Below are 72,089 nucleotides of genomic sequence, written 5' to 3'. Positions count from 1 at the left end.
AATTTTTTTCAACAATTGGAAGTTATCCAACAATCTAGTTGTGTTCATACCCCCCCCCAACAAAATGGGATAGTGGAACGCAAGCACCGGCATCTTCTGAATATTGCCCGAGCTTTGCGCTTTCAATCCAATTTACCATTGGACTTTTGGGGTGAATGTGTCCTCACTGCTACATATTTAATTAACCGTCTTCCCACTCGTGTTCTCCATGGGAAAACTCCATTTGAAATTCTTTTTAACAACACCCCTCGTCTTGATCATCTCCGGGTTTTTGGTTATCTTGTTTTTGGGAGAAATCCAGTTATTCTTCATAAGTTTGATAAACGTGCATCCCCGGGTGTTTTTATTCGGTACCCCCATGGCCAAAAAGGCTACCGTGTACTAGACCTCATTTCTGAAAAGATTTATGTGAGCCGTGATGTTACCTTTCATGAAAATATTTTTCCCTATGCCCTTTTACGTTTTACCGAACCCAATTCCAAGTGGAACCCCTGTCCTACCTCTTCCTTAACCTGACACTCATGATACACCTCCATCGACCACACCCACTACACAACCACCCCCTACACCACCCGATATCACCCCAACCCCTCCGCTATCGATACCCAGTGCTACACCCGACCACAACGAAATCTGCAACCCCGGAGTTATTTAAAGGATTATAAATGTTCTCTTATTACATCGCCATCGTCTTCCTCGGTTGCAGGGTCAGGTATCCCTCACCCTCTTAGTCATTTCCTTTCGTATTCTCGTTTTAATAAATCCCACTTGGTTTTTCTCACCTCTGTTACATCTCATGTTGAGCCCAGTAGTTTTTTTGAAGCTATGCATTTTGAGGAGTGGCAAACGGCCATGCAATCTGACATTGCAGCTTTGACTGCCAACAATACTTGGTCCCTAGTTCCTCTACCACAGGGCAAGAAACCAAGTGGTTCAAAATGGGTCTACAAAATCAAGAGGAAGTCAGATGGCACAATTGAACGCTATAAAGCACAATTAGTGGCCAAAGGATACACCCAACTCGAAGGTGTTGATTATCATGACACGTTTGCTCCAGTGGAGAAGCTTGTCACTGTCCATGTCCGACTAGCTATCGCGGCTGTCCGGGGTGGCCCCTCCATCAAATGGACATGAACAATGCGTTTTTACATGGTGATCTGGATGAGGAGGTTTATATGTTAACTCCACCTAGTTATCGTCGCAAGGGGGAGTCTCTTGTTTGTCGCCTTCACAAATCTTTATATGGTCTCAGGCAAGCCTCCGGCCAATGGTTTTCTAAGTTTTCAGCGGCCTTATGTACTTATGATTTTTCCCATTCCACAGCTGATCATTCTTTATTTATCCTACGTCGCTCCACAACGACTGTTTTTGTCCTCTTATATGTTGATGATATTGTCATCACTGGCTCAGATCCTTCCCTGATACAAAAAGTCCAAGACATGTTGCGTGCCAGCTTCCACATCAAAGATCTAGGACCATTGAAATATTTTTTTAGTATTGAAGTTGCTCGTTCCAAACAGGGTCTCTACTTTTGTCAACGAAAATAAGTTCTTGACATCCTACAGGACAGCGGTTATACTGGTGTACGCCTTACTTCCACCCCTATGGAACGGAACCTCAAACTCACCAATGACATGGGTGATGTTTTGTCGGATCCCTCTTCCTATCGTCGCCTAGTTGGCCATTTGATATATCTTACTGTTACTCGCCCTGATATTGTTCAGGCCATTAATATTCTAAGTCAATTTATGCACCAACCACAGTGACCCCATCTTGATGCTACCCATCGGTTACTTCGATACTTGAAGACTACACCAGGACAGGGCTTGTTTTTTTTGGCAGACTCTGATCTCCACCCATGGGCTTACTGCAATTCTGATTGGGCAAGTTTCCCCATGACACGTCGTTCCACTACTGGATATTATGTTTTGTTTGGATCAAGCTTAGTCACTTGGAAGACTAAGAAATAACATACCAATCATGTTCTTCAGTTGAAAGAGAATACCACGCCATGGCTAATGCTACTTGTGAGCTCACATAGCTTATGTCTCTGTTCCACGACATTGGTCTTGAATGCTCTCTTCCTATTCCTTTGCACTGCAACAACCAGGCAGCCCTCCACATTGCCGCCAATCCCATTTTTCACGAACGAACCAAACATATTGAAATCGATTGTCACCTCGTTCGGGAGAAAACTCAAACCGAATTGATCAAACCTACCAAAATAGCCATGATGTCTTCAACTTGCAGATTTATTTACCAAGGCGCTTGGACAAGATCAATTCCAGATCCTTTCATCCAAGTTGGGCATTCCAAATCTTCACGCTCCAACTTAAGGGGGAGTAATAGCACATGTTTATCATGCCCACGCATGCCACCTCCCATCCTTATCTCTCTGTATCTTTATTTATCATGTATATGTGTACAATCTCAATCATAACTGTAGATTAAGGAATAATTTATTCTAACTGATTCTTGTAACTTGTATATATATTCAGCCATAGCCATTCAATAAAATCAAGCCAATATAGCTCCATATTTTGGCATTGCCATATTTAACAGATATGTCTTGAAGAAGTGTTGCTCTATGGCGGCAACACCAGCAGTGACAGGGGGAGGGCATGTTCAGGAATCCGACAGCCATACCTACGGGGGAGAATCTGAGACAGAGACGATGTTAAGGATGACTTGGATAATGTTGATAATATTAACCTGCTGAGGGTTAGAGGATTTTTTTTTTTTCCTTTTATTTTTGAGATCATGATTTGGTGGATTCCATCAACGAGTATTGCCTTTCGGTCGTTCCCAATCTAATATTTGTCTGTCCCTAAGCTCTACCACCATTTCGACCTGCAATGTCAATTGGGCTTGAAATGCTTGATGTACTTGTTGCTAGTATATGCAAGATAATTCATATCTCACTTTTTTTTTTTTTTGGATATTCTTTGCTTATTGTTTTCTTTGTTGGGCTGTGATAACCACGAATTTTCATTGTTCCCTTTCGATCTTGTTTTCCTGTTAGACGATGTAATCCAAAAACAAAAATCTTCAAAGGCTACTACTAGTCTGGGTGACCAAAACTCCATTTTACACTGATTGATGAGTCTCCACAGTCGCTTTGGTTGTTTAGCATTTGTATACTTCACTAATAAGACAAAGATTATTAAATAGTGATTGCAGATTCTGCATTTTCGGAGATGCTCCCAAGAGGAACTCAATCTCTTCCAGCATGAGTTATGCATACCGTAACAGGATCCTGGATAGGAGCTATATCTCAAACAAATTTCAGAATTTTGCGAATGAATACCTAATGTATCAAGATATCTATTTTTAATATTCGCCATATCAATCAAGGTGTCCACAAGAACCAGTAGCGACAGGGGGCGAGCATGGTACAACCATGGTGATGATGTTGAGGATGACTTAGATGATGATGTTAACTCTGATGAGGGTTAGAGGCTGCCAGATTTCATCTAAGTTGTAGAGTACTGAAGCTTGTACCCTTATAGGCTACTCGCCTCTTTTTTTCCTCAAAACAACCGTTCTCATTGCTCACGTATGTTCCTAATAATTTAATTTGAAAAAGAATCAGAACTAGAATAAATTCATTTAAGATGGAATTCAACCAATTCTCCCAAGCTCCAGAAAACTTGCTACAAGTTAAGTTCATGGTTGAAGCGAATGGGATCGGGGGATGGGATCTGGGATCTGTTCCTTTCAATTTTGATTCTGATAGGAGGAATCAGCCAAAATCAGTGGCTTCTCAAAACCTGTAATTTTTGGAGTTTTTGATTTAATAAACTTGGGGATCCTGCTACAAGAGGTCAGTTTCATTTTCTGCTGGTTTACTAACTAAAAAGAGATCAAACACGAATCCTAATAATTCAAAAGAGCTGGAGAAATCAGTTAGAATCAGTATCAAGATCACCTTCAAATCCTCCAACCATGGCCTGAAGCTTGCAAAATAAAGTGAGAACCAAAAGACCAAGATAAAGACAGGGCACGGCTTGATAATTGGACAACCAGCCCAGTCCACATCCCACCCACAACTACCAACTACTAATTTGTGTAGGCAGGCAAGCAAAAATTCCCAGCAATTACAACAACTAGCTATTAAATGGCTGGCAGGCACACATCTCTTGGTGGAATCAGACGACAATTCAACAAGTAATAAATATATTGCAAGTTGGACTTCACCACCAGCTAAGTTGAATGGTAGTGAAGATAATATCAGGAGTTTCACCTTTGCTCACCCAAGTTTTCAATGACAGTGGCCCTTGTCAAATGGCTTAATTTAAGTTCCATGACCCCATTAGGTTCTTTCCGGCAAGTACTACAAAATAGAAGAATAGGGTCCCAACACTTCTCTTAGTTTTATCTCATAGGAATCCATCTGCAAACCTCATCAGATCTGGGAAATTGACTGTTAAGCCTTAAAACTGGCAAATTATACTTAAAAATTTGCTGCTTCCAACCCCTATGGCAGGGTTTAGGAGACAAATAAAGTAAAGAACCTTGACTTAACTTTTCTCCATATCATCATTTTGCCTACTTAAACAGAAGATAAGATATAGATAGGGGTGTCAAAAAAGCCCGGCCAGTCCAAACCCACCTGATCCCAGACACAGCCTGGGCTGAGGCATTGAGCTGAATCCAGACCAACCCTATATACATTGTCTATCTCAGCCTTCATGTATATGAAAATATGTATCACCACCGAGGCCCATTGACACCCCTAGATAGATAGCCTGTGACCATGACCAAAATATCCTAGCAATACAGCATACCACAGACAAAACTCAGCGAAAACTCATTAAAAAATGGCTTCAAAAGAAAGGAAAGTAAACCAAGATCTTATCCACTACGGTGTTCGATTTAAAAAACCATGGGCAAGAAACACTAGTTCTGGTATCACCCTCTTTAGCAAATCTAAAATAAGCAAGACCTGAAATCAATGGTCTTCTCTTATGTATCAATGGTCTTCCTTCTCTTATGTGATCAAGGCCGCCATTTTACAAATAGGGCACAAATTCTTCTGCATTAGCCATTGTTTAATGCAACCGGTATGGTAATCGTGCCCGCAATCCAGTGTCCCTATATCTTCCCCATCAACATATTCTTCCTGCATAACAGTAAGTTTCTTAACAAATGTACTCCAATCAAACATACTGAAAAGAAATTCAACTGACTCTAACCTGACAGATACAGCATGGTTCAACCTCTGTAGGAGCACTTAAGGAGATTGACAAAAATTTCCGTTGCTTCAGACACTTGAAAATTGTTTCTTCACTCAAACCAGTGTTGACATTTCCAATCCTCTCTTCCAGTGCCAATAGTTCCTAAGATTCCAATTGTCACATCAATTGATAATTTTTTATTCAAAGGCAAGTAAATAATTCCCCAATTTTTTTGTTTTTTTTACCTCATAAGACATGTTATCAACATCAAGCCGCATATCTCTGTGCCTGTCAGGCAGGTCTGCCACCCCATAAAAAACTGATTGGTCAAGGATCAGAACATCCTGGTACATTACCACAAGCAAATCAAATTTCTCAAATTTCAGATCCGGATATGGACAAGTATTTTTATACAAAAGGCAAAAAGAGGTCATATGTTAAAATGTAAGTGAAAGCTGTACAAGTGAAATAAAAAAAATAGAAAAGAAAAGATGCACTATCCACATAATCAACAAATAGGAATGCCAGGGTACTTCGCGAATAAAATTGGATTCAATCAGAGCGTTGGCAGCTAGATTGCACAATGCCCACATTCTTTTCAAATCACTCATAACAGAAGAATTAATGAAAATTAATTAGTTAAGCAATTAACTTAAAGGGAGAGAGTTAGGACTTGAATCCTTGACAGAAGTTACAAAGGCTCAAGTTAATCACAACTTTTTGCAAGTTAAAAATAAATAAAAACTTAAAGAGGACAAAACAGAAAGGGAAAAAAACAGTAGAGCACATTTGACCAACCTAAGCCACTTAACACTGTATTATTTTCTGAGCCCTCTATATGGTGGTTTTGTAAAATACAGAGCTTAAGAGATAAACAGACTAGTACAAGCACAAGGAGAAAAAAATTAAAATATAAATAAAAAATGAAGCTAACCTCGAATCTCAAACTCTCACCCCTACGCATAAGGTCCAAGACATTGCGAATCTGTTACACAAATGTCAGCTCCAATTAAATGCTATTTCAACATAAATATAATTAAGCTTAAAAATTTACAAGGTAGTAGCAGGAGATAATACTACTTTAGAAGGTTATGCCAATCTTCTAGGTAATAAATTTAAGACTATCATAGCTATAGAGACCCAACTTAATGCTACAGAGTAAAGACTTGATTCTCAATACCAAACCAACCCCTCCCCCCCCCCCCCCCCCAAAAAAAAAAAAAAAAACATCTTTGATAATCCGTAGAGTGGGATGCTGATGTTTTGGATTGCTCTGGATAAAGGTAGGTTGAGGTGGGGGTCAGGGAAGGTGCACAACAAGACAATGAAACAGCATCAAGTTTAATGGGTGGAAATATTCCTAATTTAAGGGAATAAAATCCCCAACCTGACTTGCATTTCCCTAACCCTAAAAGAATAACTTGGGTTCATGCTGGTGAATAGAGGATAAATAAAGAAACAAAAAATAAACACAAATATGTAGAGAAACAGGTATAGAGGATGTCTCTCACTCTATTGAGGAAAATACTATCTTACATTTATTGCTAAATGGAAATGTACACAGCCAACTGGTTATATAGTTGCTTCTTTTGATTAATTCTCAAAGCAAGTGCATGATTCAATTGAGTTTGTGACAATTGGTTTTCCCAAAGCCCTCCAAGCCTTGAATTTCCCTAATTAAAATAGTTCATTTCTACTAATAAGACGCTGATTAGGTACTTCCTATTAGCTATCAATGGTTCTAACATTAGGGTGCAAAAATTACACACCAACTTAATTATAAGCAGGTGGACAAGCCTCATTTGGGCCATACTCAAGGTGATGTTTGAGATGTTGGATAAGGAAATAAGGTTGTCAATTCCAAGGAAGCATTTATAATCAACTCAAATTCCTTGTACCCTATGGGTAAACCAACAGTTTGGACCAACAGTTATGCCATTCAAAGAGTATTTCTTCCTTTGGGCAGCTTCCATGTACAAACTTGCAACAATTGAGCACCATATTTCTTCAGGGCATAGGATCAATGGGTCCCCACATACCAAGTTCAATCAATAAACTTGGCTTATCTTTTGGTTTTTTTGGGGATGGAAGGGGTCGGTCTTCATGGATTGGACTTACGGTCATTCGTATAGTTCATTGCTGACACTGACAAAAGAAAATCAATATCTAAAGCTCCTTCAATTTGTGTATCACCAATGCATTTCAGTGTAATAACTTACTGTTATTGATCAGAAAAGATACCTGCTCTCTACTTGGACCATATTCCAAGATATTTAAAATTATGAGTAGGCCACTAGTGCAGTACCCAACAACAAACATGACATGGAACCTTTAAGATAGTTATCAGGACTATTCTAAATCTATAGTCATATTGAACTTTTTTAGTGAAAAAAGCAACAACAAAGTGGTGCAAAAAGAGAGAAGATACACTAGAAAAACTAAATACTCTGTACAAAAGAACAAACCTCAGATACCAGCCTGTTTCTCCCTTCACCAGCAGCAGCCAAAGTCCGCAATGAAAAGGGAATTCCAAGAACACCATCACCTTGTCTCTCTGTCAAGAATGCTGACCTTGAAAGTGGCCGATGATGCCCCTGGTGACTGGCTCCAGAAGGCAGCACCATTTCTTGGGAGGAACCAGAAGGGCCTGAGCGGAGTGCAGGGAAAGTACTAGCCTGGGCTCCCGACTCAGATGTAAATAACGAACGACGAACAAACTCTGATAATCTCTGCTGATGTAATGATGGAGGGTTGGGGTGAGGTATCCAGGTAGGGGCAGATGGATGGACACCTGAACTGGAGCCAATTCGTGATGTGGAAGCAGCATTTCCAAGAATGTTTACATTTCCACTGGGTAAATTCCAACTTGTTGGATCTTGGGCTAGAGTTCTCATCTCAGTTGCTGATACGAACATAGGATGTTCTACGATGGTCCTAGGCATGCTTCTTGGGTTAGCTTCTTCTCGTAATGCAGCACTTCTCTCCCCAGCAACGACAGGAGAGCTTGATAAACTACCAGCCCTGGAATTGGAGGATCCATTCCACGGAAATGGGTGCACATTCCGTCCCAAACCAGGTATGTGCATCACATGAGACTGACTCTGTGGGGGATTCACATTAGCCTGTGATGATGACAGCCTTGACTCTGAGGACTGATTAAATGGGAGCATTCTAGATGCCTGATGGGAAGCCCAAACATGAGAATTCCGTATGGCACTCCCTGTCAACAATGGATTAGGTGATACAGAATCTTGAGATTGGACATGATTAACTCTCACACGGAAATTTCTTTGGGAGCTGTCACCACTAACAGCTACACTTGAAGCAGGATGGCCTCCAGGTGGCACCCTCATACCAACTCCAAATCTTTGAATCGGCTGCTCTACAGGATTAATAACTGGAGGATTTTCCAGAGTAGGTACACTTGAGCTACTAGCACCATTATTGCGAGCAGGAACAGCATGCCATGCACTGCTTTCTGCTTGCTGGAACCAGCTTGGACCTCCACCTAAGGAAGGCTGTCCAGAAGTTCCTTCAAGAGCCTTCCTTTTGCAGGATAAACGTCGACCATCCAATGAACAACCTGGTCTGCCATCATTCTCTTCCAAAATATACCCAGAACTTGCACCAGCAGCAGTCACAAGAGGATCAGAAGAACCACTACCTGATGGAATCTGCTCCATATCTGATCCACCAGACTCAAAAGTATGAGGACTAGCATCATCTTCCATGGCCTGATCACCATTGCTACTGCTTTCTACATAACCTTCATTTAGGTTTATGTTCTGAGCAATACCATCTGAACTGGAGTTATGCAAAAACAAAGGCCCATTTGCAGCTTGATTGCTATTGAGGTTAATATTGACACTCTCCAGAGAAAGAATACTAGTTGGTTCAAATCGCCTTTCTTCTAGCCTTGAACCGACTGCAGCAGGAGCACTCATGGTAGATGACCATCCATGTTCTGTTTTTGTTTCATCACGTGCCTGGCTTCGTGCATTTCCACGAGAACTAGGTTCACCTAAACTCCAGCCACTCAAGCTACGTCCATCCTGATTAACAGCATTTCCATACATAATACTTGTTTCACCAGGTGATAATATATACTCTGGCAACCGGCTTTCTACCGGATTGATCATATTATTCCAAAAAAGTTGCTGATTTACTCCAGGATTACTTGGACTAGATCCATGATCAAACTCAAAAGTTTCAGGGAAGTTATCAACAGTGCTTCTTTGCCCTTGCATTAGGGCCAATTGGTTTTCCCCTCGAATATTCAGACACAAGCAATGATTTGCATATAAGACCTCCCTGGTGGACCTGAGATCAGTGACCTGCATATAGAGATAAAAAAAAGCATCAAGTTTGGAAGTTAAAAAAAAAATGAATCTTAAATACAGGAAACCTTGACGAGAAAGAGAAAATGCACTACAAATGAGCACAAGCTCTCGAGAAAATGCACTACAAATATGAACACACACACACATAAAATACAGCAAACCTTGATGAAAAAGATTGAAAAAAAAAATGCACTAGAAATGAGAGCACATTCACAGATACATACAAGTGCATGCACAAATGCACAACCAAGTGAGATTGTAAGCAGTGAAATTTCCAATAAAAAGGGGGTAAATAGTTCACCATGTAAGCAGTGAAATTTGGAAGGGAATGTGAGTTGATGAAATGAATATGAAAGCCAATCCAACTACTTCCATTCCCTTAACAGCATGACCATCCACATCATCCCCACTCCAGGGACCAGAGGTCTGTTTGTGCAAATTCCCATGCTTTGAAGTTAAAAGAACCACCCATTTTATGAAAGTCGATATCTCTTCAACGGTTAAGCAAAATAGAATGGGAAATGAGGACAGAATATATTATTGGGATTGGGGAGTCCATAAGAGTATTGGCCTCTTAGTCAGCCAAGCATTTGCCCAATTAGATTTGGGTTATGACCCTTGGGTCCTAAGGCTTGGCCCATACCATGTGAGTGAACCTCTTTTTCACTTTCCATTTGCCCAATTAGATTTGGGTTATGATGGCCGATATCATCCTTCTAGAGCGGATGAGGATATTTGCTACAGCTATCAAAAGGAATAAATCTATATGTAAGTATCTATATATGAATGAAACACTTAACAGAGTACTACATAAATCATGTACCCAATTACTGTTTTTTGCCCCTTAGAAGGATGAGCCAATGAACAAATCATTTGCTGCATTCTGACATGTTTTAACCATGGCATAATCACTCTGTTAAGCTTTTCAAACACCCCCCGGCACTGGGAAGGAGACATAACAAAGGGAAAAGTTTTTTTTGGGGGGACAAATAAACAAAGATAAAATTCACTAATGAAGCAACTACTTATTTTCACAATTCAGCACTCGAGAACCTGCTTGACCCTGTCTCCCATCAACTCAAGTACTCAACTAAACCTTTTGGTAACTAAATGGGGTTTGCTACACGAATTCTGTTCCGCCATCAAACTGGAGCTTAATGATCTGAGCAGCGGTACAAGGGTAAGATTTGATAATCACAGTCCAATCTCAACAAAATATCAGAATAAATACAAGGGAAATGTCAATGGTACAAGGCTCCAAGCGTGCTGAACTCATCAGTGATGTGTACCAATGATATTATGATACCAAATTTTTCCTCCTGTCAATGAAGAGCATGTTCTCTCCACCCATATAAGAATCTTCACCTTTCTACCACAAGGAATACGGTAACAACTACATGCAAGTAAAAAAAACTGTGGCAAGCGACAACCCATCTCAGACTGAATAGCCCAAGCAAGTAGAACCATTCCACATTGCACAACAAAAACACACTGATGTATTCTAGGGTAGGGAAGATAGGATTATTAGAACACAAACCCACAAGACAGAATCACAGTGAACCAAACTCACAGAATCTGTGAACAGAATGTAGTAATAGCAATAACTCCTACTGATGGGGACATCATCCCCATTCCTAAGGATTTTCGAAAGGTATACCAAAGGAGATTGAGGCAGTTACATTTGGGATCGAGCTCCCTTTGGTTGGATGGAGACTTCTTTCGATATGGTTTGTGGTGCTGATTTAGTGAAGCTCCTTGCTAGCCCAAGTTCTCTGCTGGTCCAAGTTCTCTGTTTTCTTTTTGGATAAATTACTTTATATGTAATTTTTGGTTCAATCTATTTTGGTTCAGTTGGGTTCAATGTAATTTGGTTCAGTTGTTTAAGTCATAGTCCAGGCCCAGGCCCACTTGGGTCCAGCTCTTTAAGTTGTTAAGTCATAAGCTGATGGGGCTTTATGCTTTTTTGGCACTTCCCCTAGGCTGTTGGACTTTGTGCCCCATCAACAGCCTAGCTAGTTTTTTTTTTGTTTTGTTTCTCTATTTAAGATGTACTAAGCCATTTGGCCAGAAGATGTTGAGACAATGAACAGATGAATGAAGCTTGAATTTCTTGTGTCTCCTCTACTACTACTTGCGTGAAGCATCTCCCTCCCCCTCTGCTGGGTTTTTCTGCATCTTCTCTTCTCCAACACTATTTCAAATCATATAACAGGTAAGGTTTGTGTTACATTTCTTCTTCCCTCTACTTCTTCTTTCTCCAACCCCCCGGCTGCACTGTCAGTCTTCATCTGTTTCTTTCTCTTCTTCTTCTGTTTCTGTTTGAATATTAGTTGTTGTAGCCTTACTTCTTCCCCACCCGATTGCATGAACCCCATCTCTTTTCTTCTCTGTTTGTTCAGCTCATCAGTAACATGAGTTCCTATAATCTCTAGCCTATTGAACATGCTATGCTGAACCTATTTCCTCTTTTTTTATAGCCTACTGTTTGCTTATTTTACTGTGGTATTGTGCAGCATTCTCATGCATGTTTATGTCTGATTTCCTGTTAGAATGTTTGCCTAAGAATAGTACAGCATAAACCATTTTCAGAATCTTGAAAGTTTATGCACTTGATATTGGTAATTTTTGTTCTTGCTTCCCCACCCCCATGTTGCCTACCATGTGTTTGTTGAATTGATGCATGTTGCTTAGACCTATATTGTTCACTGCTACAATTAAATTTTCTGTTTCATTAACTCATGTGGGCTTGTATATGCTGCTGTCCATTCCATTTCATACCTACAGTCCCTTGAGTGTATACCCATGATTGTCCCTATAGTGCGACCCATGTAGGAACCCTAGCTTCTAGGTAACCCCCTACATCACCTACTAACCAATGAGTAGGGCTGATAGTAAAGTCGAAGGAAGGTCCTTGAGGGTTAATTGTGTACCTAAAACCTTGGATTCACCCAATGTACAGATTGCGAGAAAACAGTCAGGAACCAAGGTTTCAAAAATTGATGAATCGGATCAGGAATCGACTGGGACCGATTCCGATTTTTGCCGTTCTGAATTGGAATATTAATCCTGAGATTCCCCTAATTTCAGCCCTTCCAGACCGATTCTAGGGTTAATCGGACAGATTCCGATTCAGATCCCGATTCCTGACTATAAACCCTGTCAGGAGCAGAAATAGAAGTTAAAAAGTGATGGAAAAACTAATGAAGCTTTCAATCGAGCAGTCTGATTGATTCCAGACTTGGATCGAAGTCAACAAGAAGAGGAACAACAACATACTAAAACTCAGATTAATCAGATGGTTAGGTATTCTGGAATCAACAACTGAAGATTATAATATGCAGCTGTCCAGAACACCTATCACAGACACTAACAGGACTAGAAAGAATATCAGAACCAATAGAAATTGAAGAAGAATAATGTTTAGTAATCCAACATCAAAATAAGGACATATATTACCTAGTAAAGACCTGCGAGGCTGCGACAATGATGGAAGACTACTGAACTATCGCTGGACAGAGATGAATGAGATGGTGGAAGGAGATAGGAGAATAGGGGAAAGAGGATATGACCTTGGCTTCACCACCAACCAACATATTGCCTCACCACGATAGGGCTGCTGCTACTTCACCATATGAGCACACACTCACAAGAGCATTCCTTTCTCAATAACCAAAACCGATGGGGATGTTCTCCCTTTCTTGTATTTATAAAATAAAGCAAACCAATTACAAAAATAGAACTCTCCATGCATGGGAGAGCTGGACAGAACAGTACCTTTCTAATAACAATAACAAGAAATAGAAAAGGGTAGTTATTAAAAAGGAAAACTCAAAATAGAAACTGCCTAGCAAATAACTAACTATCCACTACAAGGATATATGAAAATACAAACTGCATAAACAAAAAGATCTCCAAAAATCTTAGAATCATTTACCTCCTCCCATGCAAGCTGGCTATGGGGCCCACTTCTTCCACAAGGAAGCAATCACTCCAAAAAACACCTCCACACAAACGCCAGACTGGGTCCCACAAACATCTGGAAAATCTTTGCTTTAAAACCCATCTGTTTGATGGTTACCTGGGCAGAAACTTGGACTTGACCAGGGGCATTAAGCATGACCAACACATGGGCCTGAACATCACTAAGACCGACGACCAGAAAAGCCCTTGGTTTGGGCTAGATATGTCTTAACCCATCTGAATTATTTAGGGGCCTGTTTGGCCTGGCCTTGCACTGCATCACACCTAAGAATGCACCATAGTTGTCACGGTGTCACGGCGATCCAAGTCGGTGGGGGGGTGTCACATCGATATATCGACATGGCGAGCATGTCGACCATGTTTTATTTCTTATTTTCTCTATTTTTAATGTTTTAATAGATGTATACTCAAGCCATGTTTTATTTTTTCTCTATTGTTTCTCAAGTTTTAAGAAGAAAATTCAGAAATCGAAGAAGAAATCGAAGAGGGAAAGAAGACAGGAAGAAGAAATCGAAAGAAATTGAAGAGGGAAAGAAGAAATCGAAGAGGGAAGAAGAAATCGAAGACAGGAAGAAGAAATCGAAGAGGGAAAGAGAGACAGGAAGAAGAAATCAAAGAGGGATGCCATGGCGTAGGTCGCCATGCAGCCCTCTCCAGCGCCAGGACGCCATGGCGACGCCATGAGCCCATGACAACTATGGAATGCACCCAACCATAGTAGTCAAGGCATCGCCTAGACATCAGGTTCTTTCTTGGGTCCAAGGCGACAGCACACCTTGTTGACATTCCACGAGTTTACGTTGATTTTATGTTTATTAATTTGTTTTTTTTTTATAAATATTCTTATATTATATCCTATACTTTGTCTATAATATGTTGATTTTCTCATGTTAGGAATTAGGTCATTACCAGCATAATTATATCATATTGCAGTGATATGACTTCAATATTGCATATGAGCATAATTATATAAATTTATCATTGATATATGACATATAGTCATATACTGCACGTCTAGGACGCTTTGGGTCACCTAGTCGCATTGACAACTATGCACCCAATCTTACGACTCCGCTGGAGCATGCCACAAGTGTTTTCCTTATCCTACATAGAGCTCCATATTTTAGCAGTGCAAATAAGGACCTTCATCAAAATCTCAGAACCAGGAAGAAAGAACCGGTCGATAAATCTACAATTGGTCCAACTACTAGATTAAGCCCTATTAGAGTGAAATGTGAAAACATCATGAATAAAATAAGAAAGAGAGATAGCTAACAAAGACCGCTACAAGTGCAAAGATCCTACTTTAACACACTGCTACAGAAAGAACAAATATCAGCTACTAAAATACCTCTATGAAGAGATACAACAAAGAGACAAGGAACCACAAACTCTGGGGTAGATCTCTGCTCAAGATTTCTTACCAAAACCTAACTATCTAATGAATTGTGACAATACTCCCCCAAGGAAATGCAAGTGTGACTTTATCTGCCTTGTCAATATTCACTCCATTGGATGCATCCATTACGTTCCCTGATCACTTCAGGTCATGAACTACGAGTTGTTCTGGCTTTAATGCTTGCAAAGCTGATCCACTGAAACCTTAAGGTTGGAAAACTTCTCCACCATGAATGTTGGGCTACCATAAGTCTATGCACCATTCTAATTGTCTCTTATCTTCATTAGGTTGACAAAAGAATGGTCTGTGGAATGTACATTTCCATTATATAACTATAATAATAGAAGATTTTCCCGTGTAACTCATACTCTCATAGTACCAATTTCTTGATCAGAAAAACTCTAGTTTGTCAAGAATTGATCTAATATCAAGCGAACAATATTATAAAAATAAAGATTGCCAAAACCAAATAACAACTAGAAACACCCATATGAACATTTTCTTTAGGGAAAGCTACTCAAAAATCCCAACTTCCAGATTCAATAATATTTTGCAGTACATTTAAGGCATGAATGTGAGGAATTATATGTCTAAGAAACTAAGACACAGAAATTAGCTTCCGGGGAAAAGTCAGAAATATAAAAAGGAATGTTGGTTTGTGCTCTAGGTTTTAAAAGAGGAATTGGTTCGGGTTAATTGCCCGATTTGAATCAGAATTTGCCAATCCGAATTGCAATTTTACCTGTTTCTAAAAAGGTGTTTTGATGGAGTCCTGACCAATTCCAGCCGATTCTGATGCAGATTTGATCAGATCTGACGGGCCACCGAGTAATGGCCCCACTAATGGAATGTAAGAGATCCGGATCTGACAGCTAGATGTGGCCAGAACTGCTCTCAAAATTAATGGTCTGATTTTCAAAAGAATAACTACCAAGTTCAAGGATAATTTCCAGAAATAAAACAGAATTTAATTAGCCCAATCAATGGAGATTGATGTAGTGCAATTGAGAGGAGAGAGAAAGAGAGAGCTGATAGTACTAGTAAGGTAAGGAAGGAGAGAATATGTAAGTTGTGATGGCAATGAAGGAGATAAAATCCTCCTTTAAAATAGGATCTAAAACTGAACAAATAAAAAGAAAAGAGAGAAGAAGGAGAGAGAAAAGATCAGTGAGTGAGTGTGCGTGTGTGTGTGTGTGTGAGAGAGAGAGAGAACCAGCTCATAAAAGAAGGGAAAACGAGAGGGAGAGATGAAGAAAAAAAAGAGAAGAGAAAGAAATGAAGGGAGAGCGCTAGCATGGGGAGGGGAGTGAATACTCTTCAGCCATCAATGGCAACAACCAAACCAAATCAATTCATTCAAAATCATAAATCATGGGGGTTGATTACATATATATAGAGACCCAAAACCAAAAATAGACTCCACTAAGGACTCTTTAACTTTCCTACTCTAAATAAACAACTAAAGCACAAAAGTCATGGCCACGTTATGAGGGTTTATTGTCTTATTTTATTTGTTATTCAATCTTGTGGTCAGGCTGGGATAGTAAATATTAAATTCCAGATCTGATTAAGTCTTAGTTTCCTGTTTTAATTTACTTTCCTTATTAGTTTAGGAAACTCCATCTTATCCAATGCAAGAGTTCTCTTTTCTTTTCTTTTTTTTGTTCAAGTGTTTGGTTAGTTAGGAACTCTTCCAAAGCAGGTTACTTGTTAGGAAGTTAAATTAGTCCATGTCACTCCTTTTTCTGTCCACTCATGGGAGAAGTTTCTTTCATCTTTTCCTTATAATCTTATTCAGTTTAGGATACTGCACATACCTCGGCGCAACAGTAAGGTTGCTCCATTGCAACCTAGTGGTCGGGGGTATGAGTAAGGAAACAGTCTCTCCGGGAAGCAGGAGTAAGGCTGCGTACATTATGGCCCTCCCCCAGACCCTGCCATAGTCGAAGCCTCATGCACTGGGTACGCCCTTTTTTTAGGATACTGCCACATCAGCCCATTGATTGGCATGTGTAGAGTCTATCTTGTTTTAGTTTTCAGTATTATTTAAAGTAATGTAGGCCTAAGGCCACCCCCAAGATTTGATGAATGGAAATTAATTGATTTAGTTAATACTGAGGCTGTTGCCTCTCTTGCTCTCATTCCTCTCCCTTTCTCTCCTCATTCCCTTCCCAACAATTGGATTTTCTGGTTCTCTTCTTTCTTCTCCCTCTTCTCCTTTTCTGTACTGATCTGATCCACCACCATCAGATCGTCCAATTGATCTGCATCTCTTCCCATGGGTTGAGAAAGAACCAGTTCATGCGAAGGGAAAACGAGGGGGAGAAATACGAAAGAAAGAGGAGAGAAAAGAAGGGAAAGAGCTAGCATGGGGAGGAGAGAGAACACTCTTCAGCAATCAATGGCAACAACCAAACCAAATCAATTCATTCCATTCAAAACATGACAAAATCCAGGGTCGAAAATCCGACTCGGATCGTTTTGGCCCACCCAGTTTCTAAATGGCTCAACAATTAAATATAATGGCCAACTCGTAAATAATCAGTGTGTTTGAGGTGCTACTTGATAAACAAAAATGAAATAATAAAGAATGATTTTTAATTACTGACGAGAGGCAAAGTAGGAATAGGTAAAATAAGGACAACAAAGGTTAAAAGAAATAGGCAAGGGCAGCACACAGTTGTCAAGGCGTCGCCTAGGCAGCGCCTTGGCGTCCAGGCGGAAAAATAGGTACTTGGTGGTAGGCCTCCTTATTGGAGTTAAGAAAAGCGACGCTTTATCACGCATTGTGTCCAAGGCGGTCACTTTTCTGTGTTACTCTATTTTTTTTTATCTATTTTTTAACTTTATTATGTATTTCAAGTTATTCGATTTATTAACTTGTCATTGGCGGGTGTATATGGAGTATCTACACTGAGATACATTGGATCAAGCCTATGAAATCCCTTTCCCATTTCTCTTGTCCAAAATCCTTGACCTCATCTCTCGCATGCTTGAGAGAAATCCAGAAACCCTGGCAGCGGTGATTGCAATCATCAATTCCGGCTCCGACAAGTGTTCTCCGGCTACTTTGGCTCCGGCGAGTCTTCGACCGGCTACCCCGGCTCCAGCGAGGTAAGTAACTTAGCGTACTAGTGTTCTTCATCTTCTTCTTCTCTGTTTTTTTGCCTTTTTTTTCTTATGCTGCTCCCTGCCCCCTGCTCTCGTCGTCTTCTTCTTCTCTGTTTTTCGTTTCTGATTTTTCTCTAATACTGCTCCCGTCTTCTTCTTCTTCTCTGTTTTTCCTCTTCTTTTTTTTCCCTTATGCTGCTCTCTGCCCCTGCTCACGTCTTCTTCTTCTTCTCTGTTTTTTGTTTTTTTCTTATGCTGCTGCCTGCCCCTGCTCACGTCTGCTTCTTCTTCTAGACTTCTACTCTATTTTTTTTTTCTTTGGTCCCATGCTGCTGCTACTGCTTCTTATCCTTCTATATTTTTTTTTTGGTAATGAACTAATGATGCACACTCATGACTCATGCTTCCGATGCTTCTTCTACCTTTTTAATTTTTTTTTGTGCAACACTGTAATGTTGCTTCTTCTAGGACTTCGTGAATTACTAAGTAAGAAAATGCTGATTAGTGATTTGTGCTAGTTGGATGGCATTATGTCTTTTTTTAATGCATTATTCCTTTTAATTCATATTGGTAATTTGGTATTCACTTATTTGTTTCAATACTTTAATTAATTTATGATGTTTCTGAATTTTGATGTATCATTTATGGTTTTTGTCTTTTTGAGGACTTGAGGTGGGGTAATGTTAATTTTTAATGATATAAGGTATGATGTATTGATGTTAGAAAAGGGGGGGGGGGGATTCACACTTGACCGCCTTCTAGGTGGGCACCTTACCGCCTAAGTGCTTAGACAGACCTCCACCGTCTTGGATCGCCTTGTTGTCTTGACAACTATGAAGAGCAGTCTTGGAAATCAGGAAATAGAGGTGTTAAAAACAACCAATGAAGGTTGTCTTCAACCTTTGAGTTCAAGCTACAACCAGTGGAGGTTGCTTAGATTCCAAGTGAAGGTTCTCACAGCTTAAGCCTTGAAATGGTCTGAAACTGCAAGCGAAGGACGGAAACTCGATGCTCTCTCGATTCTGACAGATAGACACCTCAAAACACCAATCAAAGAGGAGTAGTTGTGTCTAAAACTCAGATCTGGCAGTAGAAGTTCAGGCTAGTTCTGAGATCTGTTAAGATCTCTTACCAGAGAAAATATTCTGGATCTGGATTCCTGAGTTTCAATCGCCTAAGGGCAGTGATTCACATACTTGTCAAGGCATCCAGGCGGCTTGGGCACCTTGGACGCCTAGGCGGGCACCTAGGACACCTTGCCCGCCTAATTGGTGTCGCCTGGAATTTGGACCCTCTCCACCGCCTTGGGTCGCCGAGGCGCCGTGACAACTATGGTGATTCAAGCTCCAAATTTTCAAGCCCAATTGATTATCTCTCAAGGGGTTCAAACGGTTCTATTGAGGGTTGCAATCACCGCCCAACAGAATATCAATGGCAACAAAACATAGAGATGAAATAACAAGAGAGGAAGAAGATTAGAGAGAGTACCTGAGACGAGAGAGAATATCAGAAAGGAAGAATAACAAAGGAAAAGAAGAAAAAAATATAAGAGGAGAGAGAAGAGAGGCAAGTGAAAGAGCACACACTCGCAGTTCTTGGCAACAACCACCAAAACTCATTCTTCATTCAAAATCTCAAATCTGTCTTTCTTTGGTTACAACCTTGTATTTAAAGAAGATAATAAAAGACTCCAAATCCTTAACCAAAACTAAAATAAAACTTGACTCTAACCTGGACTGTAAAACTGAAATAAAATCCTAAATCAAACTCTACCACTACTTAGCTAATTAAAACTAAAACAAAAAGATTACAAGATAAATCCAAATAATAAAAATCTAAATAATTAAATTAATTAAAATATCCTATTAGACCCTGTTCATCTCAATCTTAGCTCCCCAATGGATTGGGCCGGTCCATGGAAGTGATCCTGCATCAAAACCATAAACCATGGGGGATGGTTACATATTTATTGAAGCCCAAAACCAGAGATAGACTCCACTAAGGACTCTTAACTTTCCTACTCTAAATAAAAACTAAAGCAAGCAAAGCTGTGGGCTAGTTATGAGGATTTATTTTTCTTATTGTATTTGTTATTCAGACGTGTGGTATGGATGGGATACTGGATATTAAATTCCAGATCTGATTAAATCTTAGTTTCCTTATTAGTTTAGGAGCTCCATCTTATCCGATGCAAGAGTTCTATTTTCTTGTTTGTTTTTCTTTCTTTAAGAGTTCGGTTAGTTAGGTACTCTTCCAAAAGCAGCATGTGGCTGGAGGAAGTTTCCTTATTTATTTGGGTTACTTGCCAGGTAGTTTAATACAATACAGGGTTTTGAAAACCCCATTGGGGATCGCTATGGGCCCACCCAAGTGCCAAAGCAGGTCAATATGTAACGGTAGTGGCAATCTTGTAATTAACCAGATTTTCAAGGAGCTGCTTGATAGGTAAAAGAGAAAAGGACACAAAGGGGTCTAAGATTTATAGATCAGGGTAATCTTGGAAGCAATACAAAAATAAGGATACAACAACAACTCAACCTTATCCCAACTAAATGGAGTCGGCTACATGGATCCTTGCAAAGACCAATGATAATAGAACAAGTAAAGACAAGGACACAAGAACAACTACAAACTAGTTGAAAACAAACTAACTAGGGTCGGCTACACTAATACTTGCCCTCCAATCAGCTCTATTCGACATCATATAAGAAACAAGGCCTAAACTATGCATGTCTTTCCTCATCACTTCTCCTATGGTCATTTTAGGACTGCCCCTAGCTCTTTTAGTACCTTCAATCTGAATCAAGTCACTCCTCCGAACTGGAGCATCCGAAGGCCTCTCCGTTGAACATGACCATACCACCTCAGACAACATTTTCGTAGCTTATCTTGAATCAGGGCTACTTCCAAATCAGCTCTTACATGATCATTCCTTATTTGATCCTTCTTGGTTTTGCCACTCATACATTCCAACATTCTCATCCCCACTATACTTAGTTTATCTGTATGATGCTTCTTAACTGCCTAGCACTCCACACCATACATCATAGCTGGTCTTATGACTGTTTTGTAAGATTTTCCTTTAAGCTTTAAAGGATTACGTCGATCACATAACACTCCAGATGCACCTCTCCACTCCATCCATCCTACTTTCATTCTCTGTGAGACATCATCTTCTATATCACCTTCCTTACTGATAATTGATCCTAGATACCGAAAATGGTCACTTTGCGGAATCTCCATCTCATCAACTTTCACCCCCTCATTATCCTTCCCAGAGTTACTAAGTTACACACCATATACTCCGTTTTCGTTCTACTTACCCAATCAAAGGGAGAGCAAAAATAGAAAGACAAAAAAAATATGATGAGGCTTTAAAGCATACCACAGTTTGAGGTTGTCTTCAACATTCAACCTCACAACACCTCTAATGACAGTAAACCAGGAAAAGGTTGTGGTTGATTAAATTACACTCAACCAAATAGGCTCAGATGGGCCTGAAAAATCAGAGGTAGGTTGTTTAATTCTCTAAGCTAATAACTCCATCACACAATTTAGCGATTCAACAAGGACCCATGGTAATCAACTTAAACCATGGCCGGCGAGAAGATCAAACAAAGTTTTATTGCAGGTTTTGATATCAGTGGAGGGAAGGATTTAAGGAACATGCACCAGGTGTTTGGGTCATCCAAAAGGGGTGAGTTAATTCCCAAAACCCTAGGTTAATTGGGTAAGTATTCAAAGAGTTCGAACACAATATCCATGGCCACAAATAATGCCAAGAAACAGAGTAACAGCAAGAGAAGAAAGAAAGAAAGAGGAATGGAGAACACTCCTACGATGGGAGGTTCTGAACACAGGGAAGAGGGGAGGGACGACAACCAAGCTGCCCCAAGCCACGCAGGCAACACTCAACTAAAACTCAACTTTTCATTCTTCTAATCTCCATCGTATTACAAGCATATTTAAAAGAAAATAAATTACATCCAATAAGGAAACTAATCTTAAGCAAATCCCTTTGTAGCTAACTCTATTTAAAGCTCCCATATAAAAAGACAACTAAAATTGGGTGAGGAACTCCGCCAATGTTTGCTGCAGGTCCCAAGCCCGCATAGAGGACACACATAGGTAGAAGAACTTGAGAAGATGGTCTTCCGCAAAGAAGATGAAGGTCTTCTGCAAAGAAGATGAAAGTCTTCCGTGTATTTGAAGAATCATAGAGCTGAAAGCTACATCAAATGGAAGATTCCTTCAAGTCAGAGCATAAAAATTTGATCTGATTGAAATATCTTTAAGATCCTACTATGTATGGTCAACAAGATGAGAAATGCACAGAAAATGACATCAAATATGGACTTAATGGTAATACCAAGAAGCTAGGTGGTTTGACTTAGAAGAGTGTCCAAGTCTATTGTCCAAGAACTTCTGTGAACATGGATTAACAACTGAGCTTTAAATGTCCACAGACGACCTTCACGGTCTTCCGTGTGATCTTTTGTGCATGTCCGAGAGTTTAAGAGTTTGTGTCATCTCAGACAGACGATGTAGCAATCTTCCGCGCCCATCTTCCGTGGGAGTCTGAGAGTGACCAACTCAAGTCCCTGCAGTCTTGGTTTTCCGTGACTATCATGCAGTCTTCCATGGGATAGTAATTTAATGCTACGTGGTCAAGAAGTTGAAGTCTTTGACTATCTATTAATGACCACTTGGACTATAACCACTTGAGTGGAACTCTTAAACATCTTCACTGATTTTGAGGAGCTCCAACAACTAGTTTCTCTTGGTAATCTAAGTTGAATATTGGAGACCTAAAATGGACTTAATGTTACTAAGTGTTTTGAAGTTTTAGTGGTTCTCCAACAACTAGTTTCTCTTGGAAATGAAAGTGGAATTCAAAGTTCAAAGGAGAAGCTTAGCTTGAGTCCTAACGGCCAGTTTAACAGCTAGTTCGTTTTGCCTATAAAAAGGTGGAGTCATTTGATGTCTTAATCAATCAAAAAGATCAACAAGGTTACATCAATCAGCAAATGTGCAAAAAGAGAAAAATATCATTTTGACCTGCTAAAATCGAGCTTCACTGGCCATATCATCCTGAGAAAGTGTTGTTGCTGCTGTGTTGTCTGAGCCGAAGTGAAAGATCATCTTGAAAAGGGCAAGATCTGTGCTTAAACGTGTAAAGTGATTTGTAAAACATCTTGTTGTTGATCATAAGTGTGCAGAAAAGGTTACAGTAATCCGGCTTGAAATAAGAAACCATTGTATGCTGTAAAAAGATGGTCTATGTGACCTTGGTGTAAAATCCTTTTGTGCACTCTAAATCTTTTGTGCAGTGGTGTGTGCATTGTCTCTCCCTCACTCTCTCTTGCAAGTAAACTGGTAATATCCCTCATGGCACTACCTTTTCTTGTTGTTTCTTTATTTTCTCTTGTTGGTTATTGTCTGATGAACTTAGGTTTTGTTTTGGTTTGGGTTTAGTTTGCCACGATTTGTTTTAATGGGCAACAACCCAATTCACGGATCAGACCCTCTGATCTGCTGATATACAAAATCACCTTAAATCTGGTCCTTTTGATTCCAGATTCTGAAGTTTTAATTACTGTTACAAATCCAGCCTTTGGATTATTGTTATACTCTGGGAATTTGTTGAACTATCGGACTACTACTATAGCTGACCAGAGTTGGAAACCCATCCTGACACAGCACCCAAACCCGATTTGGGTTTGTTTTGGGCCCACCCCGGACAATAGGACTCAATTAATCAAAGATAATGACGATTTTTGTAAACTCGGTAACAGTCCAGCACCTAATGAGTAAAGTAACCAATGAAGAGGACCCAACTGTAAATAAGATTTTGAAAGAAGAATTTTCTGGATTATAAGTGAGAGTGGGGTTAAAACAGGAACAACATAAGAATAGGGACCCTTATGTAATAAATGTAAGGGCTTAGGAACTCCATATGGTCTTTTCTTTCTTCTTGCTCTTCCCCTTCTCTTCCATTTATCCCACCACCAGCAGATCCTCCGATTGATCTGCATCTCTTAATGCGGGGATGAGAGAGAACAAGCTCAAAGAGAAGACAAAACTAGAGGGAAAAATAAGAAAGGAGAAGGAGAAAGCTAGCATGGGGAGGAGAGAGAATACTGTTTAGGAGGGTCATAATGTACGCAACCTTCCACTTTGCAGAGAGTCTGTTTCCCAACAAATCAATTATTCCATTCAAAACCATACATCATGATGGATGGTTACACTTACAATATATATCGAAACCAAGAAACCAGAAATAGACTCCACTAAGGACTATTAACTTTCCTACTCTAAATAAACAAACAAAGCACACAAAGTAATGGGCTAGTTATAAGGGTTTATTTTCTTACTTTATTTGTTACTCAGTCTTGTGGTCAGGGCTGGAATACTGAATCATGAAGATTCTGAATCATGACCAAATCACCATAGCATAGATACTAGACAACTTTTCTATTTAATATTAATAACAACAATAACAGGGAGGAAAACAAGGAATGTATCAAGAGTCGAAGCAACAAAATGAAGAGCATAAAAATTTCAAGAAAAAGGAACCCAGGCTTAAATTGAGGATGGAGGTGAGAGGATGGTTCATCATGAGAGACACCAATAGCAAAACCTACGGTGATGCTCACTCGTTGTGACAGGCAGTGAAACCACTCAATCAAAAATTCTGAAGCAGACAGAAAGGACTTCCAAATAGAAAGAATTCAATTAGTTAGGCCATCATTAGTACACAAAATCCCCTCACCCCAAAAACATAGAGTATTCATCCACTTGAAAAGACACAAATTAGCACATTTCAATCTACCATGGTTGTAGACTAATTAAGTCTAACCTCCAGTACTTCTTACTGTAGGCCAGTAGCTTCAGCTTTCTCAAGAATTTATAAGCTCCAAAACCTGTTTCAGCATCACAGCCACCCAAATAAAAAGGAATACCCCACATTCAATCAGAACAATCATCTAACTTAAAGGACAATGAAACTCTAAATAGGAAAATGTAGAGGACCAAAAGAAAAAAATCTAACAGTGCAGGCATGCATGAATGAAATTTGTATTATTCATTCCAGCATGTGAAGTACATGCAGAAATTCACAAAGTAACCAAAGTTTACAAAGAGTCAATGACCAACAAGACCGCTCATTGATGGGAGTGTCATAACAAAACGCAACATTTCATCACAAATGGATGACAACAAATACAAGAGAAGCAAACACCGAATGAACCACATGATTTTTTTCTCTCGAAAAAAATAGAAGAGCCCATTACCGCTGAGAAACCCTAAACGAGTGTCGCCGTCCTTATTTCCCGACAAAATTCTTTCGAATAAAAAATCGCAAATTTCCTCGAAACTCCTAAAACCACAGAATTATAGCCCATTAAATCTAAGAAAACTTATTAGCGAAACTAAAATCATCAAAAAAGAAAAAAAGAAACCTTTACCTGATTAACACAGGAGGATAACGATCTGCTACGAAGATCGATAGATTTATCAATCGCCCTTCGCCGGTCAGTGGCTGAAACAAAAGGGAATTTTTTTTTGTTCTTCAAAAAAAAAAAAGGAACGCCAGAACCCAGAAAGAGCTGTAAAGAGAGGTCTCGCTTGCTCTCTCCGCAAATGTATTCTCCCTCTTCACCCCTCTCTATCTCTCTCTGGTTTTTCTTCTTAAAAGAGAGATGAAACGAAAGCCATTTGAAGAAACAGATGGAAAGGAAAGATTTTGAGAGATGCGTTGCACTTGGAAAAGAAAGAGAAAAAGGAAAATGGGGTGGAGAGATTTGAGGGGTTCCGGAACTTAGTTGTTGGGGGAGAAGAACGAGAAGAATGAAGGGGTTGGGTTGGAACGGAAAGTAAATAAATGATAATACCAATAATAATTTGACAGACGAATTCAATCTTTCTCTCTTCTCTCTCCCTCTCTCTCTCTCTCTCTCTCTCTCTCTCTCTCTCTTTCTTGTGACGGAGGTGTCTGGGAATGGAAAATGAGTACACGAGAACAGTAACTCCTCCTCTCTCTCTCTCTCTCCTTCTTTCTCTCTCTCTCTCTCACACCAAAATCTACTCACCAAAATCTATACATGTAAAAAAGAAATAAATGAAATAATAACCGAAGCACAGAAGGAAAGAAAGGTGGAGTTGTCCTGTTGAGACGCTGACCAATGAAATAAGATAGGCATTTCAGACTTGTGTGCGTTAGAGAGAGAGAGAGAGGGGGGGAGCGCGTCTTTGATTCTCTCTCTCTCGCTCTGTCAACTGACTATTCTTTCCTTTCTTAAATAAAAATGTCGGACAAACAGGGGCGTCTCCGGATGCGCGCCGTAATACCTCTCTCTCTCTAACTCTTTCTTCACACCAAGCTTCTGTCCTTTTCTACTTTACATCTCTTTTCTTTTTCCATTTGTGTATTTTCCATTTCTTACCCAAAAAAAAAATTTATGTATTTTCCATTTTCTCTCAGTCTCAAATTTTTTTAAGAAAATTATGTTTGAGTAATAGAACGCTATCCGGTTGTGCGTCGTTTATCCTATGCCTAGACACACAAAGCACCTTTGGCGACTGGGATTTTCGCCTTTACAATGGAGGGTAAGAGTGATTTTCAGGTGTCCCATGATGCTTTGTGTGTCTAGGCATGGGATCTACGTAAGACGCATGCCCCTGGGTGATTGGGATTTTCGTCTTTATATAGGGGTAAGATGGTAATTTTTTAGGCACCCATGACGTTTTGTGTGTCTAGACGTGTGATCTATGCAAGGCGTATGACTAGATAGCGTTCTTTTCCCCATTATGAGAAAAAAGGTGACTGTCAGGTCGCATGGCCCTTCGCCAACACAGGTCCAATGGGAAAATGGACACATGCATCTGGCTAAGGCAAGGGGTCATTTCACTCTCCTTATGTTTGGAATTCAAGATTTCGATCGAAACTTTTTTATCGAGATATCTCAGTTTCCCATGTTTCTAAGACAAAACCTATATGTAATACTATATCAACCAGGTTTCGACAATATTTCAATAATTTCGGTCAATTTTAACCGACTTCTATTAGCCCAATTTCGACCAATTTTGACCAACCCATGACATGTTGAGTTTTGACCAAAAAATACTAGGTTTCGACTGAAACTTGGGAAATATCGATTTCAACCAGAGTCGATATCAACCTTAAAACCGATATTTATAACCTTGAGCATAGAGGCCACGCGACCTAACAATAATCCCTCACTTTTTTCTATTTTTTTTGAAAAAATTGTATAGTGTATATTCTCTCAAACATTCTTTCTCCTTATTAACACACAAGTATTTTATTGATAAACTATGGGATGCCCTCTTCTATTCTCCCATTTACTTGGCATGAAAAATCCATGCATCTTATATTGTCGATGGTGTCCATTCTTTCTAATTTTTTTTTTTTCTCCAATATTCTTTTTTGAAAGAAAAAAAATTTAATTCTCCCTCATATTCTCTCTCTCTCTCTCTAAAAGGAGAATTTAAATTAAATAAAAAAAAAAACACTAGCATCAAGTAGTAGTGCCACTTCTTTTGCTAACTAGAAAAAAAGAAAATCCTCTATGGTGACTTCTTGCATCAGTAACCTTCTTTTTTGTTTTAGATACCCATTACCCACTCCCATTTGAAGGAGAGCTGAAAGAGTCAGTTTTGCTTTTTATAAGCCACATATATATATATATATATATATATATATATATATATAAGTTACAAAGCTACCTCCTTCTCTTCCCCTCTTATCTCTCCTCCCTTTTCTTTCTCACTCTATGCCTCATGATTCGTTGGATTTGTTAAGTAACCATTGCGTGTGAGAGATATACAATTAAGTCTTTGGGTCTTTGGATAATGGGTTCAATGAAAGCTGTGGTTGCCATAGCACCTACTCTATCAAATTGTTTGGTGTATCTATGTGAAGAAAGGTGTTGGAGTAATTTATTTTTGGAATAAATTTCTTTAACTTCTTTTTGGTACAGTGAACTTAATTGTCTGCCCCCAAGGACTGTGATAGATAGATAGATGAAAGTCCGTGTAGGGGTAAGGCAGTCATTTATTATCTTGCTATGTTTTGACAGTAGGATCTTAATTACCAAGCAGCTCGACAGTAAGGCGATCATTTACCGTCTTGCTGTGTCTTAATAATAGGGTCTTACTGAGCAGCTCGACAGTAGAGGATTCAAATTGTAGAATTTTTTCTTTGCATGTGTTAGCGTATGAATAATAATCACCACCATGCACGTGCTAATGCTGCTTTTTTAACAAATGGGATAAGAAAGTGATAAGAATCGCTAGCCATGGTGAAAAAAAAAATTTTAATATGATATTATATAGAGGAAGACTTTGTATGAGAGAGAGCTACCTAACTTTAAGGGGTGAAACTGAGAAATACCAACCACCATTAATCTATTGAATTTTAACTTACAGTTTCAAGAAAATTTTGAAATTTCATAACACCTGATGTATTTTTTTCATTTTGTCAATGTATGATTATATAATAAAGGAGAAATGTTCTCTATGGGAGTTCTCTATGGGAGAGTGTAATGCCTACGGCCAAACACAAAGGGGAGGTGACATGACCGCCTCGCCCCTAGAAAGGCGGAAATCCCACCCTACATGCTCTCATTGGCCCATACGTGTGCTCCCCCACAAAGAACGCCGACCCTATAATAAAATATTGACTATGAGGATGAGCTTGAGATTTGAGTAATTACTTATCACTTGTTACGTGAACAAATAAATATGGGTGAGGGATGGGTATATTGCACCCTATGCGTCTATCTCTCTTTACCCTCCTCTCCCCATGAAATGACTCTTTTACCTTTCAAAGGGAGAAAAATAAAGATAATCATAGGGTGCTAGCATACGATAAACAGTTAGCATAGCTTGTCTTTTCGCAATGAATATATATCAACTTGATTGATTACTAAGAATATTGAAGGAAACAACAGGTGAAAAAGAGATTTTTTTTCAAGCAAATAATTTCATCTATTTTGATAAGACAATTCTAGGAGGATTGAGGGATCAGCTACCTAACTAAGCCACTGTTGTGATTGGTTAGCTTGATTATATGGATGTGTACTGATTATTCAGGCTAATGCATAACAAATTTAAAGTATAAAAATGAAAATTCAAGTGCCATTCTTCAATTATGTGGTCAACTACCTGGGGACCTCATGGTATTTTAAACTTTTTTCTATTTTATTAATCCCTTTATAGGATCTCACCAATGTTTGATCAAAATCACATTTTCCACTAAATGTGGCAAGTTACAATGAGAGAAAATTGATTTCTTTTTTCAAAATATTTTTTTATTTTTATTTTCTATTTATTTATATTCTTCAATATGGATTTATTTAGATTTGAGTTATTAGTAACTTGTTTAGATATGGTATTGTTTAAACATTTACAACAACAACAACAAACTCAGTCTTATCCCAAATTAATGGGGTCAGCCATATGGATCCAAATAAAACAAAGTAGAGAAAACTGAGGTCTAAACAAAAAAGGGGATTGAAGAGATGGACAAAGAGGGATTGTTTGAAACATTTACTAGTTCAATAAATTCCTCTAAATGTATGGATCAATTTAATGGAATTCGTCTCTTTTGATTGTTTTAATGTTTGCATATAATGCTAACATTTTTAGAAAAAAAAAATCTAAATTCAAACCAGCATAAGGTGATCAATCAATCTGTTTGGTACCATTCATCAATTTAGCAGATTAACCCTATTGATTTTCTTGCGAATTCGAGATAAATATAACAACTCAACCAAGTTAATCATAACTACTCCACACTTTTAATTAATTAATTTATGAAATGAAATCATCAAAATTTTTGAACACCTGTAGTATTTCCTCCATTTCTTTTTAGAGAATGTCCATACTATTAATTTATTATCAACTACTTCAATGTCGAAGTTTACCCAAACAAAAAAATACTTCAATGCCGAAGATTACCAAAAAAAACTACTTCAATATCGAAAGAGGATCACAACTAGAAAGATCTCTGACCTATGAAAGATTATCTGCATCCAAATTTAACATGATATGATGAATATAATTGTCTCTTTTTTAGGTGCTATAACTTGGATCTAATAGGAATGTGCCGATGCAGATTTTCACATGTGCTTATATGTCTTGGTGACTCCAACTCAAGTCTACTTCATGGCAAGGCAACAGTGATGTCAATCTACATAAGGTGATTGACTCGTGATTTAAGGGGCATTTGTCAAGGCGAATTGGTCATGTGAAATGGAAAATTAAAGCTCTCATTCGCAAATTGGAGCTGCTCCAAGAGTGACCTCCTTCCCCAATATCTCGAGCAGGTGAGAAAAAAATTTGGAGTTACTCGAAGTTGAGCTACATCGAGAAGAGATATTATGGCAACAAAAATAGAGGATTTTATGGTTAACCTGTGGTGATTGTAATACAAAGTTTTTTCATGCTTTGGCCCGCCAAAGTAGGTAACAACAAAATCCTCATATTAAAGTTAGCTTCAGGCCTTTGGTCGCAATCTGAAGAGGAGAATTGTTAGGAGATTGTCAATCAGTATTGTAACATATACTCCACAAAAGGAATCGATAATGAAGCTTTGAATCTCTATTAAAGCGGATACTAATGAATCTCTTTGCAGGCCGCCCAATTTGGAAGAAATTAAAACTTTCTTTTGTTCAATGAAACCCCTCAAATCTCTGGGGGCCTAATGGTCTTCCCCCAGCCTTCTTCCAACATTTTTGGGACTTGGTGAGTAGTGATCTATATCAGTTTATTCGGGAATTCTTCTCTCTTGGTGCTTTACCTCCCCACTTGAATGTAAGGGTGTCAAAAGGTAAACTAAACCAGTATAATTGGCCTGGCCCAACCTGAACAAGTCCGATCCAAACTGAATCGATGCCTTAACGGTTCGTCTTCGGTTTCTGGGTTAGAACACAATTCGGTTTCGGCTCGGTTCAGGCTAAACCGATGGGCCACCGATTGTCCTACCCGATAGGACCGAACCTGAACCGAAACCTAAAACCAACCACCAAACCCTAAAAACTCTACCCAATTCCCACCCAAAGCCAGCCTATACCCAGGTTTCAAACCAATCCAAACCGATATCACAAACCGAACCTGAGCCCAACCCGAACCATAACCGAAAAGTCCTTACTGGTTCTATTTCGATTTCCCTTAAACTCACATCGAAACTGAAGAAACCGAACTGAACCGCCCGATTGACACCCTTAGTTGAATGCAACTCTCTTATGCTTCATTCTTAAGGTAAATTAGCCTGGAACAATTGACCATTTTAGGCCCATCAGTCATCTAAGTAATGTGGCGGTGAAGATTGCTACCAAAATCATTGCTACCCATTTGAAGGACATTCTAGAGCATCTCATTTCTCATAATTAATCAGCATTGTCACCAACCAATTGATCTCGGACAATATTCTTTTAGCTCATGAGGTATTTCATTACATTAAGCACAAGCAGAAGGGGGGAAAGAAGTTTGTAGTTTTGAAACTCAACATGACGAAGGCATATGACCATCTTGAATGTGCTTTTATTGAAAGTGTCCTTCTTCGGATGGGATTCAACCGAACATGGATTACTATGGTGATATCATGCATAACCTCCACACGTTTTGTGCAACCTACTTAAGGTCTAGGTGGGCCCGAAAATGCATATTTTCCCTGTTTTGGGCACAATTTTGCGATCGTGTGTCAGGCATTGACTAGTTATATACTGTTGGAATCGTTTTCCGAGCACTATCCAATGATGTAAGATTTGGTCAAAAAATATTTTAATTTTGAGAACAAAGAAAGATAAACCCTAATTCAGTGTCAGGGGAATTCCCAAAAACAATTTTGATTAATGCTCTTGCACCCTTGGGTAGCATTGAGTATTTTACATTTAAAAACATTTTTCCGAACCTTATCAGGGTCATGGTGAGGTTGGTTAGGGGGTCTAACCCTTCCTGAGAGAGAAACTTCATCAATGCACGTCTGATTATCATCATCGTTAGGGGGTGACAAAATTCAGATTCTACACCTGCATATCAAGGTTAAAGATTTAATTTAGGGCAAATTTCACGGACACCCCCTATAACTATTCAAAATGACAAGTACACCCTAAATTTTGCAAAAATATCAACCTTCCCCCTGACGTTAAGCAAGGTTACCCCCAAAAGATAAAATGACAATTTTACCCTCTTAATAAGAGTTACCATCCAAAGTGACAATGTCGATTTTACCCTTTTAGTAAATTTTCCTAAAAATTACTAAGAAATCTATCATCTTCCACATTTCTCTTCCCACTGGAGCGCGTTGAGGCACCTTAGGAGAGCACAACCACCGTGGACGGCCATCACTGCTCCAGCTCCAGCTGTCGACAATCAACTCCTGCGACGATTATTTGCATCAACTCATCCACAAAATAACTTCTAAGCTACCAAATCAGCTTCCATTTTGTTGTTGCAGCGGATCTTACTTCGTTTTGGATCCAAAAATCTAGCGGGAGGAAGTAAGGGAAAGTGAGAACAAAGGAAATAAATAACGGCAAAAGAAGAAGAACAGAGAACTCCATGGTGGCATATTATCCCCACTGGTCTCCATTGGAATATCTTCATAGGCATCAAAGTTAATGCCACTGTAGCCAGGTCGTCCCAGATCAGACCTTGGACCTCCCCAACGATTTCCACCTAAAGCATCATCAAACTTGGTCGATCATTACGGTGGTGTGGAGGAACATAAGACGTTTTTGCAGGACGTGAAGTGCTACCAACTTCTTCTTCTTTCTCCGTTTGCATGTATTTCCCTAATCTCCCTCTCCTCTCTTTCTTTTCTTTTCTTTGCCTCACTTCTTAAGCCTCTGCAACTTTCGACAAAAAAAAAAAAATTCCTTCTACAACTTTGCATCATCAAGCAAGCAAGCATTATTCTCTCTCTTTGTGTCTCACTATTCATCTTAGGCTCAGAGCTTGCGTTTCATACAAGGTTAAAAGAGCAAGGTGGGGTGGAGTTGCAAGAAAGGGGTTGCAAGAGGAAAAAGAAGAAGAAGAAGAAGCCCCATGGCCCTCTTCCCTGTTCTTGCTTCTTCTGCCGTCAATCAAAGAGAAAATGAAAACGGTTTCAGATGTTGGAATACCTTCAGGCATTCCAGTGGGTAAAGCAGATTCAACTGTAGCCAAAATTATTTGACACTCTTTTGTAGGCTCTGCGAGAAGATGGGGCTAAATATGTCAAAACTTTTCCTTTTAGAACATATGATTGAATTCAGAAAGTTAATAGAAAAATGATGTACTCAATAGAAAAACTATAATTCACGGCTCCAACCAGGATACGTTGACTGCAAGAACAAACCAAACTAGATAAGATATTTAAGCCATCTGATATATCAATGCCTACGAGATCAACTAAGTGTTGAGAGTAAAGTTTAGATCACCCAACCAAGTTGATCTTCAGCCTACGAAATTGTGTGGAAACAAAATATCCATGAGCAGCATCTCCCTGTATTTAAAGTAATCATACTGTCTATATTCAGGGGCTACCATATCAGTATGGTACTCCGAGATGTCCTTCTTCCCCTTGGGTTTGGTTGAGTGGGAGAGATAAAGAAATAAAAGAGGTTTAAATGGGGTTTTAGAGAAGAAAATGGGACCGGTGATGGTATTTTGCGTTTCAGGAAACAGAAAAACAAATAGACAAAATGGAAGAGAAAGTGGGTCAGCGGGTTCAGTAGTGTGGAGAAGAAATAAAAGGGGTAAGAGAAGATGAAGAAGATGCAGCGACAGCAGCAACGACAGCGGCAGCGGTCAGTGGCAACAGCAACGGCAACGGTTAGCGGCAACGATAGTGGCAGCAGTCAACGGCAACGGCAACGGCAACGACAAGACGATGAAGAGACTAATTTGTATTTGAGGTTTTAATCTTAAGAATATTATGGGAAGTTCATCATGTGGTAAGGGTAATTTTATCCTTATAAAAAAGTTAACAGTGACTTAATTGTGCAGGCCGTTAGAAATGGATTAAGTTGAAATAAAGTCATAAAGTAAGGGGTATCTGTGATATTTTTGCAAAATTTAAGGTATACTTGCTATTTTGAATAGTTATAGGAGGTGTCCGTGAAATTTGCCCTACCCTTTAATTTATAATGGTACATGGAATATTACTCTTCTTAGTAGTCCTTTTCCTTGTTAGGTGGTTCTCAGGGTTATAAAGGTCCCCTTGTTTTCAATTTTAGAGAAGATAAAGAGGTATGTGCTAAGTCTAGGATGTGACACTTTAGTACGAAATGTGCTGCTTTGACCATCCTAACAAACTCCAACCTAGTTTGCTCTACTCATGTAAAATTTGAAAATTCGTCCAAAATTCGAAGTGTTTATGTGGAGGGTCCTTCTAAGAAAAATTAGCTGAATGGAAGATAGATAATGATAACTGTGTGTTTTGCTTATGTGAAAAGTAGTTACTGTGGCATTTGTTCCTATCTTGTGACTTTACTAAACTCTTGTAGGCGAGAGGAGAACTCGGATCATTATCCTCTCCGATTCCCTACCCAAGATAGTCATCCAGCCTCTCATAGCGGGCGGATATGATGACCTAACCCCACCCCAAATAAACTGCCCGAGTGAAGTTAAGTCGTCATTTCCATCTCCTGTGAGAGAAACTAGACGATTGTACCGGGGGGAACTAGACAGAAAAAATTCAAGGAGAACTAGGTTTACGAACAGGATCCTGGTGGAAGATTCCATTTTCCCCCTTCTGTCTTAACTTCTTTCAGTCTACTCTTTTGTTGAGGATAGAATTGTAGTGATTCTTTGGTTATCTTGCGATAATGTTTTATTTTATTTGATTGCATCATAATCTTGTTATTTACCAAAATGAGAAACCTTACCCTTTCTTTGTACTTCAAAACCTGTTTCACTGGATTTATGACCTTCATTTATCCCCTTGTTCATTTCAATCAGCGAATTCTAAGTTTGTTTTTAAATTATCTCTTGAAGTTTTGAACACCCTTGACATTCCATCCATGGGTACTCTAGTTGTCTTCTGTACTACCAGTTTTTTTTTTTTTTTTGGTTTCTAATAGAAAAGCTGGATGAGCCACTATAATTTTCTATAAAAACAATTTCACGTTTTTTGGGGGTTGATGATGGTATTACAAGAGATGAGGTGAAAGCACACACTAGGAGATTTCTTCTAGGTTTCAAGGCAAGCTGCTAGATGGGGTACTCAACAATAGATGCTTGCATGAACTCATAAGAGTGGCTGAAGCTAATTCCAAAAAAAAAAAAAGTTTCGCGGCCTTGTGAATTCTTTCAGTTATTCTTGGATATTCATCTAATTTCTGCTAGATTTGATAGATTTTCTTTAAGGGTCTATAATAACTCTTTAATGGAGTCACTAGGGTTTGTGGTTACGGAAGCCAGGGACAATGAGTGGAAGTATACTTTGTGTATGGATGTTTTTAACTTGATTTCTTCTCTTTTAATGTAAATTTAGTCTTTCTTTCATAATTTTTTTTTGGATCGAGTTTCCCTCCACCCACGCCCATTCACGAAGGGGCAGGAGAGGGCGGGAATGGGAATTAGGAGGGTGGAACATACTAAAACCCTAGGAGAGGCTTATGAACCCTGAGATGGTGGGTGATCCTCTATGGGTGGAAGAAAACTTTGTCCTTTTTTTTTTATGAAAGAAGAAAACGAACATTAATCAAGTAGAGAGATAATATCGTTTACAAAATCAGATGATGAAAGTCCTATCCTGATCCCACATGCCCTTTGAGCGAGCAGATTAAATAAATGGCAAACCCGAATATCCCCATCATTACAAAAATTCACATAGTGAGTAAAGTTTAAATTTAGAAGAGAGTTTACCCCCAACAAAAAAAAAATTAGAAAAGATATATGTAGAGTTCCAAGGCCATGCAGATCTGAGAGGTTGCTTGATCAATCCCTGCAAATCCTGAGAAATATTCCAAACTTGAGTATTAATCCAACCTAGACTATATACAATCTTTAATCCTTTGAGGAAGCCTCGAGCTTCATCCCCAATGAAATTGTTCGACAAAATATTGTCCAACTTAACCAAAACAAAAATTCTTTGAAACAAAATACTAAAGCCCAACCAAATTTGTTTAGAGATCTATTAGTATATCCTACATATATTAAGATACGAACAGTTACGTGAGGGATATCAAATGATAAGCAAGAGACAGAAGCATTACCATAATGTTCGGTTATGCAATTCATTCCCTCATCCTTGAATGGGGTGATTGATATTGTCTAAAATCTGCTTTGGATTCAGAGCGATATCCGAGAGAGCAATTTGGTTCTTGTGCTTCGAGATGAAATAGAATGTGATTGCAATCACACTAAAAACCCATTTACGAGTAGTTTTGATTGATGACAAGAACTCAAAGATACCTAATAGAAATGGTTTGACTGAAAAAAAGTTGTGTCTTTCAGAAATGAAACCTAAAGGACCTGCAACTCAAATCCTTTTGGTAAAATCATAGGAGAATAGGACATGCCAAATCGATTCTTGGTGAGTATTGCAGAAAGGGCAACATGTGTGCTGGTTGATCCACTTACCGAGGATTTCTCTTACATGTATCCCATTATGCAATAACCTCCATAAAAAACCTTGAATTTGGGATGAATGCGCAATTTCCCCAAAAAAAAAAGTCCACCATTGAGATGTGGGAGAGGGGATAGTGAATTCTAGAGGTACTGGAGGAATTACCTTTGATCTTAGAGAGATACTTAGACAACCAGTTTGGTTGTAAACTGTCCAGAATTAGATAAATGACATCACCAATGATTAGGGCCTTGAGAAATGGGTATTTTGATGACTTCACAGACAAGAGATGAAGGAAATATGTGAGAGAGGAGACTCGCATTTCATGAAGAAGAATCAATGAAGAAGCTTTATAAAAGAATTAATAGTGGGTTGAGCGTCTATTAGAGATAACAATAAACTCTGTGGAGCCCCAGGGGCTCAAACCAAAAGAAATTATCTTGGTTATATCCAATTTTCCAAGAAACCATACACTTGAGGTGGGGGAGCATACTAGCAATACTATTCCATGTCCATGATCCCTATCAGGAAAAAAATAAATATCTTGTGTTGTAGGTAAAAGCTAGCCCAGGGGCAACTAAGATAGTCCCAAAACGATGAGTGAAGGGAAGATCATGATTCTTATGAGGATTGACATCCTCACTCCCTCATGAAGCCCTTTAAAACCATGAGGGTGACATTAAAGCGAACAATATCATGAGACGTATTCCCTAGCCTCATTATTGGTGTCATATGTGGGAACCCCTACTTGGACTGGTAAAGCAACACACGCTCTTCCCTTCACTGGAGGCCTTTGTTATAGGTAAAAAGCAAACCTAGGGGCGACTAAGATAGTCCCACATCAATGAGTTAAGGGAAGACCATGGTTCTTATAAGGCTTGAAGTCCTTACTCCCTCACAAGGCTTTCTAAAATTATGAAGGTGACATTAAATGCCCAGAACGAATCCCTGACCTCATGAGGGAGTGATGACTCCAATCCTTATAAAAATCACGGTCTTCCCGTTACTCACTGATGTGGGACTATCTTAGTCGCCCCTGGGCTAGATTTACCTACAACATCGTGCATTGCACAGGTTTCATACTAGTATAGAGTCAACAAAATTTGTGCGCAATTGACAAATTGTTATCAATCGATTATATTAACACCAATGCTGACATGGTGAAGTATTGAGGGATTTTTCAGACCAGCACAAATATGCCGCTTGCCTCTCACGAAGTTAGTTTAATGTTAAGATACTACTCTATCTCTTGAGGATTTGGGCTCCAATACCAAGTTGCTAATAAGCATATTCCGTTGAGTTTTGACCCACATTGGAATAAGCTTGACTAATTCAGTTCAATGGCATGGACAATACAGCAGCGCTCAGTAGCTTGTAGCATCCAAGAACTGTTGACACGACATTAACATTTTTCTCACTATTTATGAAGCCCTACAGCAGCAAAGAAATTTTAATTTTGTGAAACAACAGTTAATTTGTAAAAGTGATGGCAGTAATAATAATCAAACATTTTTCAAGTCTAAAAGGCTTGCACACAAGAGAAGCAAACTGGCAGGGAGGGGGGAGGGGGGAGGGGGGGGGGGGGAGAAGAACAAAAAATGCATCAGAGACTAAATGGCTTCTGGACAAGACAAGCAGACTAGCAGAGAGCAGAAAAACCATTGAGGAAGTACGAGTAGTCCACAGATAAGAGCAGAAAAACATTATCCACCCCCATCAAGACAATGTTTGAAGAGATTGTTTCAAATGAGTTGAAGTGGTACTTCATTTACATCGATGCATTTCACTTAGAGATTTTGTGTCATATCAAATGGATCAATCTCTGAGGTAGTGCCCGTGAAACTGCAGGAACAAGTAAACCCAAATTAATGCACCCAAAGAGGATATTAGAAACTAAAGAGAGAAAAGGGGTGGGGTAAGATAAAACTTCAAAGTTTTTTTCCAACATACTACAGAAAAGTACAAAGAATTTACCTTAGAGAAGTGAAGTTCACCAGCCAAAACACCAGAGCCCAAAATTAACTTGCAGTTTGTTTCATAATTTTAATTTTCTCTTGCTTCATTAACAGATATTCCCTTCTTGTAACCCTTTAAGATTAGGGACTCTGAGGGGTAACTTGGTCCAAAAACAAAAGTAGAATTGCAAAACCCAGAATAACTTGCAGTCTGTTTCTTCTTATTTTCATTCTCTTTGCTTCATTAATGATATTCCCTTCCGGAAAACACTTCCAAAAATAGAGTTTTTGACAGTAACTTGGTTGAGTAGAAAAGTAAAACTGCAATGCCCACAATAGCGCAGTTTGTTTCTTCATATTTTCATTTTCTCTTGCTTCACAAAATGATATTTCCTTCCTGAAACCACTTCAAGAATAGAATTTTTGACAGTAACTTGGACTGAGTAGAAAAGTAGAACTGCAAAGCCCACATGAACTTGCTGTTTGTTTCTTCATAATTTTCATTTTTTCTTGCTTCATTAAATGATATTGCCTTCCTGAAACCACAATTCAAGAAGGGATTCTGAGTGGTAACTTGGTCCACGTAGCAAAATAGAGTGGCACGAATCTCTTAAAAAGCAGTTGCTTTTATTTTTATCCTACGAATCAACGTCTGGAAGAGGAGAGATCAGGTCATTCAACTCTATGAAATCTCCCTCCAGGATTACCGAATTGGATATTAGCTGATCAGTCATGATACCAACACATATGGTGCTGCGGCTGCTGCCACTGACAATTCCATTGGAGGATTCCACCTACATAACATCCTCATGATAAGTTAGGAGCTCAGAAATATTCTAGCAAGGCTGAAAGAGCAGATGACTCTTATAGAAGCGCATACAACTGGATTCATTCCAAGTTCCACTGGAAACTTAAATATGTTCACACTACATCAAGAATATATGGTTCCTGCTTCTAATATGCTTATCACCAGAAAACAGATCAAATCTGATTCACAATTTTCTGAGAAATAAATGCAATAGCTATGATGTGATTATTTGCTTCCATGAAACACTCAAGAGTAAGATTTCCAGGGAATATTACATCTTGGCTGAATGAAATCAAAGTCCCACATGGATTGGAGTGTCTCAACTGGAGTGTGTAGGTAAATAGCCGTATCAGCATTACCATGCAATACATGACTTAAAACCCCTCCATAGGAGGAGGTTTGTTCTTCTTGGGGGTAGAAATTGAAGATAGGAAATAAAACACCAAAGGTTGGGGAAAATAAGTTCAGGGAGACAGGGAAATAGTGAGTGGTTGCAATGATAAATAGATGAAGAACAAAAGAACATAACATAATATTAATTTTCAATATGGTATATCATGTTCTAGTAGAACACGCACACACACCAAAAAAAAATCTTGTAGACAAAAAATTTTAAGTGGCCTTACCAGCTGATCTAGTTGTGGAATAGTCATGGGGAACCGAAATCCATCATCAGAAGCTTGTTGTGCAAGAATTGAATCACATGGCTCACTGGTTGATTTCATTGGTAACCCCTGGATGTCATTGTCAGTGCCAAAAGATGTCTCTGCATGCACTAAAACTTCACCAATGCCAGCCACTAAAACTTCACCAATGCCAGATCCTGAGGCTCTATCGTGTTGTTTATTATGTGCATCCACATCAGTGTTATGCATTGCAGCAATACTTTTGTCAATGCAAGAACTTGGGATATGTTCTGCAATCTTATTTCCAGGATGAGATTTGAAGAATACTCGACATAGAGTAAAAGAGTCCTGCACATGAATTCCTAGGTTGAATTGAAGACACATATAACCTTCTCGGCTCAGTAAGAAATAATTCCATTGGCCCATTGGATATGAAGAACAGAAAACAATCACACCCTGTATTCCCAACAGGTTCTTATAATTTAGTGCAGGAATGAAATCATTAAGGATATTATCAAACAATTATGAGAATGATGATGGACAAAATTAAGACTCTTTTGTTCAACCACTTACTGCCAAAATGATTACACTGTTTTCTTATTCTGGCATAAAGATCAGCAGAACAAATAATGATTATTATAGACGGACAAGAGAAAAAATAAAAAGAAAATGGGCAAACGGTGATACTTGATCATGTTGAGCACGTACTTTCATCGATATGTTATATCCACATCTGCACTTTATGGTCTGACAAGATGACAATCATGAAGAGATAGATCACAATAAATACTCCTCTCTCAGGGAGTGAGGTGGAAATAGGAGCAGGGTTGGAAAATAAAATCTTAAAAATGGAAGAAGCAACGGAAACGAGCACATACCTAGATAACATGATACTTAAAAATGTATGTACTGTTGTATTTAAAATGGTAAGAAGAAAATGCATTTATTTCTTTCTTAAATCCTTATTAATTATTATATTTAAATTTTTTGGGGAGAGGATTCTCTGAACTTGTGGTATAGGGGAGTGCGCCAATCAAGGGGTGATTTGGCAGTTAGTTAATAGGGGGCTGGGAGGAGAGAGAAGCCGCTGACGTAGCCCATGATGGCAGCTCAGAGAGACTTTCCTAGTGTTTTTTAAGTGATGGCTGTACCTTGAAGTTTGATTTGCTGAGATCCATTTTATCTGAAAAATTCAACGACCAATTAAGGTTCTTTACCAAACATTCAGAGCCAGTATCCACACAATATTAATTCATTGCTCACAATTTCATAAAGCCTAGCTAACCATACTCCTAAAGGATGGCCTTTTCATTTCAAGATACCAAATGTTGACATCTCTCATTATTTGGATGGTTGGTCCAACTCATAGGATGTTTCCTTTCAAGATTCTCCAAACTAATTGTCGTGAAGATTGAACAGGGAGAGGAATAAAGGAAATGGGCGATAAATCATTACAAATTTTGATAATACTCCATTAGAATAGACTAGTTTAGAGATCCAAAATGATAAAGAGCAATATTTGTAACAAAACAAGATGCAAGGCACCTCCTTTCACCCATTTTAAGTAGTTACCTATGTTGAGGTTGTGGTGTCTTGATTTCTGATGATGACTGCTGTGTGGAGCCTCCGGTTACTATATGGGTATTTTGGTAAATTTCCTGTATAGGGTTTTCGCTATAAATCTATAGCGAGAGTTCTTTCTCTGCATTGAAAAATCTGAGAGATGTGTGAGGAACGAGCGACTGTAACCCTATTCTCCATTGATAGTGAAACAGATCTCATCTCACCGTGGACGTAGGCAACCTTGCGAACCACGTAAATTCTTGTGCGCATTGTGTGATTGTGTTTGCGATTTCCATTCTTCTCTACATTGTGTTAGGTTTTTTTTACAACCTACTGGTTAAACCTTTTTTTATTCGTACTTACTAATTTCTGAAGATTATTAGTCAAAGAATATCAAGATAGAAATTGACAAAAGCAATGATATAATGAAGTAAATTACCACCAAAAAGACTGAAAGAAACTGGAGAAAGAATAGAAAATAAACATATAGCTAAGAGAGGTAACTTGTATATTTCAATTATTTAATTCGATTAGTACTTATCTCTGCCTTCTCTTATTACTATCTTCTTGTATTGGAAGTTGGCTAGATTTTCAGATGTGCTTCTTTCTCATCTTATAGGTGATCTAATTTCTTCTTTTCTAACTGTTGAGTTATGTTACCCGATATTATAAGGGTAGTTTTGGTATTTCTGTATTTTTCTCCTTTTATTTCCCTCTACCTATCATAGTCGGCTATACAGGGTTAATTATGTAATTTCAGTCCTTTCATGAAAGTTATAAATACAAGGGCTGAATAATCACATCGATTATTCTAGCCATTCCTTCAATACTGTTTTGTTAACATGGCATCAAAGCCAAATATTCTCTGATCTAGGTTTTCAAAACCCACCACCCTCCCTTCGAATTTTTCCCTCCTTCCCTCGAGCTTCTTCCCTTCTTCTCCCATCAGGGCAGCACTCAGATCGATAGGTGCTGAGTTCTTGTCTGCGATTTGGAGATTTCCTTTTTTCTTTGAAGAACAGGCCTCTACAGATATTTTGGCTGCTTCTTTCCTTGTGGAATCTTCATCAGATATTGTTCTCAGCCTCTATCCCCTTCGTCAGCTTGTTTGAAGACCCCTCCCCCTTATCGATCTCTCTTCTTACGGTTTTTTTCAAAACCCTGACACTAATCGATCTAGGGGTCGGGCTGCTAGTTACTGCTGCACCTGTTTGGCATACTTGCTGCCTCCATTCGACATCATTCCCAGCCTTCATATCTAGGATTTTTTGCTCCAATTCAGCCATCTTCTCTTGGGGTCGAATTTTCCCCATATCGATTCCAGGATTTTTGGAGTTCTTTGGCTGATTGCTCCTTTATTGAAGAACTTGGTTGCCTGCTGCAATGACGGGATTTGATTCTTCTTCAGCCTCTTCTGGGCTTGATGGACAGCCCCAGACACAATTTCTTCCCCTTGCTGCACCTATCAAACTTGATGGCTCCAACTACCTGAAGTGGTCTCGGTCTACCTATTTGACAATAGCTGGCCGTGGCCTTACTGGCCATATTCTCGAGACAACGAAAAAGCCAGAGGAAGAAGGTTCTCAGCTCAACAAATGGTTATCTAATGATGCAATGGTGATGTCCAACTTGATTCATTCTATGCAAGGGGATATCTCCGACAATTTTCTCCTTCTAGACATAGCACATACTATATGGAATGGTGCCAAAGAGACTTATGGTCGCACTGGAAATGATGCACAGGTCAATGAGATTAGAAAGAAAGCTAATGCAACTACCCAACAGAAGCTCTCCGTCTCCAAATACTATGCTGCCCTCAAAAACTTGTGGCAGCAATTGGATCACTACTCCGACTATCAGCCCTCTACTGCTACTGATCTGGCTGCCTATTGCAAACATGTTGACAAAATACGTGTCTATGATTTTTTGGCTGGCCTAAATATGGAGTATGACCCTATTCGGGTGCAAGTGCTTGGCCAATCTCCTTTTCCCACACTAGAGCAGGCCTTTGCCTTGGTTCATAATGAGGAAACTCGTCGAGCTACTATGTTGCATTCTTGTACTATTGATCGCTCTACCTTGCAAGCTGCTTCCAGTGCTCCTTCTATTACCACTACTGATGGTGGTACTGCTGCCCCAAAAGGGCCTGTCAAGTGTGAACACTGCAACAAGCTCTATCATATTAAGGCTCAATGCTGGAAGCCCCATGGGAAGCCTGCTGATTTTGAAGAAAAGAAAGGCCATGGGAAGTCTAAACCCAAGGCTCTTCTGACTGATTCTCCTACCACTGCTGCTGCTGCCCCTTCATCTGACATTGGGCTTACTCAGGATGAGCTCCTAGCTTTCCGTCGCATGGTCTAGGCCTCTTCCGCTGCCCCTACTACGGCATCTGCACCTGCTGCCCATCCTGGTTCTCACTTTGCCTAAGGTATTCCAGTCGGTAGTCTGTGTGCATCGTCTGTATCCAGTCCTTGGATTATAGATTCCGGTGCCACTAACCACATGGCTGGCTCCTCCCATGTGTTTCACCTTTATTCTCCATCTTCTGGCAAAGACAGTGTTCGATTGGCTAATGGTTCCCTTTCTCCTATTAATGGAAAGGGTTCCATACGCTGCTCTCCTACCCTTTCCTTAAAATCTGTTTTGCATGTTCCCTCCTTTTCCACCAGCCTTCTCTCTAATAGCAGCCTTACTAAAGATCTGAACTGCAAACCAACTTTTTTCCCTTCTTATTGTGTCATACAGGATCTGGAGACGGGGCACACGATTGGGGGTGGTAAGATGCAAGGTGGTCTCTACTTCCTTGACACAAGTCAGCTTTCTACTTTGCATTCGACTTCCTCTTCAGCTCATCATTTACAGTCCACCTCGTCACCTGAACTTCGGCTCTGGCACTGTCGGCTTGACCACCCATCCCTTAGTACTTTAGCTTTTTTGTTTCCCAACTTGATCAAGCAATGTAATAGGAATGAGTTTTTATGTGAGGCTTGTGTTTTGGCCAAACAGACTCGTTCCAGTTATTCCTCATTAAATAAAAGAAGTGATTCTCCTTTTGCTTTAGTTCATTCTGATGTGTGGGGCCCTGCCCGTTGTACTTCCATTTCAGGTCATAGATGGTTTGTCTCCTTTATTGACGGTTATACTCGTACCATCTGGGTATACATGATGAGCCATAAAAGTGAAGTCTTCCGCTGTTTTCAATTTTTTCATCATATGGTTCAGACCCAATTCAATGCCAACTTGAAAATTTTACGAAGTGATAATGGCAAAGAATACATGGAGGGTTAGTTCCAACATTATTTGGCTGAACATGGTATTGTCCATCAGACCAGCTATGTTGACACACCTGCCCAAAATGGGGTTGCTGAAAGGAAAAATCGACATCTCCTTGAAGTGGCCCGGGCCATTATGTTTGCACAGCAGGTTCCTTTCCAATACCGGAGTGATGCCATTCTTACCGCTACTTATCTCATCAACCGTGTACCTACTTGTGTCCTTGATGGTCGTTCCCCAGTTGACCTCCTCCAGGGTTCCTCCTCCTTTGTGGTTGCCCCCAAAGTTTTTGGTTGTGTCTGCTATGTTCACAATCATCATCCTCATGGAAAATTTAATCCACGGAGCATTCAGTGTATTTTTTTAGGCTACTCTGCGACCCAGAAAGGATACAAGTGTTATCATCCACCTACTCGCCATACTTTTGTCTCCATGGATATTGTCTTCCATGAGTCCTTAGCGTATTATTCTTCGACACCTCTTCAGGGGGGCTATACAGGGTTAATTATGTAATTTCAGTCCTTTCATGAAAGTTATAAATACAAGGGCTGAATAATCACATCGATTATTCTAGCCATTCCCTCAATACTGTTTTGTTAACACTAACCTATGTTTACTGGAAATTTTCTTTTGCAAAAGTTGAGAACTTAAGGAGGGTTGCAATGAAACTTGAAAGGAAATTGTTCGATCTACTGCACGCTGGGTTATTTCTTGAATTCATTTTTAAGGAGCAGAATTAATTTAAGGGAAATATGACATCTAACAATATCAGGGTTGTAAACATAAATGTTGCTATAATAGACAAAAACTTATCTACAGACTAATTAGTCAAAATCTAAAACGGACAACATGCACCACAACCAGCACATTTTTCATCCACAAACCTATACCAGAAGATTCATTTAGGTGGAGTTCACCCACAGCTCCCTAAGCAGGGAGAGAATAGGATTGGGGGCAATTAATTCCTCATTGCATAAATGATGTAAGACAGCCTATAGTCGGACTACAAAGGAATGATGGTGGAGAGTAATGTAGTCCTAGATTGGTAGGAGACCAACTAGGAGCTAGTAAACCAGGATCTGTTATGAACAAGTGAATCGGCTAGATCAAAATAGGGTTAGGGTTTGATGTGTGGGTTATGTCAAATTGAGGTAGGGGAGTCTATCAGTGAAGGTCCTGAGATGTTTTAATGGAGGGAAGTATGCTGATTTGAATTAACAGCAATTTAGGGTTAAGGTTTGGGTTTTTGAAATTGTAAAATAGGAGAATCTAGGGTTTAGAGTGGGAGGATGGGGCTAGGGTTTGGATCGAGTGCTATAGGGGCAGGAGTGGAGAGTTTGATCTAAAAAAGGAGGGATTTTACTGGCTGGTTTGGTCTGGGCAGAATTTAGGTTATGGGAATGTTGTTCAATGATGGAGGGGATGTTAGGGTTTGGTGGTTTAGAGGATTAGAAGAAAGATGGGAATGGGGATGCTTCCAACTTACTTGTAATAGCAGAAAATTATTGGCAGCAGCTTGTTGATGGAGGAACTTGAATAAAAATTGAATCTTTGACTAAACTAGAAAGTAGAACTTGAATAGAACCACCCGGGCTTCACACCGCAAGGTGTTGATTGGATCAAACACAAGACAATCTTCAAAGAACAAGACAAGTTGCAGCAGTTTGCAAAGCAGAATTAATTTTCAAAAGGGGAGAGTGAGGTGCTCCACGATTTCTATTGCTTATATAATGGCCCAAGGGCCTTACTCCTATTCAGCCTAGGAGTATGAAAACTCCTAGCCGGCTAAACATTATTCCACCTCCCTTCTAAATTTGTGGGAGTGTAGACCCAAAAGAAAAAAAGAAAAGAAAAATTACATTAATTAAAGTGGTGACTTAGGTCACTTAAATTGAACCATCGGTTCAAACTACCTTTGGACCGGTTCAATTTAAAACATGAAAATAAACTAAGCATAGAGTTAATCCCGTATGCAACCTATGTACCTCTACTTTAGGCCCATAAAAGTGACCTATTACATAAAAAACCCATGGGACCAAAGGCCCAACATGTATATAACCCAACCCTAGACTTATTCCTAATAAAACAAGCCTATTTTGGTGATGAATCTGCATCAGAGAGCCTTTCATCCCATGATAGAACAAAGGGACAGATGAAATTCCGGTATAAATAGACTAAGGAATCCGAAAAGCGAGGATTTCGGATAAAGAATACATGGGAGGCATTTTGATGCAAGGCAGATAGCTCTTTCCCACTTGTGGACACATGTGGGCTGTCCTTTTTGCTCTTTTCTTTTTTTATTTTGTCTTATCATTTAGTATTTTGAGTAATCCTAGTTGGATAAGGATTTGTAGTTTTAATTGGTTCAGGAATTTATATCCTAATTTCTGTTTTATTTCTAATTTGTTTTGTTTAATCCAAATAAAATTTAATTAAGTCAACATAGGATTTGTGTTTTATTTAAATAGAGAACTTATTCCTTACAGGATTAAGGTTATAATTCATAACCAGATTGAGCAAAAGAGTGCTGCCCATGGGCTACATATAATGGTATAAGATTCTTTTTCATATTGTGGGTTTATGGTATTGCACTGGTCAGAAAACTCTTCCCAGGGTTTTTGAGGGTCAAATCCCTTTTTTCCTCAGTTCCTATTCTAATTTGGGTTAATCAATCCCAGCAGAAATCAATTAAGTCCTCCCGACATTCAATCATAGAAGTCAGTTAAGCTACTTTTTTTTTTCAGGTTAAACTTCTACTAACATTCTTCTGAGTGGCTGCAAATTTCAGAACATACATTGTGATTGATTGGATCAATTCTAATTCTGTTTCTGTCCTAGCATTGTTCTTTTCTCTGGTAAATCACATGGCTCCCCCATATTTCTGTCTTACTCTCATACACCACAGATTGATTGGTTTTCTTATGAAGAGATTAGTTTTTCTGGGACTGCAGGATAAAACCCATAAACCACACCTTTTCCATCAATGGAGATTTCAATCTTTTATAATCACCCAATTCATTAGTCCTCTACAGTCCATTCAATTGAGTCTAGTCTCCTTTAGTCCACATTCTAAAAGAATATAAAAAAAGGATATATTTTCTCTCTAGTTTCTACTCTCTTTTCCTTTTGTTACTGGAAATCCTATTCTTAGTACAACAAGGAATACAGGAGTTTTCTCCCAGCATAACATTTTCAATTATGTTGGTAATTTTTCTAGAAAAATGAAGTTTGAGGTGAGGGTGGAGAAGTTTGGCAGCCAAGACAACTTCAGGATTTTGCAAAGAAGGGTGAAGGGCTTCCTTGTATAACTGGGGTGATGCAGAATTCCAGCAAGAAGAGAAGACAAGCATATTGTTTTGGGTTGGTTCAGTTTTCAGGGTCAACCTGAACCTATGGTTCAATATTGGTTCAAGTTAGAGTTAATTTAAAGTCCCCAATGGTTGTGAGTAACTCAGCAGTTGACTCAAGCAATGAGGTTTAGATTCAGCATTGAACCAGGAATAGTCCTCCCATTGAGGGACTTAAAACAGTACCAAAGGAAGAACTATCACAGTCAGCAAACTCAGCAACAGCCTGGGTTAACACAGCCATAGAGAGCCTTGTGCCCTGGTGTGCTCTTTAAATCTGTTAGTTGCTATTTCGATAGTTACTAACTCTATTTTGGCAATATGCTATTTTCTGAATTTATAAATCAAAATTGCTATTTTGCTTTCTATATTAGGGTTCCTAATCACTGAATCTGGAGTTTCCTTTAATTTTTCTAATTCCTAATTCCTTAGGTGACATAGACTCCCATCAAGGGGCCAGCAGAGGAGAGTTCTAGCAAACCTGACAAGACGAGTGATGAAGATTGGGAGATTTTCGAGTTTGTCTTGGATTGTTTTACCCAATATTATAGAGGAAGACCCAACATTGGAGTTGTGTTGGAGAAGCTCTACATGGGTATTTACACCAAGGACGTTGACAAGACTATCATTTCCATTTGCACTTACACTCGAGCTTTCATTTAAATAATGTGCTCAATATACGTAATATGAAGAAGCAAGTACTTTCCATCGAAAAGTTTGTTAAATACACCAAGTCCTTTTCTATTTGTATTAGTTTTCAATAATCACTACTGTTGAATCACTTTAGGACAGCCACCTCAGCAAATCGATGGGGAGGTTTAGTTGTCCTTTTTCATTACTTTTTATTTCTTTTTCAGCACTATAAAGCAATGTAAAGGCTTGGTTGAATGAAATTTAGTTGATTTAGTCTAAAGGTTGTTGTCTCTTTTGTCTCTCTCTCCTCTTTTCCCCCCACAACGATTTCTCTTTCCCTTCTTTCCTGTCTCTCTCTCACCCACCAATCTCCTCTGTTCTCCCTCTTTTTCACCTTTTCTGCCATCAATTTGATCCACCACAGCAGATCATCCATCGATCTGCATCAGAATCCTAATGTAGGATGTTCATGACACTGACCTACTTAAAATGCATCTCAAAGGCAAATTCTGCCATGTGTTACATTCGCACGTCAAAACACCCGATAAGGGCAAACTACGCAGTACATACCACGTTTAATCACACTGTCTACTCAAAGACAAAGAACGGATTCTTCTATAAAAGGCTAAAGGCTTCAATTATCAAAATGAGCTTCTGATAATTCAGCTTAACACTTCCTAAAGAATGCTTAGTGCAGAGCCTGCTGAACCTTAGTGCTTCCCACCAGGATGGAGCAAAATGTGGTTGAGGGATTTGAGCCATATACATCTGGTAGTATTGACTTGACACCTCTTGCTTTCAATTTTTCCAATGCCATTAGACTACAAGGGGATAGTTTGTTGTTGAACGGTCAGGGACTGGCACAATGACAATGACATCAGACAAGCAGAAAGAAAACACCACAAGTAAAACCTCGGCTAGTGGAGTCATGAATCAATCTTCATGCAACACTACAAAGATAGATGAACCACCCACCATAATGAAATGACGTTCCAGTTACTACTCCATGTCCTATAATCTTCTGCAAAGGGAGGGGGAATAATACAGTGCTAACCTTGAACCAGTGAAGTCCGTAGGTGTAGGGGCAACTCAGATATGTACGAAATCATGGTTGAATGGTCTAGTTGTCAAGGAGAACAAGTCTGTAAAATCTTAGGTTGATCTAATGGTCAGATTTTAGGATATGGGATACTCTCAAAGATAGTAAGTAACCAAAAACAGAAATTCAGATTTAGAAACTAATAGGAAATAGCAACCAAAAACCAGAATTTAGAAAGCCAAAATCGAAAATATCAAGGAGTTAATAAAATAGCAAGTAGCTGAAATAAAATTTTCAGATTTAATAACTCATAGAAATAGCAACTATAACCCCAAATAGAAACATAGAATAGATTTAGTAACCAAAGAGAACTGAAATAACAAGTGAATCAGATTTAGTAACATTTAAAAAAATAGAAACAAATGACGGAAAATATGTTGTAACAGCACATAGAAATCAGTAATCAATGCCTAAAAGAACTGTGAGGCCCTTCACCTAACTATGGAGAAGCTTTCTCACTAATTCCAACCTTAGTAACCCACCAAGGTTACCCTATTGCATCCCACAGTAGAGCAGTTCTGAATTCCACAAAACCATGCTCTCTCACAAAACTCCACAAGCTCATGGCTAATCTTTTTTCTCAAATTTTTTGGGGTAGTGTGATCCCCTACTCCTTTTTTATAACTTCAAATGAAATAAGCAAAATAGGAAACCCCCATGTATGGAAGGAGGATTGTAGCATATCCATCCAATCCACTAAAATAGAAACTAACACTGATCTACATAGGCCTTATCTTAAATCCCTAATATTTGGGCTTAAAAATCTAGTCCATTACAATATAAATCCCAAAAATAAGCAACCCATGGCCCATATAACCCATTGGACACTCAAAATTAAGCCTATTGGTCAATTATTGGTTCAATTTGACCCAACTGAGAGTCCGGATCCTCTCCAGTGCACCAGTGAGTGCAGCGCACATCGAACGGCTATAGCTGTCTAGCATGCGCCCCTAGGACAGCTCCAGCCGTCCGATGTGTGCTACACTCACTGGCACGCTGGAGAGGATTTTTTGCCCCAACCGATGGCCTAGTTTTCTGTTGGCTTCTTGTTCTTCTGAATTGCATCAAGGAAGGATATTTTAAGTGGCAAGAGACAAGGTGTCCCTAAGCCATGGACTCATTGGTGATTCACTCAACTCTCACAAAATAAGCAATAGGCATGGAGTGCACACCCAAAATGATTACAGCACCCTGTCACGCCCAGCCTACCCTTTCCAACTGATTCCTTCGCCTGGTGATGACATCGTAACAGTCAGTAGTTTAGACGATGCCATAGTGCTCTCACAGAGTACCCACCCCTACAAGTTTTATCCTGCTGTCCACTGCGTACATTAAAACAAATGCATACAGAACCTTATTAAGATTCCTAAAGGGGTCCCTAATTAACAGAATCTCAGTATCCACTAAAGACACTAAACCTCCCTAAATACTGGAAGCCTCCTCCTTGGCAATTAGATCAGAAGAAAAAAGCCAGTTGATAATACACGATCCCCAAACCAAACTAGCGATGACTACTTAGCCAAATACCTAAATTTCACGTTCAGCTACAAACCTACAACATTTTCGAAACCTAAAACAAAATCGAGCATCTCACAACAACCAAGCCAAAATTTTACTCTCTTCAATCGGAAAAAAATCATATTCAAGAGAAAGGAACGGGAGATAGGAATTTTCCTCTAACCTTGAGATGGTCGACGAGTGCATACTCATAGAGAACCCAATCAGTCTTCATTGTAAGCGACGAATTCCTGCGGTAGAACACGAAAGTATTTCTTTTCCCCAAAACAGGTCCTTCTTTCCCACCCAGGATATCCCGTGCTCGTCCTTTCATCTTCCAAAACCCACCTCTAGCCTTCCTCCTCAAACGTTCAGTAGATACCTTTGCCGTAAAGCAATACCAATGCTTCCTACTCCCACCGCGACCGTAAGGAAAGCACGCAATTTCAGGAAGGTCGCAAGGATCGTAGCCATACAAATCAATTTCCTTAACCATAACTAATCCAAAAGGCGAGAAATTGACATCAGAAATAGAAGGAAAAGAGAGATCACACTCATGACGCTCGGCACAGTTGTTCTTGTTAGTAAGGTAGTAACAGAGAAGCTGTTCCTCGGTAGGATAGAACCGAAAACCAGGTGGGATTGAGATCGGAATTGCTCTCACGTTCTTAGGGTTAGGGTCTCCCATGAATGGGAGACTGAGATCGTTGATTCGCTTCTTCTATTCCGATTCATAAATATAATACGAGAGCGAAGAGGTTAAAAGACCTGGCACAAACCAGAGAGAGAGCGGGGAAGTGAAAGCGTGCTTGGGAAGCTTCAACTATTTTAATGGTGGGGGCGACCTTTTATCGTTGACAGTTTTGTGTTTCAAGTACGGAAACAACACGTGTTGAAATGGCAGCTTATGATTGGCTAAATGACGAAGATTAAGAACCGGGACTCCGGATTTTATGGGAAAGAACGATGGCATTGATGGGAATGTATTGGGTTTTGTTTCTGTGTGTCTCGTATCATTTCCAATAATTAAATGTGAGACTGTGTTGGTCGGATTTTGGTATTATATACGTCAAGGAGGAACAATCTTGTGTCTCATGTCAAGCCACGTGTTTCTGGAAAGGTTAACGTCAGAAGCCATGTCATTCAGAATCTAAATGTGATAACAATATGACGTGGCTAGATGCTTCCAATCAAATTTCAGGAAATTTGGGGCATTTGATTTTTTCCCGAGCTCTACTCTCTAGATTACGCGTTTTCCGTGTGGGGCCACCCCTCATGGGAAGATTCCAGAGACCGTCAGGCGGCTAGCAAAACCCTGTTAGGGGGGGTGTGTGTGTTTTCGTTGTCTTAAGCCCCGTTTGGAAAGTTATATGGACTTCGAAGATATCCATTAAAAGTTCATGTTTTCATAAATCATTTTGTTGCAAAAGTTGTGCGCAGGAAATTGTCCCTGGTGATGCTTTGCTGCAATTTCAATTTCCAAACAGAGCAAGAAGTGCATAGATTTTTAATGGGAGAATGTTCTTGTGCCGCAGCGAAGCCCATGCCCAGGCACATGGGCAGCCTGTGCAAGGGGGCAGGGTGGTCATTGTGCCCACCTCCATGTGCCTGGGTGCAATTTGCACTACGACACAAAGAACAACGCCCCATTTTTAATTTATTCACTTTCTGTGTGCTGGCACTTGTGGTTGGTTAGAAACGAGTTGGTTTTAAAAAACAAAACCTTAACTCCAATGGATGTCTTCACCAAAGAGGAAATGGTGTGGACTCTGGAGTGAATTTTGGGAGGTGATCAAGGCATCTTCCCCCATTCATGCAGCAGGGTCTTTTGTCCCTCCTTAGTCTCAAGTAGATGCCCCCCCCCCATCCAATTTTGTCAAGCTAAATTGTGATGCAGCATGGTCATTGGAAGCATCTTCTGGAGGTCTTGGTTTTATTCTTAGAGATTAGTGCGGGATTCCACTAGGAGCATGTTCCCACTGTCACGCCCCTATTCCAGCCAAGGAATATAATATCATATAAAGGGTGATTAGGACGACGCGTGTCATCCTACTAAACCGCTCGGATCACCGACGCAGTGTCCCAACGCACAGTCATGATCAATATTAACACAATATAACATTAGATCGCGGAAAAAGGAATATTACATTCCAAGGATCGAGTAGTATTGCGAAGCGTATAAATCGAATAGTTACAAGATGTTCAAAGGCTAGATGATAAATACAGAATTAGTTACATTTCCAATGACCATCTAATAACTATCAAAAATGGTATTACCGTAAGTATTTCACCATAGGCCTTAGCCTCAAAAGTAATCAAAAGGGATCGAGTCCGAATATCCTCACGGCCGTAGGCACAATCATCGCAAGGACACCGCGCCATGTTCCTCAAACACGGCCTCTGGTTCCTCCTCACCGATCTCATCGTATCCTAGGGCTGAACTCCAAGTCCCGCGAGATATCCGTCACCGCATCATAATCTAAAAAAGTGTGCGCACGAGGAGTTAGCTCCACCGAGCCGAGGGGATGGGGATGCACAAACACGCAATTCACATAGTCCAATGATGCATGCACATGTTAAGTCCATTTTCCACCTAACAAACAATTAAGTCAATGGCATATGCTACTGTGACAACTCGGGAGACACTGTGGGTCACTTAACTTATCGCCACAATGAAACCTCAATTGTCACGTGGGACCTACGCCGATCGAAGCCTCCAAGACCACTCGGTGGCAGGACCCGATAACCAATACTACCATGGTGGCCTCTCCCACCTCCACGAGAATCCGGTGTGCGATTACCCAACACCTAAACCCCTGTTGGTAAGGGTCGTAGCATAAGGGTGTGAAATCCTAGCCACAATATACTACATGCAAGTCCTATCGTCCCCGAGAGGGTAATCCGGGCGCATCAACTTTAATCTGGTTTAGTGCCTTACCCAAGACGCACGGCACTTTATACAGATTCAACATGACATTCAACATAATTTCTTCATAAATGTATATAGTGTTCGGGTTCGCACCGTACCCACATGCACCGAGACCCATCAAGGTACAATATTACCAATCAACATTATAACAAATAGATATAAAATTATGCAATATGCGAAACATGCTTATTAATTATAATGAGTACATAATATATAGTGCAATAATAATAATAAGCCCAAACAACCAAACCCACTCACAACGTATACGCCAAGCACCAAGATTATCGGTTGTCGCCTCGATCAAGCAATAAGCCACAAAAATGAATATATTAACCTATACAAAGAGTGAAATAAGGTTAAACGAGCGAAGGAAAGGATCCCCAAAAGGTCTCCCATAATCACTTAAGTATAAGGTTTCGAAACAAAGTGGTTGCGGGAGTGGTTTCATGCCCAAATTCTGCAACCACATGTAAATCCTAGGAAACCCGGGGTTCGGGGACGCTTTTAGTCAAGGTCGGATGCGGATGTGGTTTTGTAAACAAACCGAGTGTAAATCCGACCTTCACGGGGCTCAGGACAATTTTGGTCAAGGTCGGATGCGGATGTGGTTTGAAAATGAAACCGAGTGTAAATCCGACCTTCACAGGGGCCTTCACGGAAGGTAATTTCGGGTGGTTTCTTGCAGTGCAACCCACATGTAAACCTCACACCTTCGGTCCAAAATCCGAAGGATTCCCCTCAAGGACCCCATTTCAAGTGGTTTTAAAGCACAAGGACTTCTAGGAAACTCCATCCTAAGCTCATTAGGGTCCAACCTTAAATCTCTCAAATGGCAATGAGAACCCTTACATTAGAGCTCATAATGGAGTGAAATAACTCCACCATAGCTTGGCTTTAATGCTCCATCGACTCCCTAGGTTCCAAGAGAGATCTAGGTCAATCTCTCCCATTACCCAACCCCTTTTAAAATCCAAAATAGAAGAAGGAAGAAGGTTCAATAGCTTACCTACCCCCAAGATGAGAGAGCTCCACGATTTATGGCCCAAGAGATGGGGTCTCCACCTTCCTCCAAGCCTCTCTCTCCTTCCTCTTTCTCTTTCTCTCCTCTTTCTCTCCTCTTTCTCTCCTCTTTCTCTCCTCCACGATTTAGGGTAGAAGAGAATGATGAAGGAGAAGTAATGTTCTCTCTCTCCCTCATGGACTCATTTATAATAAATGGGTATTTGGGTACCTCTAGTCAAATGGGTCATGAGGCTTAATGGGTCAACCCATTAGTTCTATGTGGGTAAGTGGATGGAATAACCCATCATTGGGTCAATAGGTTAAATGGGCCTGCCCACAACTTTAATTAGGGAAAAGCCCATTCTTAGATGGGTTCATATGAGATGGGTATAAGTCCCCAATGTACTTCCTAAAGGTACGTGGGACCCGAACTTAAATTATTCCCTTCTCTCATGAAATAGCTCGAGCGGTTCAAGCCCGGACCCGCACTTCGAGGTTACCAAGGGAAGAATAATTAATAAGTCTTGAGGCTAGAACTTACTTTTCCCCGTCATGGTTTATTACCCATGACCCGAACAGCTTCGCCACTACGGCAATGCTAAGCTCATCACCGAACGAATTATCCAACCAGGTGACGGTCCGGGATGCTCTCTCCCGAACTCCTCGCTTCCGGGCTGGTACTTGGAGGGTAGTCGACGGTCGCCAGCAACGAACTTTCCCATCAGGCGGTTGAGGAATCTTTCCTCCACAGCAAACCCGTCTTGTGGTCAACGATTTTGTAGCTAGGTTTGACCATCATGGAGAACAGGTCACCGATACATGGCACGGTATCTACACGTCACGAGAAGAAATGTTATTTAATTATATCCCGAATGGGTATAACATCCCCCACCTTATAAGAAATTTCATCCTCGAAATTTGACGTACCTTGTAGATAGGCAAGAAAAGGGTATTTCGCCCGCATCTCTACCTCTGCCTCCCAAGAAGCTTCCTCTTCCTGATGGTTGTACCATTTTATCTTCACATAATGAATGGGCGGTTGCGAAGATGAACAACCTTTGTCCAAAATCTTTTCAGCAACTCTTTATAGGACATGTCAGCAAGTTCTGGTGGTTCATGCGTCAATACATGGCTTGGATCATGGACATACTTCCTCAACATGGACACGTGGAAGACGTCATGCACACCTTCTAAAGATGGAGGGAGTGCTAACCGATATGCCACCGGTCCAATCCGTGCAAGGATCTCAAAAGGCCCTATAAATCTCGGACTCGCTTGCCCTTCTTGTGAAACGCATCACCCCTTTGGAGGGTGATACCTTAAGGAACACTTTATCGCCAATAGTGAACTCAAGGTCTTTCCGCCTCAAGTCTCGCATAACCCTTCGCTCGCTGATCGAGCGCCTTGATCCGCTCACGAATCAAGTCCACCTTCTCGCATGTTGCTGAATCAACTCGGGTCCAAGAATACGACGTTCACCTACTTCGTCCCAATATAACGGTGTCCGACACTTCTTCCCATACTGAGCCTCAAACGGTGCCATGCCTATAGTAGCTGGTAATCGTTATTGTAAGCAAACTCAATAAGTGAGAGATGCTCGTCCCACTGCCCCGCATATCAATGGCACAAGCTCGGAGCATATCTTCCAATGTCTCGAATAGTCCTCTCCGATCGTCCGTCGGTTTGAGGGTGGAAGGCTGTACTAAAACTCAACGATGTACCCATTGCCTTCGAAAACCCCCGAACTTAGATGTAAATGGGATCCCGATCGGAGATGATGCTGACAGAACTCCGTGTAGACGAACTACATTATCAATGTACAAGCGAGCCACTTGTCCATCGAATAGGTAATCTTCATGGGGATGAAGTGAGCCGTCTTTGTCAATCTCAATGACAACCCATATGGTATCGACACCTCTAGGCGTGCGGGCAACCCGTGACAAAATCCATGGTAACATGCTCCCACTTCCACTCGGAACAGGCAATGACCGTAAGAGGCCATGAGGTCATTGTCTCGTCCGCCTTCACTGGCCGACAAGTAAGACATTTTGCCACATACTCAGCCACATCCTCTTCATTCCACTCCACCAAGAATATTCCTTCGATCTCTATACATCTTCGTACTACCTGGATGAATAGAATAGGAGAGTCATGGGCCTCGCCTAACACTTCCTTCCTCAACGAGGGTTACTAGGAACACATAGCCGTTGTCCGAACATGAGAACACCACTCTGCTAAAGAAAAATCCAGTTCCTCGCGCGTGTCCCCCTTGATAGCCTCACTAACCTTTTGAATCTCCTCATCGAAGCTCGGCTGATTGAATTCGCCCTACCAGTGTGGATTGTCTTGATAAAGCTGATAGAGATAAGGTAACACCATCAACCAAGAATTCCGGTCCATCCTTCTAGCTTCCTCAATGAGTTTCTCATCGATCGCTAGTGATGCCAGACAAGGACTGAGATTTTCGGCTCAGCGCATCCGCTACTACATTTGCCTTGCCTGGTGGTAATGGATAGTACAATCATAATCTTTCAACAACTCCAACCACCGTCGCGCCTCATATTGAGCTCCTTTTGTGTAAAGAAGTATTTGAGGCTCTTGTGATCACCGTATATTTCGCTCTTCTCACCATATAAATAATGTCTCCGGATCTTCGAGCGAAAACCACAATAAAGCTCCAAATCATGGGTCGGGTAATTCTTCTCATAGTCCTTCAATTGCCGAGAAGCATAGGCTACTACCTTCCCATCTTGCATTAGAACACAACCCAAGCCCAATTTAGATGCATCATCGTAGACTACCATCCCTCCAGCATCCATTAGGAATGGTAAGTACCGGAGCGGAAACCAGCTCCGCTTGAGCTCTTGGAAGCTCTTTTCACACCTATCGACCACTCGAACTTCACTCCCTTTCGGGTCAGCCGTGTCATAGGAGCGAGAGCCTTGAGAAGTTCTCAATAAATCTCCTGTAATAGCCACTAGTCCCAGAAACTACGAATGTCACCACATTCTTGGGTATCGCCCGAACAACTCGACTTCACCTTGCCAGGGTCAACCTCTATACCCTTACCGAAACAAGGTGTCCTGACCACTGTTGTAGCCAAAACTCACACTTACGAATTTGGCGTACAACCGCTTCTCCCTTAGGCGTTGCAATACTAGGAGGAGATGGTCTCGCATGCTCCTCCTCGCTCTTGGAATAGACCAAGATGTCATCAATGAAGACAATGACATACTTGTCTAGAACATCGTGGAACACCCGGTTCATCAACTCCATAAAGGCGTCGCCGGGCATTGGTCAACCCAAAGGACATGACCAAGAACTCATAATGACCATAGCGAGATCTCGAATCTTGTCTTGCCGATATCACTATTTCGATCTTCAATCGATGGTACCCGACCGAGATCAATTTTCGAGAACACCTTAGCACCTGTAGTTGATCGAATAGGTCATCGATCCTAGGCAAAGGATACCGGTTCTTGATTGTTAATTTGTTGAGCTCACGGTAGTCAATGCACAGACGCATACTACCGCCCTTCTTTTTCACAAACAACACAAAGTGCTCCCCAAGGAGATACACTGGGTCTAATGAAACCCTTCTTCAACAGTCATTCAACCGCTTCTTGTAGCTCCTTTAACTCAGTTGGGGCCATCCCGTAAGGTGCCTTGATACTCGGGGCTGCACCAGGAGTCGATCTATCATGAACTCGTCTCGCGATCCGGTGGCAACCGCGTTAGATCCTCAGGAAAGACATCTGAAAAGTCTTTCACCACGCACAACTCTTCCAAAGGCTCGCTTTGGCTTCAAAGTCTATCACGGATGCTAGATAACACCGACATCCCTCTCGCCAACAACCGTACTTGGAGGGCGAGATGATAACCTTCTTGGGTCTCTCCCGCCTAGTACCCATAAACACAAACTCTTCACCTTCACCGGTTTGAATGAACCTTCCTCTCTCAATGCATTAGACCGGCTTTGTGAGTTGATAGCCAATCCATTCCCAAAATCACATCAAAGTCTTTCATATCCAAGCAAGCATTAAGCTTGCTTCGAGTCCGTGACCACCCACACATACCGGCAAGGATCATAAACCGAGTCAAGTTCAACCTTGCTACCCGTTGGTGATCGACTATCAATTTCGGGCCATTAGCTTTGGTTCAATAGACATCTTCTTAGCAAAACTAGGGGACACAAAAGAGTGTGATGCCCCGAATCAAATAAAGCATAAGCAGCCGAGAGCAAACAAGAACGACACCGACAAGCAATAGACAACCAATCATAGAAACAAAAGCTATAATATGCACATCTTAAGAGTAGAGTGCATTACCCGTATAACACCGGGATCGGCCTGGGCTCTTCATTTGTCACGAATACACCCGACCTTGAGATCTATGGGCCGGAGCAGAAGAAGAGAATGCACAATCGCCTTGGCTTGGGGTGCCTTTTGTGTAGCTGCACTGGAGGACCTATCATCCGAGGATGAGGACAGCTCGAACCATATGCCCGGACTCCTTGCAATTGTAACATATAAGAGTCTCGGGAACCATAGTGAGGAGTTGATGTAGGCACAGGCGCTTGCACCGCATCTCGACCTCCGGATGGACCGAAAAAGTAGTAGTGTAGGATCCTCTCTTTTGGAATTTTGTGGATCCCCTAGGTTCGTGAGAGGTCATGGGTCTTTTACCAGACTGAATGGCCCTTAATTCTCTCTCTGGTCCTCAATCACCTTAGCGGCTTGGACCGTCTCAAGATAAGTAGGGTACTTGTGTAGCACCACGTAAGTACTAATGCTAGGTCTAAGCCCTTTTCAAACTTCCTAGCCTTCACATTCTCGGCCTTCATGTGTACCGGGCGAAGTAAACACTCCTCAAAAGCTTGTTGGTACTCAAGGACCGATTTGGATCCTTGAAAGAAGCTCATAAACTCGACTCCTTCCTATCACGGAAGTTTTGAGCGAAGAAATTTTTGAAGAAGACTTCCTTGAATTGAGCCCAAGTTGCCTCTGGGTGAGTTGCCCAAAAATGGTCTTTAGAGGAGAGCCACCACGCATCGAATCACCCGGAGCTGGTAGGTAGCACACCGGATCTTGTTCGTGTCATTGCACGTATCACTAAAGATCCTCTCAAGATCCCTTATAAATGTTGCCGGAAAAAGGAATCATGGGCCATCTTGTAGAAGGTTGGAGGACGATGTTTCAAATCTTTCCGGATGACCTAGCAACATCTACCTGCCGAGCCACCGCTTGGTGGAGGAGCCACCAAGTGGGAGGTAGAGTAGGTGCTGGCACCTCTTGTGTCAAAGGAATTCCGGCAGATCTTGAGCCGAGGAACACTAGGTACAGCAGAACCCACAAAAAGGTGTGGGGAGGATTGACTTGCACAGAGGAGGAGGCACCGGCTGCCTTTCCCTAACAAAGGCTTGGAACATAGCAATCATGTTTTGCATAAATTGGCGCCGCTTTTGTTGCGCCTCCTATGCTCTCGTTCCATGGATTGCAACCTATTGCTCAACAACGCGGCGACATCCGCATTATTACTAATCAATGCGGTGCTACCGTAGAACCGTATTTGAAGCCTCACCGGTTTCTTCCCTAGCAGAGAACGGTTGGCATTTGACCGTATTAACCATGGTTCACACCGTTACAATCAACACCTACAGCTTATAGGCACAATAGCAATATTAAGCAAACCAATCAAAAATCGATTTGCAAAGGTAAACACAAAGTTACACGAGGGGTAAGGGAAGCAATAATGAGGGTAATAAGCATTAGAAACAAGTTGGTTAAGCAAACAAAGTCAAAAACCCTTTCGGCGGGTCGGATTTACGTAGCGGTTTCACTAGGTCGCATCCGAGTGTAAATCCAAGATTCACAGACCAAAGTCGGTCTCGAAACCGCGGATTCACGATCGGTTTCAAAGTTTTGCACCCGAGTGTAAAACCGCATGGCCCAAAATAGAATTTCTAACTCGAAACTCTTTTTCAAAACCCAAATTCCTATTTCTAAACACACCCTACGCTCTGGAGAACCCAAAACCGCACTCGTTCTTGCTCCATTTCCCTTCTAGGTGGATTTTTGGCACTCCAACCCACTCTTCAACAGATCCGATCGAGTTCGTATGACCTCTTCCCTCTCTATCGATCTATCTCTTTCTCCCTTCGACTTCTCTTATGGAGAAATCCCAAAATCCATTTCGGGTTTACTAGGTTTGAGTTTTTTTTTGTTTTCTCCTAGCTATATAGATGGATTTTTGTCCATCCTACCTTCGTTTCCCATCATATGCAACCTAGTTGAGGCATTTCCCCCAATTTTGCACCATCACCATGGGTTTGGGTTGGATTTTGGAGAAATCCCAAAACCCTAACCGAAAATTCTATTTCTTTTTTTTTTTTTTTTTGCCCAAATTAAGTTCGGTTTTGGTAGGTAGGCTTGGTGTATGTAATTTGGGGTTGTCTCAAGCCATTACCTATTTACTTCTTGCAATTTGAACTCCAAGAACCACATCTGAATTTTTTTCTTTTAGAGTTTCAAACATGCCTCATGATCGAATGCACCCCTTGTTTGCTTGCATTTATCATTTCATAAGAGGGCTTAATCCAAAGCATAACATGGCTATCTATAATTGTCCCTATGATTTAAAATCCTTGCACCATATCTGAATTTTCCTTTCTTATGATGTTCTAAGCATGATTTACCACAAGTTAGCTCCATATATATTGCTTGAACTAAGTATTTGGTAAAAACTTCATGTTCTAGGTATACTATGGCCATGTATGTATATTGTTTACTATGTCATTCAACTTCCAATCAAATTCTGAAAATTTCCTCTTTAGATTTCTTAGTATATTTCTTATCAATTCAGTCCAATTTTGTTTGAACTAATTGCCTGTATAATATAATGCTCTCCAAGCATAATGTGGCCATGTACATTTATCCTCTATGATTGCATCTACATGTTGGCCATGCATTCCCCTTTTCCCTAACTCCTTAGACCATTCACAACAAAATTTTCCTAGTACATTTCCTGCGTAATTTGGTTAATCTGTTGTAGGAATCAAGGTCTAGGTTCTAATTCCTTGTCTCTTTTCATTGTATATCTTCTTAGGCCTTAATATCCAAGCATTGACTTAATATGTTTCTATATTCTCGGCCTTCTTTGGTGCAGTTAGGGAATCTAAATGGCTCCTAGAACAAGGCGTGCACGGGCCGAACAAGCTGCCCACCGCTTTGGATGCACTATGGTTCCAAGACCTAGAGAAACAGGAGATGTACCAAGACCACTTTCGCTTTAAGAGTATCTTGGAGGAGAGATGTGGTAATCGAAGACCTCAAGGCCTACAAAGTAGGGCCGAGATTTGAAGCACTAGGGTGGTCCAACCTCCTCAACCTTCCAGAGCCATTCTATCCCAAGCTCATTCGTCACTTCTCGCCAACTCGCGCACCGAGAACCTAGGCACGCGAGATTACCGGATCATCTCTTATGTCAAGGAGTCACCATTTCCTTCACAGGGGCACAAAGGCGCATCCTCAATGTAGCTATTTGGGGAGAGAAGACCCATCTGCGCACCATGGAAGAATCCCTACTCCTTTCTCGGAGAGAGGCATACAGGGAATTATACAGGGAGCTTACACGTGGGGCATTCAAGAAGAAAGTGCCTGAGCCTTCTTTTGCTAATTCTCCCAGGATATTGAGCCGGATTGTGCAGAGACAACATCGTGCCTATAGCAGGTCACCGCACCATGCCTTCCATCTTCGTAGGCTATGTGGCCTATCACCTCTACAAAGGCATTCCCATCTGTCTACCCTACATTATCATGCGGACCATGGATCATGTGGGGCGAATGTTTGAGTTAAAATAATACCGCAAGCGTACGGGTCAATCGTAGCTACGGGTCGAACACGAGGAGATATACGCCACTCTATTTAATTAACTTAAAAGTAATGCAAAGTGGACCAAATTAAAATGTTAAATTAAACTAATTAAACTAATGAAAATTAATGCATCCTAACTCATAAGCATCTAACAAAATTAAGGGATTAAATTGGCGTCCTAACGCATGAGCATCTAACCTATCAAACTAAAGCGAATTGAAAGGAATAATAAAAACGCAGCCACACTTCATAATCACATAAAAAGAAATAAGGGAATAAAAGTGCATCCACATACCACAACCATATAAAAAAATAAAAGAAATAGAGGGAGAAGAAGAAGAAGATAGAGAGAGATAGAGGAAAGGAAAATGAGATTAAGGGTTTAGAGAATGAGATACCTTGATGTGCTTGAATACTTGAATAAACTCACCATGGCTTCCTCTTCTAAATCTCCATGTCTTGTCATCAACATAGGAACTTAGACTAGGAAGCTTTAAACTATAACTATTACAACCATTAAACTAGACTTATGAAATCAAAACTAAGAACTTGAAATCAAAACTAAGAACTTAAGCCAAAAATAGGAAAAGAAGAGAAAATTTTACTAAGTGAATGAAGTAAAAATTACACTAAAAAACTGAATTAAAATTGAACTAGAAACTAACTAAAAAACTGAACTAAAAAACTAACTTCTTACAACCCAAAGGGCAAGGGGTATTTATAGGGAGAAGAGGGAAGTGTAGGAGAAATATTCCCTAAGAAAAGAGAATATTCTCTTCTCTTCCTCTTTACAATGCCTTGAATCCTAAGAAAAAGAAAAAAATAGAAAGAAGAAGAAGAGAAGATTGTTTACATAGGCCTTCTATTTCTGAAAAGTAAACTCCAATTCTAACAAGTGCTTCCTTTTCTTTGTAGATATCTTCTCAAGCAATAAAATCAAAGCATCTTTGATTTTTCAACTTTCCATAGATGAGAGAATATTTTTCAAAATAAGTCTATCCCAAGTAGAATTCCGTATGCCCTTGAGAAGTTGGAGGAGAGAGAGTAAGGGTGATGACTAGGATTCCTTCAAGAATAAATAAAATACCCATTCTGTCTTTCAGGAAACGTGGAGCATGGGGTGCTTATATAGGCCTCACCATTGTGTTCCTTGCGAAAAATCACCCAAAATAGACCCAAATTTCGTCCAATTTGGAGTTCAGGAGCCCAAGATATCTCAAGTTGAAGTTGGACTGTCCAGAGCCCTCCAAATGGAATCTTTCGGGTACAAGAAATGTAACTTCTAATAATTTGTTAAGGCCCCTGCAATCTGAACTTTCGCTTCACTTTGTCCCCAGCCGACTGTCAATAATTACAAATAAACCCCTATAGACCATTTTCGTGTTTCGTTCAAACGGCCGTAACTTCTTCGTTTCAACTCGGAATCATGTGCCGTTTAAACCGCTTGTGAAGCTGACTCGATGGGCTACGCATCCAAGCCATTAACACCTTTAAACACCTTAAAAACATTTCCTTAGCATCATCTCCTCCATTTTCACAAGAATTCACCTAAAACCGAAAAGCACAAGAAAGCACCGAGTAACTCTGTCCAATATGGTAAAATATATGTTTTATGCCCTAAGATTTCACACATAAATATGCTCATCAGCGAAATCCCAGGAAGAACTTAGATTTACCCTATGGGAGGTTGCTCACCACTATTTTCCAAAGATTTTGGAGTTGACTTGAGTGAGGAGGATCAAGACTTAACCGAAGATCCACCTCTAGATCGTAATGCAAGGGCGAGGATGCGGATTGTGATGGATGCATATAGTGATGGGGAGCCATTGGTCCCAAGCAGAGGGTCACGGGCCGAGCCTCGTGCAGCGAGCCTCCTCCTCGCCCGGCCGTGTGCATGCGCCTCTTCATCCCAAGACCGCTCCTAGTGGGTCGGACATCGATAGGATTCTTGACCTTTGGGCCGATGAGCACCGCATGGCTCGGGGCTTGAAGGAGTGAACACTAGGCTCGATGCATCGCATGACGCATGGAGAGCTTCGAGCAACAGATGGAGGACCCGCACTCCTACCTCCATGATGAGGGCACAGAGGATGAGCCCAAGAGTGATGATGAGATGGAGCAAGAGACCTCCTTTCCATTCCCACCATGCTCTCTATGGACTCCTAGCTATTTGTCTTACCATGCAAGAAAATTTTTTTCTTTTTTTTTTTTTCCTGGTTGTAAGAATTTGAAGTTTACATCAAATTTGAATTTTTGTAATCACTCATTTGGCTTATGGAAAAATGTATTCACAAACAAACAAAGGAATATATCTATAAATATATACACATGTCTTTCCTTCCACCTTCCTATTATTTGCTATTGTCTTCGGCTTTCTCCCTAAACTAGTCTTCTCCCCAGCATTCGCACACATTCCAATTATGCATTGTTAGAAGCTTTTAATTTAGCAACCTATTGTGTAGAGTAAATCACAATTCCGCTTAGGCTGGGTACGTGCAGCATCTCGCTCCGATACCACGCTTCACGCCCTATTCCAACCAAGGAATATAATATCATATAAAGGGTGACTAGGACGACGCGTGTCATCCTACTAAACCGCCCGGATCACCGACGCAGTGTCCCAACGCACGATCATGATCAATATTAACACAATATAACATTAGATCGCGGAAAAAGGAATATTACATTCCAAGGATCAAGAGTATTGCGAAGCGTATAAATCGAATAGTTACAAGATGTTCAAAGGCTAGATGATAAATACAGAATTAGTTACATTTCCAATGACCATCTAATAACTATAAAAAATGGTATTACCGTAAGTATTTCACCATAGGCCTTAGCCTCAAAAGTATTCAAAAAGGGATCGAGTCCCAAATATCCTCACGGCCCGTAGGCACAATCATCGCAAGGACACCCGTCGCCATGTTCCTCAAACACGGCCTCTGGTTCCTCCTCACCCGATCTCATCGTATCCCGAGGCTGAACTCCAAGTCCCGCGAGATATCCGTCACCGCATCATAATCTAAAAAAAAGTGCGCACGAGGGGTTAGCTCCACCGAGCCAGAGGGGATGGGGATGCACAAGCACGCCCACATAGTCCAATGATGCATGCACATGTTAAGTCCATTTTTCCACCTAACAAACAACTAAGTCAATGGCATATGCTCGTGACAACTCGGGAGACACTGTGGGTCACTTAACTTATCGCCACAATGAAACCTCAATTGTCACGTGGGACCTACGCCGATCGAAGCCTCCAAGACCACTCGGTGGCGGACCACGATAACCAATACTACCATGACCGGCCTCTCCACCTCCACGAGATCCGGTGTCGATTACCCAACACCTAAACCCCTGTTGGTAAGGGTCGTAGCATAAGGGTGTGAAATCCTAGCCACAATATACTACATGCAAGTCCTATCGTCCCCGAGAGGTAATCCGGCGCATCAACTTTTCATCCGGTTTAGTGCCCAACACAAGACGGCACGGCACATACAGATTCAACATGACATTCAACATAATTTCTTCATAAATGTATATAGTGTTCGGGTTAGATCGGTACCCACCGCCGAGACCCATCAAGGGACAATATTACCAATCAACATTATAACAAATAGATATAAAATTATGCAATATGCGCAAACATGCTTATTAATTATAATGAGTACATAATATATAGTGCAATAATAATAACAAGCCCAAACAACCAAACCCACTCACAACATATACGCCAAGCACCAAGATTATCAGTTGTCGCCTCGATCAAGCAATAAGCCACAAAAATGAACATATTAACCTATACAAAGAGTGAAATAAGGTTAAACGAGCGAAGGGAAAGGATCCCCAAAAGGTCTCCCATAATCACTTAAGTATAAGGTTTCAGAAACAAAGTGGTTGCAGGAGTGGTTTCATGCCCAAATTCTGCAACCACATGTAAATCCTAGGAAACCCGGGGTTCGGGACAGTTTTAGTCAAGGTCGGATGCAGATGTGGTTTCAGAAAACTGAAACCGAGTGTAAATCCGACCTTCACAGGGGCTCAGGACAATTTTGGTCAAGGTCGGATGCAGATGAGGTTTCGTAAAACGAAACCGAGTGTAAATCCGACCTTCACAGGGGCTCAGGACAATTTTGGTCAAGGTCGGATGCGATGTGGTTTCGAAAATCAAACCGAGTGTAAATCCGACCTTCACAGGGGCCTTCACGGGAAGGTAATTTCGGGGTGGTTTCTTGCAGTGTCGAACCCACATGTAAACCCTCACACCTTCGGTCCAAAATCCAAGGATTCCCTCCAAGGACCCCATTTCAAGTGGTTTTAAAGCACAAGGACTTCTAGGAAACTCCATCCTAAGCTCATTAGGGTCCAACCTTAAATCTCTCAAATGGCAATGAGAACCCTTACATTAGAGCTCATAATGGAGTGAAATAACTCCACCATAGCTTGGCTTTAATGCTCCATCGACTCCCTAGGTTCCAAGAGAGATCTAGGTCAATCTCTCCCATTACCCAACCCCTTTTAAAATCCAAAATAGAAGAAGGAAGAAGGTTCAATAGCTTACCTACCCCCAAGATGAGAGAGCTCCACGATTTATGGCCCAAGAGATGGGGTCTCCACCTTCCTCCAAGCCTCTCTCTCCTTCCTCTTTCTCTTTCTCTCCTCTTTCTCTCCTCTTTCTCTCCTCCACGATTTAGGGTAGAAGAGAATGATGAAGGAGAAGTAATGTTCTCTCTCTCCCTCTTGGACTCATTTATAATAAATGGGTATTTGGGTACCTCTAGTCAAATGGGTCATGAGGCTTAATGGGTCAACCCATTAGTTCTATGTGGGTAAGTGGATGGAATAACCCATCATTGGGTCAATAGATTAAATGGGCCTGCCCACAACTTTAATTAGGGAAAAGCCCATTCTTAGATGGGTTCATATGAGATGGGTATAAGTCCCCAATGTACTTCCTAAAGGTACGTGGGACCCGAACTTAAATTATTCCCTTCTCTCATGAAATAGCTCGAGCGGTTCAAGCCCGGACCCGCACTTCGAGGTTACCAAGGGAAGAATAATTAATAAGTCTTGAGGCTAGAACTTACTTTTCCCCTATCATGGTTTATTACCCATGACCCCGAACAGCTTCGCCACGGCAATGCTAAGCTCATCACCGAACGAATTATCCAACCGAGGTGACGGTCCAGGATGCCTCTCCTGAACTCCTCGCTTCCGGGCTGGTACTTGGAGGGTAGTCGACGAAGTCGCCACAACGAACTTTCCCCCTCGGCGGTTGAGGAATCTTTCCTCCACAGGCAAACCCGTGTTGTGGTCAACGATTTTGTAGCTAGGTTTGACCATCATGGAGAACAGGTCACCAGCATACATGGCAGCGGTATCTACACGTCACGAGAAGAAATGTTATTTAATTATATCCTGGGGTACGGGTATAACACCCACCCAGTCATATTTTCTGGTCTGTTGTGGGCGAACGAGTTACATATTACATACCTCTATTGCTACATTTATAAATGATGTTCAGGTGCTAGCATTGAAGTTCTAAGACTATTCATTTCTTTTTTTCTCTAGAGAAGCAAATGGTGCCACTTATTCTCTAGCCCGGAAGGCCGTGTCTTTGACCTATAAGACATTTAGACATTGTCCACTCCCTAGGTTCTTGATTTGTATAATCAGGATGCCTTGAGCTCTTCATATCCTCTTTCAATAAGATTACTTCTTACAAAAAAAATGAAAAGCATAACTAAATGCTATTGTAGTTGTGGAAAATTGAAAAATATATTCAGACACCCACAACTACATTAGCTATTCATCAAGATTCTGAACTCCAATTCAGACACCCCACAACCTCTATTGCTACGTTTATAAATGATGTTCAGGTGCTAGCATTGAAGTTCCAAAACTATTCATTTCTTTTTATCTCTAAATAAGCAAATGGTGTCACTTATTCTCTAACCCGGAAGGTCGTGTCTTTGGCATATAAGACATCCTAACATTGTCCACTCCCAAGGTTCTTGATTTGTGTAATCAGGATGCCTTGAGCTCCTCATATCCTCTTTCAATAAGATTACTTCTTACAAAAAAAAAAATTGGAAAGCATAAGTAAATGCTGTTGTAGTTGTGGAAAATTGAAAAAGAAAAATAATGTGGCTAGTGCCCATCTTGTGGAGTGCTAGTGGAATTTGTACAACGTGTTCTCTGTGTGATACCCCAAGTTCAAAATTTTAAAATTTTAATGATATTATAGATGTTTGGACAACTCTTGGCTTTTGACGGATAGACATTATGATTTTATTATTATTGGAACCATGAATATACTAATCTAGCTAATAAGGGCAATTTTGTAAATTTAAGCATGCTCGATGGATTAAAAATCGTTGTAACAATGTGTGGAATAGCATAGTGTTATATAAGTCCTATTAAGTATAAGATTTAAAATATATCCATATACATTATATAAATAATGATTTAATTAGAGGTCCCAAGGTTAGGGATGAAATGTAATTTATGGGTTTGGTTTTATGAATTCAATATGGTCTATTTGAGAGGTACGTATGAGGATTTGAATTAGGATCATATTAAGTCATTAGAATATAATTCCTTAACCATATTGTTATAACTGTAGCCTCATAAAATTCTACAAACTATGCTTCCATGGTAAAAGCGGATACACAAGTTTGCTTCTTAGACTTCCAAGAAATCATCTTATTACTTAGTAGAAAAACATATTTAGATGTTCACTTTTCTATCGTCGAAACAACCATAATAATTGGAGTCATAATATTTGATCACTTCCAACTGATTAAGTCCTCTGTAAGTAAACATGTGTTCCTTTGTTCTTTAAAGGTATTCAATTACCTTCTTTCCTACCTTCCAATGTTCCATGCCAAGATTATTGACATGTCTATTCGATCAATATGTAAAATTAATGTCCGGGTGAGTGTAAGTCATAGCATACAAGGGGTTTCCTATTATAGAAGAGTAAGGAATGTCTTCATCTACGCTCGCTCTACATCATTTTATGGGAATTGGTTCAAACTAAATTTGCCACCTTTGATAATAAAGACAACAATTTATGAGCAATTCTTCATACTATATCTCTCCAAACTCTATTCATATAGGTTCTTTGTGATAACCTAAGTAATTGACGTGATCAATCACGATATATCTGTGCCAATTATCCTTAAGCTAAACAAGTATCTTTCATTTCAAATTTCTTGAAGAGAAATGATTTTTATCATTTAACATGCCAAAGTCATTACTAGAAAGAAAAATATCATCTATATACAGACCTAGAAAAATAAACTTGCTTCCACTAAGTTTTATATATATACATCTATCAAAGGTATTTCATTAAATCCGAAAGTGACTAGTATGTAGTTAAACTTAAGATTCCACTATCTAAAAACTTATTTAAGTCCATATATAGATTTTTTTAATTTACACATTAGATGTTTTATTTTCTTGTTTGTTGAAGCCCTCAAATTAATTAATTTATGTAGACTTCTTCATCTAAGGCCCTATTCAAGAATGTTATTTTTACATCCATTTGGTGAAGCTTCAGGTCATAATAGGCTACCAAAACTAAAATGATTTGAACGAGTTTTTTTTAGACAAATGATAGAAATTTTTGTGATAGTCAATGCTCTCTATCTGAGTGAATCCATTTGTAACTAGTCCACCTTTATATCATTTTTTTATTACCCTTTGTGTCATGTTTGATTTTGAATATCCATTTATAACCAATTGTCTTGAATCCTGAGAAAAATTCAACAACATCCCAAACATTATTATTGCTCATTAATTTTATTTTATCTTTCATGGCATTGAACCATATATCAGAATCACTCTCTTTTATAGTTTCTGAAAAATTTATCGAATCATTTTTAACCTTTGTGTCAAACTTCATTCTTAGATAAAGACAATGTAATCATTAAGAATAGTAGATCTCCTGATTCTCTAAGATCTTATTTATTCCTCCAGTTGAGATATGTTTATAGCATTTTTTGTGGGAATAAATTTTTCATGGAGTAGTACATTTTCTATAATCTATTGGTCCAAAAAATTATTATTAACAATGACTTGTGGGACAACAATACTTTCAGGATATATAGTTATCGGGATCAATATTTGACATTCTTCAAATTCCACATTTCATGGTTCAATACTCCCACTAATGCTGTCATCTTTTAGGAATCTAGCAATTCAAGTTTCGACGATCTTGGTGTTATGAAAGGTACACAAAACCTGTAACACTTCAACATATGACAATAGCCAACAAATTAGCAGTTATGGTCTTGAGATCAAATTTCTTTCATGTGAATTACATAACTTGATTTCAGCTAGACAATCTTATACGTGTAAATGTCGTAGATTAGGTTTTCTATCCAACTATAACTCAAAAGGAGTTTTGAGCACCGACTTACAATGAACCTAATTTAGGATATACACGGATTTTTTTAATGGTTCACTTCATAATAATTCGTGCTAATGAATTACTCATAACTAAATTAGCTTCAGGGGTATCGTGGCCCATATTTTGGAAGTAATAGTGTAATACCCTTTAATTTGAGGAATTTTGTAATCGGGTCTTCGCTTTGTCTTAAGTATGTATATCTACTATATTATTCATTTCATCTATCAGATTCCCGATTTTTATTCTTCTATTTAGCTTGTATCCAACTACAGCACAAAACACTTCAAAAGCATCATTGACGTTAGCCTTTTCCTTTAGTAGATAGATATAATAAAAATCGAGAGAAATCATCAATAAAAGTGATGAAATACCTTTCACCAGTATTATGAGAACATCACTGTTCATTAATTGTTGAACAGTGATGACCACTGAGAAAGAGAATACTTTTTTCATAGAAACAAGGGGAGGTTTTTTTTTTTTTTGCTAA

At 40.0% G+C, this 72,089-nt stretch overlaps 2 protein-coding genes across 2 annotated transcripts; both read right to left on the bottom strand.

Moving 5' to 3' along the window:
* Positions 1-4,977: 4,977 nt before the first annotated feature.
* Positions 4,978-25,554, bottom strand: LOC122661554 (probable E3 ubiquitin-protein ligase HIP1). Its single transcript, XM_043856976.1, has 9 exons — positions 25,475-25,554; positions 24,884-24,931; positions 11,464-11,468; positions 11,310-11,320; positions 7,643-9,513; positions 6,112-6,162; positions 5,423-5,521; positions 5,196-5,339; positions 4,978-5,122 (listed from the first exon to the last, which is right to left on the bottom strand). The coding sequence occupies exons 5-9, from the start codon at positions 9,422-9,424 to the stop codon at positions 4,991-4,993; spliced, it is 2,208 nt and encodes a 735-aa protein (XP_043712911.1). The 5' UTR covers positions 9,425-9,513; positions 11,310-11,320; positions 11,464-11,468; positions 24,884-24,931; positions 25,475-25,554; the 3' UTR covers positions 4,978-4,990.
* A 13,355-nt stretch (positions 25,555-38,909) lies between these two features.
* On the bottom strand, positions 38,910-52,147 carry LOC122660833 (NAC domain-containing protein 68-like). Its single transcript, XM_043856079.1, has 3 exons — positions 51,571-52,147; positions 39,975-40,322; positions 38,910-39,334 (listed from the first exon to the last, which is right to left on the bottom strand). Exons 1-3 carry the CDS (start codon positions 52,072-52,074, stop codon positions 39,179-39,181), a joined length of 1,008 nt encoding a protein of 335 aa, XP_043712014.1. The 5' UTR covers positions 52,075-52,147; the 3' UTR covers positions 38,910-39,178.
* Between the last annotated feature and the right edge of the window lie 19,942 nt (positions 52,148-72,089).

The sequence above is a fragment of the Telopea speciosissima genome, chromosome 5 (genome assembly GCF_018873765.1).
Source record: "Telopea speciosissima isolate NSW1024214 ecotype Mountain lineage chromosome 5, Tspe_v1, whole genome shotgun sequence".
Lineage (NCBI taxonomy): Eukaryota > Viridiplantae > Streptophyta > Magnoliopsida > Proteales > Proteaceae > Telopea > Telopea speciosissima.
Note: the sequence above shows the minus strand (reverse complement) of the source record. Positions and strands in the feature narration are given on the sequence as shown.

Coding starts and splice junctions, on each gene's coding strand:
- LOC122660833 (XM_043856079.1), bottom strand. CDS start 52,074: ATGGGAGACCCTAACCCTAAGAACGTGAGAGCAATTCCGATCTCAATC. Junction 40,323..51,570: donor CACTCGTCGACCATCTCAAG/GTTAGAGGAAAA, acceptor ATTCATGTGCAG/GACTCTTTTACTCTATGTCG. Junction 39,335..39,974: donor TTCCACAACTAGATCAGCTG/GTAAGGCCACTT, acceptor GATGTTATGTAG/GTGGAATCCTCCAATGGAAT.
- LOC122661554 (XM_043856976.1), bottom strand. CDS start 9,424: ATGCAAGGGCAAAGAAGCACTGTTGATAACTTCCCTGAAACTTTTGAG. Junction 5,522..6,111: donor GTGAGAGTTTGAGATTCGAG/GTTAGCTTCATT, acceptor GTAATGTACCAG/GATGTTCTGATCCTTGACCA. Junction 5,340..5,422: donor TTGATAACATGTCTTATGAG/GTAAAAAAAACA, acceptor TTGGAATCTTAG/GAACTATTGGCACTGGAAGA.